The sequence below is a fragment of the Protopterus annectens genome, chromosome 1.part0 (assembly GCF_019279795.1).
Source record: "Protopterus annectens isolate FY-2018-M chromosome 1.part0, PAN1.0, whole genome shotgun sequence".
Taxonomy (NCBI): Eukaryota; Metazoa; Chordata; order Ceratodontiformes; family Protopteridae; genus Protopterus; species Protopterus annectens.
Window position 1 is genome coordinate 1,392,749,836 of NC_056725.1, and position 72,089 is coordinate 1,392,821,924.

A 72,089-nucleotide genomic window follows, 5' to 3' on the forward strand; every position below is an offset into this window, starting at 1 on the left:
AGTAGATTTGGGAAATAAATCAGAACTGTGACATCTCCTTACATTACACTAGAGAGTAAACCTGTGAAATACATCAGAACTGTACCGTCTCCTCACATGACACTATACAGTAAAGCTGGGAAATAAATCAGAACTGTGCCATCTCCGTACCCTACACTACAGAGTTGTTGTTTGTCTTTCAGCTTTTCCCGGTTAGGGGTCGCCACAGAAGAAGTCCGGTCTGCTAATGATTGGCAGCAGATTTTCACGAACGCCGAGGTGCCAGCTTGATGTCCAACCTTCAATGAAGGCTCATTTACGCATGTCTTTTGAGCGCCACCCAACCACGGGGAGGACATGCAGACTCCACAAAGAAGGCACTCCCAGCACTCCAGACGAGAATTGAACGGGAGAACCTCTTGCTGTGAGGCAACAACGCTACCGCTGCACCAAAGCGGCATACACTAGAGTAAAGGTGGGAAATAAATCAGAACTGTGCCGTCTTCCGACAAGTCACTGCAGAGTAAATGTGGGAAATAAAGCAAAATTGTGCCGTCTACTTACAATAAACTACAGACTAAATATGGGAAGTAAATCAGAACTGTGCCATCTCCTTACATGATACTACAGAGAAAATCCGGGAAATAAATCAGAACTGTGCCGTCTCTTTACACTACACTACAGAGTAAATCTGGGAAATAAATCAGAACTGTGACGTCTCCTTACATTACACTACAAAGTAAATATGGGAAATAAATCAGAATAGTGCAGTCTACTTACACTGCACTACAGAGTATATCTGGGAAATAAATCAGAACTGTCTTTATACTACCCTACAGAGTAAATCTGTGAAATAAATAAGAAATGTGCTATTTCCTTACACAACATTACAGAGTAAAACTGGGAAATAAATCAGAACTCTGCCGTCGCCTTAGACAACACTGCAGACTAAATCTGTGAAAGAAATTAGAACCGTGCTGTTTCCTTACACTATACTACAGAGTAAATCTGGGAAATAAATCAGAAATGCACCGTCTCTGTACACTGCACTAGACAGCAAACCTGGGAAATGAATCAGACCTGTGCAGAGTAAATGTGGGAAATAAATTAGAAAAGTACCGTCTTCCTACAAGTCACGGGCAGAGTAAATGTGGGAAATAAAGCAAAACTGTACCATCTCCTTACACAACACTACAAAGTAAATTCGGGATATAAATCAATACTGTGCCGTGTCCTTACACTACACTACAGGGTAAATGTGAGAAAAAAATTAGAACTGTGCCATCTCCCTACACTGCACTACAGAGTAAATCTGGGAAATAAATCAGAACTGTGCCATCTCCTTACACTAAACTACAGAGTAAATGTGGGAAATAAATCAGAACTGTGCCATCTCCTTACACTACACTACAGAGTAAATCTGGGGAATAAATCAGAATGCTGCCGTCTGCTTACACTACACTACAGAGTAACTCTGGGAAATAAATCAGAAATGTGCTATCTCCTTACACGAAACTACAGAGTAAATCTCTGAAATAAATCAGAACTGTGCCATCTCCTTACATGAAACTACAGAGTACACCTGGCAAATAAATCCGAACTGTGCATCTCCATACACTACACTACAGAGTACATCTGGGAAATACATCAGAACTGCGCTGCCTCCTTACACTACACTACAAAGTAAATCTGGGAAATAAAGCAGAACTGCGCTGTCTCCTTACACTACACTACTGGGTAAATCTGGGAAATAATTCAGAACTGTGCCGTCTATTTACACTTCACTGCAGAGTAAATCTGGGAAATAAATCAGAACTGTTCCATCTCCTTACACTACACTACAGAGCAACTCTGGAAAATAAATCAGAACTGTGCCATCTCCTTACACTATCCTACAGAATAAATCTGGTAAATAAATCAGAACTGTGCCATCTCTTTACACAACACTACAGGGTAAATATGAGAAATAAATCAGAACCATGCACTCTCCTTACACTACATTACAGAGCAACTCTGGGAACTATATCAGAACTGTGCCATCTACGTACACTACTGTACAGGGAAAAACTGGAAAATAAATCAGATCTGTGCCATCTCCTTACACTACATTACAGAGCAAATCTGGGAAATACATCAGAACTGTGGAGTAAATCTGGGAAAAACATCAGAACTATGCCATCTCTTTACACTACACTACACAGTAACTCTAGGAAATAAATCAGAACTGAGCCATCTCCTTAGGTGACAGTACAGAGTAACTATCAGAAATAAATCCAAACTGTGCCATCTCCTTACACTACACTACAGAGTAAATCTGGGAAATAAATCAGAACTGTGCCATCTCCTTAGGTGACACTACAGAGTAACTCTCAGAAATAAATCCAAACTGTGCCATCTCCTTACACTACACTACAGAGTAAATCTGGGAAATAAATCAGAACTGTGCCATCTCCTTAGGTGACACTACAGAGTAACTCTCAGAAATAAATCCAAACTGTGCCATCTCCTTACACTACACTACACAATAAATCTGGGAAATAGATCAAAACTGTGCTGTCTCCTTACACTACACTAGAGAGTATATCTGGGAAATAAATCAGAACTCTGCCGTCTCATTACACCTCACTACAGAGTAAACCTGAAAAATAAATCAGAACTGTGCCATCTCCAACCACTACACTACATAATAAATCTGGTAAATAAAACAGAACTGTGCATCACACGACAGAGTAAATCTAGGAAATAAAGCTGAAATGTGCCATCTCCTTACAATACACTACAGAGTAAATCTGGGAAATACATCAGAACTGTGCCATCTCCTTACCTACAGTACAGAGTAAATCTGGGAAAGAGATCAGAACTGTGCCATCTCCATACACTAAACTACAGAGTAAATCTGTGAAATGAATCATAACTGTGCCATCCCCTTACAAAACACTGCAGTGTAAATATAGGAAATAAATCAGAACTGTGCCATCCCCTTACAATACACTGCAGTGTAAATATGGGAAATAAATCAGAACTGTGTTGTCTCCTTACACTACACGACAGAGTAAATACGGGAAATAAATCAGAACTGTGCCATCCCCTTACAATACACAACAGTGTAAATATAGGAAATAAATCTGAACTGTGTCGTCTCCTTAGACTACTCTACAGAGTAAATATGGGAAATAAATCAGAACTGTGCCATCTCCTTACACTACACTACAGAGCAAATCTGGGAAATACATCAGAACTGTGGAGTAAATCTGTGAAATACATCAGAACTGTGGAGTAAATCTGGGAAATACATCGGAACTGAGCCATCTCCTTACCTACAGTAATGAGTAACTCAGGGAAAGAGATCAGAACTGTGCCATCTCCATACACTAAACTACAGAGTAAATATGGGAAATGAATCAGAACTGTACCATTTCCTTACACTACTCTACAGAGTAAATACGGGAAATAAATCAGAACTGTGCCGTGTTGTCACACCACACTAAAGAGTTAATCTGGGAAATAAATCAGAAGTGTGCCATCTCCTTACACTACAGTACAGAGTAAATCTGGGAAATAGATAAGAACTGTGCCGTCTCCTTACACTACACTAGACAGTAAATCTGGGAAATAAATCACAACTGTGCCGCATTCTCACACCACACTGCAGAGTAAATCTGGGAAATAAATCAGAACTGTGCCTTCTCCTTACACTACACTACAGAGTAAATCTGGGAAATAAATCAGAACTGTGCTATCTACTTACACTTCTCTGCAGAGTAAATCTGGGATATAAATCAGAACTGTCCAATCTTACACTACACTAGAGGATAAATCTGGGAAATAAATCAGAACTGTGCCATCTCCTTACACTACAGCAGAGAGTAAATCTGGGAAATAAATAAGAACTGCGCCATCTCCGTGCACTACACTACAAAGTAAATCTGGGAAAAAAATCAGAACTATGCCATCTCCTCACATCACATTACAGAGTAAAGCTGGGAAATAAATCAGAACTGAGCCATTTCCTTACACTACACAACACGGTAATTGTGGGAAGTAAATCAGAACTGTTTAGTCTACCTACACTTCACTGCACAGTAAATGTGCCGTCTCTTTACACTACACTACAGGGTAAATCTGGCAAATAAATCAGAACTGTGCCGTCTCCTTACACTACTCTAGAGAGTAAATCTGAGAAATGAATCAGAACTGTGCTATCTCCTTACACTACTCTAGACAGTAAATCTGGGCAATAAATCTGAACTCTGCCATCTCTTTACACTATACTACAGAGTATATCTGGGAAATAAATCAGAATTGTGATGTCTCCTTACAGTACACTACACCTGGGAAATAAATCATAACTGCACCGTCTCCTTACACTTACACTACTGAGTAAATGTGGGAAATAAATCACTGTGCCATCTCCTTACAATACACCAGAGAGTAAATCTGGGAAATAAATCAGAACTGTGCTGTCTCCTTACACTACACTACAGAGTAAATCTGGGAAATAAATCAAAACTGTGCCATCTCCTTACCCTACACTACAGAGTAAATCTGTGAAATACATCAGAACTGTGTCGTCTCCTCACACGATACTACAGAGTAAATCCAGGAAATAAATAAGAACTGTGCATCTCCATACACGACACTACAGAGTAAATCTGGGAAATAAATCAGAACTGTGCCGTCTCCTTACACTACACTACAGTGTAAATCTGTGAAATAAATCAGAACTATGCCATTTCCTTACACTACACTACAGAGTAAATCTGTGAAATAAATCAGAACTGTGCCGTCTCCTTACACTACACTACAGAGTTAACCTGGGAAATAAATCAGATCTGTGCTATCTCCTTACATTATAATACACAGTAAATCTGAGAAATAAATCAGAACTGAGCCGTCTCCTTACACTTCACTACAGACTAAATCTGGGAAATAAATCAGAACTGTGCCGTCTCCTTAAACATCACTACAGAGTAAATCAGGGAAAAAAATCAGAACTGTGCCATCTTCTTACACTACACTAAAGAGTAATTCTGGGGAAAAAATCAGAACTGTGCCGTCTCCTTAAACTACACTACAGATTAAATCTGGGAAATAAATCAGAACTGCACCACTTCCTTATACTACAGAGTAAATCTGGGAAATAAATCAAAACTGTGCAGTCTGCTTACACTATACTACAGAGTAATTCTGGGAAATAAATCAGAACTGTGTCGTCTCCTCACACACAATACAGAGTAAATCTGGGAAAGAAATCAGAACTGTGCCGTGTCCTTCCGTTACACTATAGAGTAAATGTGGGAAACAAATCAGAAGTGTGCCATCTCCTTACACTACCCTACAGCGCAAACCTGTGAAATAAATCATAACTGTGCCATTTCCTTACACTACACTACAGAGTAAATCTGGGAAATAAATCAGAACTGTGCATGTCCACATACTACACTAAAGAGAAAATCTGTGAAATAAATCAGAACTGTGCCATCTCCTTACACTACACTACAGAGTAAATCTGTGAAATAAATCAGAACCATGCCGTTTCCCTACACTACACTATGAGAGTAAATCTGGGAAATAAATTAGAATTGTGCTGTCTCTTTACAATACACTATAGAGTAAGTCTGGCAAATGCATCAAAACTGTGCTGTCTCCTAAGACTACACTACAGAGTAAATCTGGGAAATAAATCAGAACTGTGCCATCTCATTACACTACACTACAGAGTAAATGTGGGAAATAAATCAGACCTGTGCTGTCTCCTTACACTAAACTACACAATAAATCTGGCAAATATATCAGAACTGTGCCATCTCATTACACTACACTACAGGGTGAATGTGAGAAATAAATCAGAACTGTGCCATCTCCCTACACTGCACTACAGAGTAAATCTGGGAAATAAATCAGAACTGTGCTCTCTCCTCACACACAATACAGAGTAAATCTTCGAAAGAAATCAGAACTGTGCCGTGTCCTTCTACTACACTACAGAGTAAATGTGGGAAATAATCAGAAGTGTGCCGTCGCCTTACACTACCTTACAGCGTAAACCTGTGAAACAAATCAGAACTGTGCCATCTCCTTACACTACACTACACAGTAAATCTGGGAAATACATCAGAACTGTGCCATCTCCTTACACTACACTACAGAGTAAATGTGGGAAATAAATCAGAACTGTGCTGTCTCCTTACACTACACTACAGAGTAAATCTGGGAAATAAATCAGAGCTGCGCCATCTCCTTACATGATACTACATACTAAATCTGGGAAATAAATCAGAACTGTGCCGTCTCCTTACACTACACTACAGAGCAAATCTCGGAAATAAATCACAACTGTACCATCTCCTTACAATACACTATAAAGTAAATCTGGGTAATAAATCAGAACTGTGCCATCTCCTTACACTACACTACAGAGTAAATCTGGAAAATATAACAGAACTGTGCCATCTCCTTACACAACTCTACAGAGTAAATCTGGGAAATAAATCAGAATTGTGCCATCTCCTTACACTATACTACAGAGTAAATCAGGTAAATAAATCAGAACTGTGCTGTCTCCTCATACCAAACAACAGAGTAAATCTGGAAAATAAATCAGAACTCTGCCATCTCCTTACACTATACTACAGATTAAATCAGGTAAATAAATAAATCAGAACTGTGCTGTCTCCTAAGACATCTCCTCGCACTACAATACAGAGTAAATCTGGGACATAAATCAGAACTGTGCCGACTCCTTACACTACACTACAGCCTAAATTAGGGAAATAAATCAGAACTGTGTCACCTCCTTACACTACACTACAGAGTAAATCTGGAAAATATAACAGAACTGTGCCATCTCCTTACACTACACTACAGAGTAAATCTGGAAAATATAACAGAACTGTGCCATCTCCTTACACAACTCTACAGAGTAAATCTAGGAGGTAAATTAGAACTGTGCCGTCTCCTTCACTACACTACAGAGTAAATCTGGGAAATAAATCAGAACTGTGCCGTGTACATACACTACACTACACAGTAAATCTGGGAAATAAATCAGAACTCTGCTGTCTCCTTACACTACAGAGTAAATCGGGGAAATAAATCAGAACTGTGCCATCTCCTCACGCCAAACTACACAGTAAATCTGGGAAATAAATCAGAACTGTGCCATCTCCTTACACTACACTACAGAGTAAATCTGGCAAATAAAAACTGTGACATCTCCTTACACTACACTACAGAGTAAATCTGGGAAATAAATCAGAACTGTGCCATCTCCTTACACTACACTACAGAGTAAATCTGGAAATAAATCAGAACTGTGCCATCTCCTTACACTACACTACAGAGTAAATTTGGGAAATAAATCAGAACTGTGCCATCTCCTTACACTACACTAAAGAGTAAACCTGGGAAATAAATCAGAACTGTGCCATCTCCTCACACTACACTACAGAGTAAAGCTGGGAAATAAATCAGAACTGTGCCATCTCCTTACACTACACTACAGAGTAAATCTGGGAAATAAATCAGAACTCTGCTGTCTCCTTACACTACACAGTAAATCTGGGAAATAAATCAGAACTGTGCCATCTCCTTACACTACACTACAGAGTAAATCGGGGAAATAAATCAGAACCGAGCCATCTCCTTACACCACACTACAGAGTAAATCTGGGAAATAAATTAGAACTGTACCGTCTCCTTACACTACACTACAGAGTAAATCTGGGAAATAAATCAGAACTGTGCTGTCTCCTAACACTACACTACAGAGTAAATATGGGAAAGAAATCAGAACTGTGCCATCCCCTTACATGACACTACAGAGTAAATCTGGGAAATAAATCAGAACTGTGCCATCTCCTGACACTACACTACAGAGGAAATCTGGGAAATAAATCAGAACTGTGTCATCTCCTTACACTACGCTACAAAGTAAATGTGGGACATAAATTAGAACTGAGCCATCTCCTTACACTACACTACAGAGTAAATCTGGGAAATAAATCAGAACTGTGCCATCTCCTTAAACATCACTACAGAGTAAATCTGGGAAATAAATCAGAACTGTGCCATCTCCTTACACTACACTACAGAGTAAATCTGGGAAATAAATTAGAACTGTGACATCTCCTGACACTACACTACAGAGGAAATCTGGGAAATAAATCAGAACTGTGCCATCTCCTTACACTACACTACAGAGTAAATCTGAGAAATAAATCAGAACTGTGCCTCCTTACACTGCACAGAGTAAATCTGGGAAATAAATCAGAACTGTGACATCTCCTGACACTACACTACAGAGGAAATCTAGGAAATAAATCAGAACTGTGTCGTCTCCTTACACTACGCTACAGAGTAAATGTGGGAAATAAATCAGAACTCTGTCCTTTCCTGACATTACACTACAGAGTAAATGTGGGAAATATGTCAAAATGCTGCAGTCTCCTTACACTATACTACAGAGTAAATCAGGTAAATAAATCAGAACTGTGCTGTCTCCTCACACCAAACAACAGAGTAAATCTGGGAAATAAATCAGAACTGTGCCATCTCCTTACACTACACTACAGAGTAAATGTGGGAAATAAATCAGAACTTTGCCGTCTCCTTACACTACAGTACAAATTAAATCTGGGAAATAAATCAGAACTGTGCCATCTCCTTACAATACACTACAGAGTATATCTGGGAAATAAATCTGAACTGTGCCGTCTCCTTACACTACAGTACAGAGTAAATCTGGGAAATAAATCAGAACTGTGCCATCTCCTTACACTACACTACAGAGTAAATCTGGGGAATAAATCAGAACTGTGCCATCTCCTTACACTACACTACAGAGTAAATCTGGGGAATAAATCAGAACTGTGTCATCTCGTTACACTACACTAAAGAGTAAATGGGAGAAATAAATCAGACCTGTGCCATCTCCTTATGCTACACTACAGAGTAAATCTGGGAAATAAATCAGAACTGTGCAGTCTCCTTTACACTACACTACAGAGTAAATATAAGAAATAAATCAGAACTGTGCCATCTCCTTACACTACACTACAGAGTAAATCTGGGAAATAAATCAGAACTGTGCCATCTCCTTACACTACACTCCAGAGTAAATCTGGGAAATAAATCAGAACTGTGCCATCTCCTTACACTACACTACAGAGTAAATCTGGGAAATAAATCAGAACTGTGCCGTTTCCTTACACTACACTCCAGAGTAAATCTGGGAAATAAATCAGAACTGTGCCATCTCCTTACACTACACTACAGAGTAAATCTGGGAAATAAATCAGAACTGTGCCATCTCCTTACACCACACTCCAGAGTAAATCTGGGAAATAAATCAGAACTGTGCCATCTCCTTACACTACACTACAGAGTAAATCTGGGAAATAAACCAGAACTGTGTCATCTCCTTACACTACACTACAGAGTAAATCTGGGGAATAAATCAGAACTGTGCCATCTCCCTACACTGCACTACAGAGTAAATCTGGGAAATAAATCAGAACTGTGTCATCTCCTTACACTACACTACAGAGTAAATGTGGGAAATAAATCAGAACTGTGTCATCTCCTTACACCACACTGCAGAGTAAATCTGGGAAATAAATCAGAACTGTGCCATCTCCTTACACTACACTACAGAGTAAATCTGGGGAATAAATCAGAACTGTGCCATCTCCTTACACTACACTACAGAGTAAATCTGGGGAATAAATCAGAACTGTGCCATCTCCTTACACTACACTACAGAGTAAATGTGGAAATAAATCAGAACTGTGCCATCTCCTTACACTACACAGAACAGAGTAAATCTGGAAATAAATCAGAACTGTGCCATCTCCTTACACTACACTACAGAGTAAATCTGGGAAATAAATCAGAACTGTGCCATCTCCTTACACTACACTACAGAGTAAATCTGGGAAATAAATCAGAACTGTGCCATCTCCTTACACTACACTACAGAGTAAATCTGGGAAATAAATCAGAACTGTGCCATCTCCTTACACTACACTACAGAGTAAATCTGGGGAATAAATCAGAACTGTGCCATCTCGTTACACTACACTACAGAGTAAATCTGGGAAATAAATCAGAACTGTGCCATCTCCTCACGCCAAACTACACAGTAAATCTGGGAAATAAATCAGAACTGTGCCATCTCCTTACACTACACTACAGAGTAAATCTGGGAAATAAATCAGAACTGTGCCGTGTACATACACTACACTACAGAGTAAATGTGGGAAATAAATCAGAACTGTGCCATCTCCTTACACTACACTACAGAGTAAATCTGGGAAATAAATCAGAACTGTGCCGTGTACATACACTACACTACAGAGTAAATCAGGGAAATAAATCAGAACTGTGCCATCTCCTCACGCCAAACTACAGAGTAAATCTGGGAAACAAATTAGAACTGTGCAATCTCTTTACACTACACTACAGAGCAAATCTGGGAAATAAATCAGAACTCTGCTGTCTCCTTACACTACAGAGTAAATCGGGGAAATAAATCAGAACTGTGCCATCTCCTCACGCCAAACTACACAGTAAATCTGGGAAATAAATCAGAACTGTGCCATCTCCTTACACTACACTACAGAGTAAATCTGGGAAATAAATCAGAACTGTGCCATCTCCTTACACTACACTACAGAGTAAATCTGGAAAATATAACAGAACTGTGCCATCTCCTTACACAACTCTACAGAGTAAATCTGGGAAATAAATCAGAATTGTGCCATCTCCTCGCACTACAATACAGAGTAAATCTGGGACATAAATCAGAACTGTGCCGACTCCTTACACTACACTACAGAGTAAATCTGGAAAATATAACAGAACTGTGCCATCTCCTTACACAACTCTACAGAGTAAATCTAGGAGGTAAATTAGAACTGTGCCGTCTCCTTCACTACACTACAGAGTAATTCTGGGAAAAAAATCCGAACTGTGCCATCTCCTTACACTACACTACAGAGTAAATCTGGGAAATAAATCAGAACTGTGCCATCTCCTTACACTACACTACAGAGTAAATCTGGGAAATAAATCAGAACTGTGCCATCTCCTTACACTACACTACAGAGTAAATCTGGGAAATAAATCAGAACTGTGCCATCTCCTTACACTACACTACAGAGTAAATCTGGGAAATAAATCAGAACTGTGCCATCTCCTTACACTACACTACAGAGTAAATCTGGAAATAAATCAGAACTGTGCCATCTCCTTACACTACACTACAGAGTAAATCTGGGAAATAAATCAGAAGTGTGCCATCTCCTTACACTACACTACAGAGTAAATCGGGGAAATAAATCAGAACTGTGACATCTCCTTACACTACACTACAGATTAAATCTTGGAAATAAATCAGAACTGTGCTGTCTCCTTACACTACACTAAAGAGTAAATCTGGGAAATAAATCATAACTGTGCCATCTCCTTACCCTACACTACTGAGTAGATATGGGGAAAAAAATCAGAACTGAGCCATCTCCTTACACTACACTACAGAGTAAATCTGGGAAATAAATCAGAACTGTGCCATCTCCTTACATGACACTACAGAGTAAATCTGGGAAATAAATCAGAACTGTGCCATCTCCTTACACTACACTACAGAGTAAATCTGGGAAAAACATCAGAACTACGCCATCTCCTTACACTACACTACAGAGTAACTCTGAGAAATAAATCAGAACTGTGCCATCTCCTTACCTACACTACACAGTAAATCTGGGAAATAGATCAGAACTGTGCTGTCTCCTTACACTACACTAGACAGTATATCTGGGAAATAAATCAGAACTGTGCCGTCTCCAACCACTACACTACAGAATAAATCTGGTAAATAAAACAGAACTGTGCCATCTCCTTACACAACACTACAGAGTAAATCTGGGAAATACATCGGAACTGAGACATCTCCTTACCTACAGTAATGAGTAAATCAGGGAAAGAGATCAGAACTGTGCCATCTCCATACACTAAACTACAGAGTAGATATGGGAAATGAATCATAACTGTGTAGTCTCCTCATACCACACTACAGAATAAATCTGGGAAATAAATCAGAACTGTGCCATCCCCTTACAATACACTGCAGTGTAAATATAGGAAATAAATCAGAACTGTGTTGTCTCCTTACACTACATGACAGAGTAAATATGGGAAATGAATCAGAACTGTACTATTTCCTTACACTACTCTACAGAGTAAATACGGGAAATAAATCAGAACTGTGCCATGTCATCACACCAAACTAAAGAGTTAATCTGGGAAATAAATCAGAAGTGTGCCATCTCCTTACACTACAGTACAGAGTAAATCTGGGAAATAGATAAGAACTGTGCCGTCTCCTTACACTACACTAGACAGTAAATCTGGGAAATAAATCACAACTGTGCCGCATCCTCACACCACACTGCAGAGTAAATCTGGGAAATAAATCAGAACTGTGCCTTCTCCTTACACTACACTACAGAGTAAATCTGGGAAATAAATCAGAACTGAACCATGCCATCCCCTTACACTACAATACAGAGCAAATCTGGGAACTAAATCAGAACTCTGCTAACTACTTACACTTCTCTGCAGAGTAAATCTGGGATATAAATCAGAACTGTCCAATCTCCTTACACTAGAGGATAAATCTGGGAAATAAATCAGAACTGTGCCATCTCCTTACACTACACCAGAGAGTAAATCTGGGAAATAAATAAGAACTGCGCCATCTCCGTGCACTACACTACAAAGTAAATCTGGGAAATAACTCAGAACTATGCCATCTCCTCACATCACATTACAGAGTAAAGCTGGGAAATAAATCAGAACTGAGCCACTTCCTTACACTACACAACATGGTAATTGTGGGAAATAAATCAGAACTGTGTAGTCTCCCTACACTTCGCTGCACAGTAAATGTCGGAAATAAATCACAACTGTGCCGTCTCTTTACACTACACTACAGGGTAAATCTGGCAAATAAATCAGAACTGTGCCGTCTCCTTACACTACTCTAGAGAGTAAATCTGAGAAATAAATCAAACTTATGCCTCCTCCTTATCTATATACACTAAGTAAATCTATGGGCAACTGACTGCCATCTCTTTACACTATACTACAGAGTATATCTGGGAAATAAATCAGAATTGTCATGTCTCCTTACAGTACACTACACCTGGGAAATAAATCATAACTGCACCATCTCCTTACACTCACACTACTGAGTAAATGTGGGAAATAAATCACTGTACCATCTCCTTACAATACACCAGAGAGTAAATCTGGGAAATAAATCAGAACTGTGCTGTCTCCTTACACTACACTACAGAATAAATCTGGGAAATAAATCAGAACTGTGCCGTCTCCTTACCCTACACTACAGAGTAAATATGTGAAATACATCAGAACTGTGTCGTCTCCTCACACGATACTACAGAGTACATCTGGGAAATAAATAAGAACTGTGCATCTCCTTACACTACACTATACAGTAAATCTGGGAAATCAATCAGAACTGTGCCGTCGCCTTACACTACCCTACAGTGTAAATCCTTACACTACACTACAGAGTAAATCTGTGAAATAAATCAGAAATGTGCCGTCTCCTTACACTACATTACAGAGTTAACCTGGGAAATAAATCAGATCTGTGCCATCTCCTTACATTATAATAAGAAGTTATGTCTTAACATAACGTTCCATGTTAGTTGTCTTCTTCTCGCCTTCTTTCTTGCTGGATGGGTTCGGAGCCGATCCTCGGCTCCGACTCGGCCTATACTATAGCTCTAGAGCTATTTTTACTGGCTTGAGGCAGCCCTATAACCCACAATACCATGCACTAACTCCCCAGATCTCGTTTGGAAGCTAGGACATAGTATAAATATATATTATTATAATCCTCATTTGCAAGTATGGACTCCCTGATAGTAACACTAAAGATACGGGGAAACCGTAACATGTATCTCAAGAAATGGAAGGACTCAGAGACCCCAAGTCTGTCCAGGCTAGGGGGCAGGAGGGAGGGACGCAAGAAAGAAGGCGAGAAGAAGACAACTAACATGGAACGTTATGGTAAGACATAACTTCTTAATGTTAAGTTGTCATTCTCGCCTTCATTCTTGCTGGATGGGACAGCGTCCCTAGCACCTTAGTCCTGGGTGGCTCAATAGAACAGACTCCTGAGTACAGTGGAACCAAAGTCAGCTCTATTTCTGGAGGCTACATTAAGTTTGTAATGGGCAATAAAGGTATGTTGGGAAGCTCATGTAGCTGCTGCACATATGGCATCTAATGGTAACCTTGCTTGAAAGGCCATTGATGTTGATAGTGCCCTGGTTGAATGAGCCTTAGGCCTAGACGGAAGTTGCCTGTGTCTCAACTCATAGACAAAGGTAATAATAGATGTCAACCATCTGGAAAGAGTAACCTTTGATACTGGAAGCCCTTTCTTTCCTGCAGCATAAGACAGAAAGAGCTGGTCTGACTTTGAGTTGTTTTGTCCTGTCTAGATAATACCGTAGTTGGCAATGAACAACCAATGAATGTAATTTCTGTTCAGCCCTGTTGGAATAGTCTGGGAAGAAGACAGGCAAGTCAATGGAGTGGTTTAGATTTGCTTCAGAGGACACTTTCGGTAGGAAGGAAGGATTTGTTCTGAGAGTTACCCTGTCTTTGTGAAAGACCAAATAAGGGGGACGGACAGACAAGGCTTGAAGTTCCGATACCCTTCTGCCAGATGCTTGAGGGAGCAAGAGGCTGCAGGTTCAAAGGGAGGCAGAATCAATGAGGTTACAACCAAATTCAAATCCCATTGTGGGGGCGGATCCTTAACTGGAGGTCTAAGCAAAAAGATGCCCTTGAGAAAGACTTTACAGAGTTTGTGGGACATAATATTTGCTTCTGAGAGCCCCACATGAAAATTAGCAATGGCCGCTAATTGTACCCTGATAGTGGCTGACGATGACCCTGAATGAAAGAGTTCCGCCAGAAAGTCTAGAACCTTATGAATGGGTGCATAGAAAGGATCTAAGGACCTAGCTTGTGCCCAGAGCGAAAAACGCTTCCATTTACTCGCATACGTCTTTCTAGTATTGGACTTATGGGAAGCCAGAATGATATCACAGACAGGAAGAGAAATAAAGGGAAGCCTGGCTATGGCTGGAAGTGGAGCAACCAAGCTGTGAGGTTGAAGGAATGAAGAGACTGAAGTAGCTTGCCCGTGAGATGGGTCAACAGATCCGGAAGGGGTTCCAGATGCCAAGGCTGTTCCAGTAAGTAACTGTGCAGGAACGGAAACCATACTTGTCGAGGCCAAAAAGGAGCAATGAGGATCATTTTGGATCTCAATGCAGTTGCTTTCTGAATTAATTGCGGGATCAATGGTAAGGGAGGAAAGGCATATAGAAGACCCCGGGGCCAATCGTGAACAAGAGCGTCTCTGGGGGGATGGCCTGGTAGAGGAAAGAGTGTGAAGAAGTTGAGGCACTTGCTGTTTTGAGGAGTTGCGAAAAGATCGCAGCAAGGTTGGCCCCACTTCTGAAATATTCTGTCTGCTACCGCTTGATTTAGAGACCATTCGTGAGGCATGAGGATAGTTCTGCTCAATCTGTCCGCTATGACGTTGGACTTCCCGGGGATGTGCATTGCTATCAGAAACCGTTGAGAGGAAATCACCCATTGCCAAAGTCTGAGTGCTTCTCGACATAGGGGGTAGGACTTTGTTCCGCCCTGCTTGTTTATGTACCACACCACAGACATATTGTCTGTTTGAATTGCTATAGTCCCTGTGGGAAGAGAGCTCTGAAGGGCTTGCAACGGTGAAGCACCGCCCTCATCTCCAGGACATTTATGTGCAGGTAGCGTTCTAATTTTTGCCATGTGCCCTGGACCATACTGCCCTGATAGTGCCCCCCCCACCCAATCAGGGAGGCATCCGTTGTCACCGTGGCAACTGGGGGGGGGGACAAAGGGTCTGCCCTGAAAAAGCTGAGGGGAAATCATCCATCAGGAGAGATGATTCTTGCATGATGGGGTTATCAAAATGTTGTGAGTCATTGGGAGCTGTTGAAAGGACCACTGAGAAAACAGCACCCATTGGAGGAGCCTCATGTGGAAGCGGGCTAATGGGAGTAGGAGAATAGCAGCTGCCATGAGGCCTAACGCTTTCAATACTAGCTTGACTTGAACTCTGTTGGACTGAAACAGGGACTGAACATTCCGCCTTATGTCTGTCACTCTCTGAGGTGATAATGTCGCAGACATTTTTGTGGTGTTTAATACGGCGCCTATAAAGTTTATACATTGACAAGGCGACAAGGAGGATTTTGCAAAATTTATAGAAATACCTACATTGTTGCAAAGTTGAATAGTGTAATCCCTGGCCATTATAAGATGCTGCTGGGTGGTAATGGAAATGAGCCAGTTGTCTAGATATGGAAACACCTGAAATCCTTTTTCTCTCAGGTGAGTCATGACCACTGCCAAGCATTTGGTGAACACCCGGGGGGCTGTGGTGAGACCAAAGGGCAGGGTTCTGAATTGATAATGACTGGCTCCCAGCCGGAAGCGGAGAAACCTCCTGGAGCGCCTGTGTATCTTTATATGATAGTACGCATCCTGGAGGTCTAACGAGCACATCTAGTTGTCTCTGCCCAAAAAGGGTAGAATGGACTGCAGTGTTACCATCCAAAATTTTGTCTTTTGTACAGAGTTGTTCAATCTGCTGAGGTCCAAAATGGGTCTCCAGTCTCCAGTCTTTTTTGGTAGCAAAAAGAATCTGGAGTAGATTCCGGATCCTAGCTGATCTGCTGGGACTGCCTGGATGACTCTTTTTTTCTAACAGCTTTTTTATTTCTAGCTGTGCCTGACCCCTTTGTGCGGGTGGTACGTCTGGTAGGAGTATTGGCGGTTGTACCAGAGGGGAAGTGAAGGGAATTTTGTAACCCTCGGATATGATCTTCTGTACCCATTTGTCTTGGGAGAGGGATTGCCAGGCTTCCGGGTACAGAGATAATCTTCCCCCGACTGCCTCCGAAGGCGGACAGTCGGGCAGCCTCTCAGGGATGCTGAAAGGGTTGGTCAGGGAAAGATTCCCTGGAACCCTGGCTCTGTGGACCCCCTCTGCCCCTGGGTCGGTGTCTGTTATTGTTCCCCCCTCTGCCTCTGGGGGGAAATTCACCACGTGCAGCAGGCATGACTCCCTGTGGTTTGCGGAACCACATCTTTCCACCCCTCTGTCCCTTAGGATAAGGTCTAGAAGGTGGGGAAAAATGGACTCCCACGGCAGAGAGAGTCTTACCATCTTGCTCACATCTGGTGAGGGTATTCTTCACCTGAGGTCCAAACAATTCTGAACCATCAAAGGGGGTGTTGGTGAAGGACGCCTTGAAGGGATCGGCAAAGTTACAGAGTCGCATCCAAGCGTGACATCTCAACGCAACACCTGTGCCTGCGGTTCTACTCGCTCCATCGGCTGCGTAGGAGATAAGCCACATGGAGGAGTTAACAATGGAGTTCAGGGTGGCCAGCTGGGAGTTAATCTTGTCCTGATACCCCGCAGCAGAAGGATCCTGTACAGTTTCTCCCAGTTCTTTGAGCAAGTCTCTCTGAAGGCGGGTGAAATGACATAAATAGTTCAGCGATCGCATAGTAAAGGTCGCTGAAGCAAATGTCCGCTTGCCGTACCTGTCCATGGTCCTGGACTCTTTGTTAAGAGGATGAACAGGTACAGAAGGATCAGCCAATTCCTTCTTAGTGGCTGCTGCTACCACCATAGCATCAACTGAAACACCTTTGGTGAGAAAGGATTTGTCCTCTGGAGCAGAAATAAATTTGGAGAGCCTCCTAGGGGTAGGTTCCATTGAATCAGGAGCTGCCCACGCCTTTCTAGCCACTACCTCCATTAGTGGGTCGAAAGGGGAAGACACCCAGGAGGTGGAAGGGCGAGATCCAAAAGCGTCAAGGTAAACCGACTCATCCTTGGAGGGTTTGAGAGTGGACCAATTTCCCCTCTGTTTTAGGATCTCTAGGATGTCTGAAAAAGAGACATCCTCAGAGGGGGATCTCGGGGAACCCTCCGGCTCATCCAAGTCGGTGTCCGACGTGACAGACTCGGGAGAGTCTATGTGCTTCCTCTTGCACTTTCTTTTCCTAGGGGGTTCCCCTGAAGCTTCAGGGGAGGCCTCGGAAGAGGAGGAGACACCCAAAGTGGGTACCCTACGCTTTGGATCTCTGCTGTCAGATGCAGGAGGATGGCCAGAGACCGTAACAGGCACTGTAGAGGGAGGAGCTGCAGAACTTAACCTTGGAGTGGACACTGGGTCCAGCACGCTCCTCATCACCTCAAAGACTCCCCTATAATCCCAGCTCCGAAGAGACCCGAACCGCTCGCGGCACCGACAGAGAAGACTCCGAGAATGATGTCGGGGCCGAACTAACCAGAGCCGAAGCTCCGAGAGGGAGAGCGGGGTTGGACAAGGGACCGATGCCACTCGCCCCCTCGGAGCCGACAGTGGAGTCCCGGCGCCGGGACCTCTCCATGGACAGAAACAATGAAGAGGTTGGAGCCAACGACATCGGAGCCGAAGGTGGAAGTATCGGCTCTGACGTGCGCAAGGTTACGGTTCCGACAAACTCCGGCTCCGAACTCGAGAGGTGAATCGGAGGAGGAATCGATAGCGGTACCGAAGGAGCCACAGTCTGGTGAGATGGGCTTTGGAGCATTTGGGCTAGTGCCTGAGATTTTATGAGCCTACTGACCACCCTCTCAATGTCGTGGTCGGAAAGCCTGGATGACCTAGATGAGTGAGTCCCATGACTCCGATCCGATAGGAGAGGGGATCTCGGAGCGGATCGGACGGATTCTAGTGAGGGGGATCTAGAGCGGTTGCACGCTGGGGTCAGCTCCGATGCAGGTTTCAGAGCGGATACCACTTTGCTCGCCTCGGATCCGATTGGAACTGATGTCGGAACCATCTCAATAACGCCAGCCCTCGACTCAGAAGCTGGAGCCGAGGGTTTGGCAGTTTTTGAAGACTTCCCCGAGCCAGGCTTGGACGGGGAGTCATCCGGCTTTAATAAGCCCCTTAAGATGAGCTTATTACGACGCTCCTGCAGGACTCCTGAACTAAACCCGTGACAGACGGAACAAGAGTCCTGCAGGTGTAAAGGCCCTAAGCAGTAGACACAAGAAGTGTGACCGTCTGTCAGAGACATTTTCTGACAGCACGAGTCACACTTCTTGAATCCCGAGACCTTAGCGTCTTTGGACATAGTCCTAACAACAGCAAACAAAGTAATCACAGTCAGTCCACACACACACTCAACTTAAGACTAGAAAAAGTTAAGGGAACTGACTAAACCCACACACAGACACTGTAAGGGGTGGGGAAAACTAATGTAAAGCCCGTAGGCCCAAAGATAAAAATTAACTAAAGAAGGAAGAAGGGCTACAAAAGGGCTGTAATGAATAAGACAATCAGTAGGGACCTAACAAAGGGTATTTAACTGGAAAAACTACCTGAAAATTAGTTCAATAGAAAGAATTCTCTTTACTGACCTGAGCCGGTAAAAAATGCAACCTCGCAGCGAAGCGGCAAACGAGATCTGGGGAGTTAGCGCATGGTATTGTGGGTTATAGGGCTGCCTCGAGCCGGTAAAAATAGCTCTCGAGCTATAGTATAGGCCGCTCCAAACCCATCCAGCAAGAATGAAGGCGAGAATGACAACTTAACATCAGACAGTAAATCTGAGAAATAAATCAGAACTGTGCCATCTCCTTACATTACACTAGAGAGTAAATCTGGGAAAAACATCAGAACTCTGCTGTCTCCTTACACTATAGTGTAAATCTGGGAAGTAAATCAGAACTGTGCCATCTCCTTACACTACACTACAGAGTAAATATGGGAAATAAATCAGAACTGTGCAGTCTACACTACACTACAGAGTAAATCTGGGAAATAAATCAGAACTGTGCTGTCTTCTTACACTACACTCCAGAGTAAATCTGGGAAATAAATCAGAACTGTGCCGTCTCCTTACACTACACTATAGTGCCTTTTTTAGGCAAGGCTCAAAAGACAAACCCACCTCCATTGACACAACACAAAGAAAAAAACTAAGGGTAATGCTGCTCAATGCCAGAAGTCTAAACCTCAAGATGCACGCACTCGAGACTCTCCTCAGTATGGAGAATATTGATATCTGTGCAGTAACAGAAACCTGGTTGAAGGCTCCCGAGAGCACCCCAGCACTAACAGGTTATACTTCATGCCATGCTTTCTTGCCCCAAACTTGGACCGAACCACAAAAGGAGGGGGAGTATCCATATTTATCAAAGATACACACACCTCCAGGTTAGTGGCACTGCACGAAGCATCGGAAACCATCCATGTGCAACTAACAGTGGACAAAACTGCCTTCCAGTTTGTAGCCTGCTACAGACCACCCTCCCAAACACAGGAACCTCACTCAGCTTTCCTGAGAACACTGGAGAATATGAAGGCCTCTCCAAACACCATTATATTGGGTGACTTCAACTACCCAAACATTGATTGGGAAAACTACTTAAGCCCAAACACCCTCGCCCAATGGTTCCTAGAATTTATAAACTCAAATGCTATGGAACAACTGGTCACTACTCCCACAAGAGGGGAAAACATACTGGATCTGGTCATCACCAACATGGGGTCTCTATGTTCCACACCAGAGGTATACCCCTCATTGGTAAGTTCAGACCATAAACTAATCTCACTGGACATCCATATTCCGTCGCCACCCCTAGCCAAGGAAACCATGGTGAAGAACTTCTCAAAAGCAAACTTCACACTTCTCAAAACCGAGGTGGAATCCTTCAAAGCCCCCGGGTCAGTGGAAAATACGGCCCAAAATGCAGAATCCTTTACAAAAGCATTATATGGACACCTACAGGAATGCATGGAGCATGCTATCCCAAATAAAAAAAAGACTCACTCCTCCAAAGGCAGGAGACCTGTCTGGTGGACCCCTGCCATAAATAAGCTATACAACAGGAGGAGAAAGCTACTACATGATAGAACAAAATCCCAAAAAGGGAAGGCATCTCTGATCAGTACTAGCAAGAAACTACGATCCCTCATAAAATCATCAAAGGCCAGCTTCGAAAGAAAAATTGCACAAGACACTAAAGATACTCACAAGGCCTTCTTTAGTTATGTCAGAAACCTGGGAGGCAACTCCGAGATATGCTCTGAGTTAGTGCAAAATGACAAAAAATACACTGAACCCACAGACATTGCCAACATCCTGGCAGAAAGGTTCAGTGCAAACTTCTCCCCCTCCCCCCCAAAAGAGCAAATGTCTATCCCAACAGAGTGTAGCCTTCCTGAGATCACAGATGCACAGGTGAGAGCTGCCCTCTCCAAAGCAAAAAACACAGCATCAATGGGACCAGACGGTGTCCCGGACTGCGTCTTACACGAGCTCCAAGAAGAACTAAACCCTCATATAAAGTCACTGTTCAGTCTCAGCCTTACTACAGGACATATACCCAAGGAATAGCGTACAGCAACAGTGGTCCCACTTCACAAAGGTGTGCCACAACAGACCCCGGAAACTATCGCCCTATAAGGCTGACTAGCCTGGTCTGAAAAGCTATGGAGCGTATCATCATGGAAATCATAAACAAAGACATTGGGAACTTCCAGACACTGGATTCTACCCAATTCGGCTTTGTTAAGGGCAGATCTTGCCTCTTGAACCTGGTTGACTTCTTTGAAACAGTTACCAAAGCCATAGATGAAGGGAAGGTAGTCCACACAGCCTACCTGGACCTCGCAAAAGCCTTCAACACAATATCCCACTCGGGCATCATAAATAAGCTCACCAGCTTAAATATCAACCCCTATGTCACAAGATGGGTTGCCAAATGGCTCAGGGATAGAACCCACATGGTCAGAATAGCATAGGTTGGTTCATAGGTTCATAGGTTGGTACTAGGCTATCAGCCCTAGGGCCTATACAAGCCTAGCCATAACAATTCCCTGGCTATTTCTTCCCACATTATTTACTTTCCTGGACCCCTGTCTAGCAGGGCGACTGACGTGATCCCTGGGGTGAATTTCCTTTCTCCCATCCAATCGTCAAGGTTCCTCTTGAAGAGGTCCAAAGAGGCACTCTGCTTGACATGTATGGGCAATCTATTCCAGAGTCTGGGGAGTCTCTGGGTCAGGAACCTATCCCTCCAGCATGTTTTGTTTATTGTGATGACAAGGTTTAGATCCCTGGAGCGTGTAGCTGAGGGATTGGGATTTCTTTAAGTGTAGCATGTCCAACAGCTCTGGGTTTGACATGGCCTTGTATGTTAAGCAGAGATCGCCTCTGAGTAGGCGATATGCACAGAGTATAGCTGGAGTTTTTAAGGCGGTCAGCGTAGGGCATCTGCTTTAGGCCTGTGATTCTTTTAGTGAGGTATTTCTGAGGCCTTTCCAGTTGTTGCAGATGTCTTGAGAGGTACATACCAAATGGGGCGTTGTATTCTATAATGGGTCTAATGAGGGATGAGTACAGTGGGACAATGACCTCCTTTTTTCTGGATGAAAAGCCCTTCGTGATGAGGTGTGCCACATAGACGGATTTCCTGACTGTTGTGGCGATGTGGTTATCGAAGGTGAGACCACTGTCCACCTGTGTCCCTAAGTCTCTTATCACACTTTCTGTGTTTAGTGTACTGCCACCTATATGGTAATTCATGGATACATGTTTTTCCCAAAGGGATAACAATACATTTCTTGGCATTGAGCTTGAGCCCATGGCTCTGGCACCAAGCATCTGTTTCTGTAAGGCCCTATTGTAGAGTATCCACATCATTTGGGGATTCAATAATGGCTCCCAGTTTGCAGTCATCTGCAAACTTTGTTAGCCAGAGTCCCTTAGTGTTGACCTGTACTTCAGAAAAGTAGATGCCAAACAAGAGCGGCCCCAGGACTGAACCCTGAGGTACTCCACTTGTCACTTGTCTGGAGCTGGATTTGGAGTCGGCTACTTTTACAGTGTGGGTTCCATCAGTAAGCCATTTAGCAACCCATTGGGTGACATAGGGATTAATACCCAACTTAGTAAGTTTATCTATGATTCCAGAGTGGGGCAGGTGCCATGTCAAACTCTAAACCAGTTACAAGTGGAGTCCCACAAGGCTCAGTCCTGGGACCTCTCTTGTTCGGTATATATTTCTCCGAAGTACAGGCTAATACAGGTGGACTATGGCTGACCAAGTTCGCAGATGACTGCAAATTGGGTGCAGTAATCGACTCTCCGGCTGACATAAGCATCCTCCAAAAGGGTCTCACAGAGACGGATAACTGGTGCCAGAGCCATGGCCTAAAGCTAAATGCCAAAAAGTGCATAGTCATCCCCTTTGGGAAAAACAGAGTGCCCACAAATTACCACATAGGTGGTAATCCATTAAGTACGGAAGAAGTAATTACGGACTTGGGGATCCAAGTAGATAGCAATCTCTCCTTTGACAATCACGTTGCCAAAGTGGTTAGAAAGACCTTCTATATAGCCCATCTTATCATGAAAGGATTCACATCTAGATCAAGAGAGGTCATTGTGCCCCTCTACTCATCACTTATCAGGCCCATAATTGAAAACAATGCCCCATTTGGGATGTACCTTACCCAACACCTGCAGCAACTGGAAAGACCCCAAAAGTACCTCAGCAAGAGGATCAAGGGGCTCAAACAGTTGCCCTATGCAGTTCAGCTAAAGAAACTCCAGCTCTACTCAGTTGCGTACCGCCTACTCAGAGACGATCTGTGTCTGACGGATAAAGCCATGTCCAACCCAGAATTAATGGACATGCTTCACCTCCGGAAATCCAAATCACTTAGAGCTACATGCTCTAGGGACTTGAACCTCAGCACAGAAATAAATAGGACATGCTGGAGGGACAGATTCATATCCCAGAGGCTCCCCTCACTCTGGAACAAAATCCCAATCCATGTTAGGCAGATCCCCTCACTGACCCTCTTCAAGAGAAATCTTGACGAGTGGATGGGAGATCGTACGTTTACCCCTGGGATCTCTTCTGTGTCCCTGCTTGACAGAAGTACAGTAAACTAACCTTAAAAAGGGCTACCTTCTGTGACATACTATACAGAGGCACAGTCAACTAATCTAAAAGGGTGGCGAAAGCCAAACACACTCTGGCTAGGCTTATAAATGCCCTAGGGTAGATAGCCTAGTATCAACCTATGAACCTATGAACTATAGAGTAAATCTGGGAAATAAATCAGAACTGTGCCGTCTCCTTACACTACACTACAAAGTAAATGTGGGAAATAAATCAGAACTGTGCTGTCTCTTTGCACGACACTACAGAGTAAATCTGGGAAATAAATCAGAACTGTGCCATATTCTTACAATACAATACAGAGTAAATCTGGGAAATAAATCATAACAGTGCCGTCTCCTTCCACCACCCTACAGAGTAAATCTGAGAAATAAATCAGAACTGTGCCGTCTCTTTACAATGCACTACAGAGTAAATCTGGGAAGTAAATCAGAACTATGCCATCTCCTTACACTACACTACAGAGTAAATCTGGGAAATAAATCAGAACTGTGCCGTCTCCTTACACTACACTATAGAAATCAGAACACTACACTAGAGAGTAAATCTGGGAAATAAATCAGAACTGTGCAATCTCCTTAAACTACACTACAGAGTAAATCTGGGAAATACATCAGAACTCTGCTGTCTCCTTACACTATAGTGTAAATCTGGGAAGTAAATCAGAACTGTGCCATCTCCTTACACTACAGAGTAAATATGGGAAATAAATCAGAACTGTGCAGTCTACTTACACTACACTACAGAGTAAATCTCGGAAATAAATCAGAACTCTGCCGTCTCCTTACCCTACACTACAGAGTAAATCTGTGACATAAATCAGAACTGTGCCATCTCCTTACACTACACTACAGAGTAAATCTGGGAAATAAATCAGAACTGTGCCATCTCCTTACACTACACTAATAGAGTTGTTGTGTCTTTTGGCTTTTCCCAGTTAGGGATTGCCACAGCGGAACTCCAGTCCGCTAATGATTGGCAGTAGATTTTTACGTGCCGAGTTGCCGGCCCTGACGCACAACCTTCAACGAAGGTACGCCCATTCACGCATGTCTCCACACAGAAGACGCTTTAGCTGAGAATCGAACAGGACAACGTCTTACTGTGAGGCGACAACGCTACTGCAGCACCACCACCGCGATACACACTACACTATAGAGTAAATCTGGAAAATAAATCAGAACAGTGCCGTCTCCTTACAAGACACAACAGAGTAAATGTGGGAAATAAATCAGAACTGTGCCATCTTTTCACACTACACTAGAGAGTAAATCTGGGAAATAAATCAGAACTGTGCAATCTCCTTAAACTACACTACAGAGTAAATCTGGGAAATACATCAGAACTCTGCTGTCTCCTTACACTATAGTGTAAATCTGGGAAGTAAATCAGAACTGTGCCATCTCCTTACACTACAGAGTAAATATGGGAAATAAATCAGAACTGTGCAGTCTACTTACACTACACTACAGAGTAAATCTCGGAAATAAATCAGAACTCTGCCGTCTCCTTACCCTACACTACAGAGTAAATCTGTGACATAAATCAGAATGGTGCCATCTCCTTACACTACACTACACTACAGAGTAAATCTTGGAAATAAATCAGAACTGTGCTGTCTCCTTACACTACACTACAGAGTAAATCTGGGAAATAAATCAGAACTATGCTGTCTCCTTACACTACACTACAGAGTAAATCTGGGAAATAAATCAGAACTGTGCCGTCTCCTTACACTACACTATAGAGTAAATCTGGGAAATACATCAAACTGTGTCGTCTCCTCACACGATACTACAGAGTAAATCTGGGAAATAAATAAGAACTGTGCATCTCCATACACTACACTACAGAGTAAATCTGGGAAATAAATCAGAACTGTGCCATCTCCTTACACTACCCTACAGTGTAAATCTGTGAAATAAATCAGAACTATGCCATTTCCTTACACTACACTACAGAGTAAATCTGTGAAATAAATCAGAACTGTGCCGTCTCCTTACATTACACTACAGAGTTAACCCGGGAAATAAATCAGATCTGTGCCATCTCCTTACATTATAATATACAGTAAATCTGAGAAATAAATCAGAACTGTGCCATCTCTTTACAATGCACTACAGAGTAAATCTGGGAAGTAAATCAGAACTGTGCCATCTCCTTACATTACACTAGAGAGTAAATCTGGGAAATACATCAGAACTCTGCTATCTCCTTACACTATAGTGCAAATCTGGGAAGTAAATCAGAACTGTGCCGTCTCCTTACACTACACTACAGAGTAAATATGGGAAATAAATCAGAACTGTGCTGTCTCCTTACACTACACTACAGAGTAAATCTGGGAAATAAATCAGAACTATGCTGACTCCTTACACTACACTGCAGAGTAACTCTGGGAAATAAATCGGAACTGTGCCGTCTCCTTACACTACACTGCAGCGTAACTCTGGGAAATAAATCAGAACTGTGCCGTCTCCTTACACTACACTACAGAGTAAATGTGGGAAATATAACAGAACTGTGCCGTCTCCTAACACGACACTACAGAGTAAATCTGAGAAATAAATCAGAACTGTGCCGTCTCTTTACAATGCACTACAGAGTAAATCTGGGAAGTAAATCAGAACTGTGCCATCTCCTTACACTACACTACAGAGTAAATCTGTGAAATAAATCAGAATGGTGCCATCTCCTTACACTAAACTACACTACACTACAGAGTAAATCTGGGAAATAAATCAGAACTGTTCTGTCTCCTTACACTACACTACAGAGTAAATCTGGGAAAAAAATCAGAACTATGCTGTCTCTTTATACTACACTACAGAGTAAATCTGGGAAATAAATCAGAACTGTGCCGTCTCCTTACACTATGCTATAGATTAAATCTGGGAAATAAATCAGAACTGTGCCGTCTCCTTACACTACATTACAGAGTAAATGTGGGAAATATATCAGAACTGTGCCATCTCCTTATACTACACTACAGAGTAAATGTGGGAAATAAATCAGAACTGTGCTGTCTCTTTGCACTAAACTACAGAGTAAATCTGGGAAATAAATCAGAACTGTGCCATATTCTTACACTACAATACAGCGTAAATCTGGGAAATAAATCAGAACAATGCCGTCTCCTTACACGACACTACAGAGTAAATCTGAGAAATAAATCAGAAATGTGCCGTCTCTTTATATTGCACTACAGAGTAAATCTGGGAAGTAAATCAGAACTGTGTAATCTCCTTACACTACACTACAGAGTAAATCTGGGAAATAAATCAGAACTATGCCGTCTCCTTATACTACACTATAGAGTTGTTGTGTCTTTTGGCTTTTCCCCGTTAGGGGTCACCACAGCGGAACTCCGGTCCGCTAATGATTACCAGTAGATTTTTACATGCCGAGTTGCCGGCCCTGATGCACAACCTTCAACGAAGGTACGCCCATTCACGCATGTCTCCACACAGAAGACACTCTAGCTGAGAATCGAACAGGACAACGTCTTACTGTGAGGCGACAACGCTACTGCAGCACCACCACCACAATACACGCTACACTATAGAGTAAATCTGGAAAATAAATCAGAACAGTGCCGTCTCCTTACATGACACTACAGAGTAAATGTGGGAAATAAATCAGAACTGTGCCGTCTCTTCACACTACATGGGAAATAAATCAGAACTGTGCCGTCTCCTTACACTACACTACAGAGTAAATCTGGGAAATAAATCAGACTATGCTGTCTCCTTACACTACACTACAGAGTAAATCTGGGAAATAAATCAGAATTGTGCCGTCTCCTTACACTACACTATAGAGTAAATCTGTGAAATACATCAGAACTTTGTTGTCTCCTCACACGATACTACACAGTAAATCTGGGAAATAAATAAGAACTGTGCATCTCCATACACGACACTACAGAGTAAATCAGGGAAATAGATCAGAAATGCATCGTCTCCTTACACTACACTACAGAGTAAATCTGGGAAATAAATCAGAACTGTGCTGTCTCCTTACACTACCCTACCCTACAGTGTAAATCTGTGAAATAAATCAGAACTATGCCATTTCCTTACACTACACTACAGAGTAAATCTATGAAATAAATCAGAACTGTGCCGTCTCCTTACACTACACTACAGAGTTAACCTGGGAAATAAATCAGATCTGTGCCATCTCCTTACATTATAATACACAGTAAATCTGAGAAATAAATCAGAACCGTGCCATGTCCTTACATTACACTAGAGAGTAAATCTGGGAAATACATCAGAACTCTGCTGTCTCCTTACACTATAGTGTAAATCTGAGAAGTAAATCAGAACTGTGCTGTCTCCTTACACTACACTACAGAGTAAATCTGGGAAATAAATCAGAACTATGCTGTCTCCTTACACTACACTGCAGAGTAAATCTGGGAAATAAATCAGAACTGTGCCGCCTCCTTACAGTACACTATAGAGTAAATCTGGGAAATAAATCAGAACTGTGCCATCTCCTTACACTACACTTCAGAGTAAATGTGGAAATATATCAGAACTGTGCCGTCTCTTTACAATGCACCACAGAGTAAATCTGGGAAGTAAATCAGAACTGTGCCATCTCCTTACACTACACTACAGAGTAAATCTGGGAAATAAATCAGAACTCTGCCGTCTCCTTACCCTACACTACAGAGTAAAACTGTGAAATAAATCAGAATGGTGCCATCTCCTTACACTACACTACACTACAGAGTAAATGTGGGAAATAAATCAGAACTGTGCTGTCTCCTTACACTACACTACAGAGTAAATCTTGGAAATAAATCAGAACTATGCTGTCTCCTTACACTACACTACAGAGTAAATCTGGGAAATAAATCAGAACTGTGCCGTCTCCTTACACTACACTATAGAGTAAATCTGGGAAATAAATCAGAACTGTGCCGTCTCCTTACACTACACTACAGAGTAAATGTGGGAAATATATCAGAACTGTGCGGTCTCCTTACACTATACTACAGAGTAAATGTGGGAAATAAATCAGAACTATGCTGTCTCTTTGCACTACACTACAGAGTAAATCTGGGAAATAAATCAAAACTGTGCCATATTCTTACACTACAATACAGAGTAAATCTGGGAAATAAATCAGAACAGTGCCATCTCCTTACACGACACTACAGAATAAATCTGAGAAATAAATCAGAACTGTGCCGTCTCTTTACATTGCACTACAGAGTAAATCTGGGAAGTAAATCAGAACTGTGCCATCTGCTTACACTACACTACAGAGTAAATCTGGGAAGTAAATCAGAACTGTGCCATCTCCTTACACTACACTACAGAGTAAATCTGGGAAATAGATTTAAACACCTGGTGCTGAAATGGATACAGTGGAGAGAATGACACAGCCTATAAAGTGAACTGAACTAATATACATTTTATTCAAATCTACATGTTTCTGTAAAAAGAACAGAACATGTTTCTGTGTTTTAAATGTGTTTTCATGCTTTTTTCTGGAACTCCTTGCTCAAACTGCTGAGGGACTGGCAGGTAAATTCGTTTTTTTAACTCCAGCTGACAAAACAGTCCAGTAAGGCTTCTGAAGGTTAACATTTTTTAAATTTGTATTAGTCCTCCTTTCTCAAAAGTAAAATCTTGCCTGTTATACTTTTGAATATGTTATGCATTTCGCTCATTTATATATAAAGTACAATTGACTGTTTATATCTTATATACTGTTTTTTTCTGATGTTTTTAAATACTTTCAATTTCATGCACTGCACTTCAGGCTTTTCAGGGGGAATATTATAAATTATATATCAACTGACTTGAAATATACATTTTTTTTTTCATTTCAGTGGTCCATATAACCCACCTCATTTGATCACTTTTTTAAAAAAAATGTCATGCTAACACCTAGTAAGATGACAAAGAACTGAGGTGAAATCTTATTGTAGAAAGAGGAAGATATGAATAAAATGGAAATACCAAAATTAGAAGCCAGAATCATATAAATAAGAACCAGATGCAGGGCTGAAATGGGCCATAACTCAGTGATTACAGATGTCATAATAAGTACAATGGTGTGAGACTATTACAGACAGACTGACAAACCCATTATAAACTGGGAGTAAAATCTTGTATACATTTCAAAGAAATAAAAAATAAAACATTAGGAGGTATCAAAAGGTTGTAAGTAAATCCAAACACATCACGTTAGGCAACTTGGAAACAGTTCTACTATCTGAATTATGTTGAATGACTAGAGTAATATCCAGAAATTTACAAGATTACAGATGACGATTCACAGTGGAAGACGAGAAAGTGCCTTTGTTTCAAAGGTTACTAGCAGACATTGGTGGTTCTTCTTGAAAGAAAATTATTTTTACAAAGCTCAATGAACGTCAGCATTTTCTGTGGGTGACAAACCTCCCCAACACCCTTTTTATCCTTCATAAAATCAAATGTGAAGTTGGTGTATTTCAGGGAAAAAAGTTCTGATTCCCACAACAGCAGTTTTCAAATACTGCAACAGTTTCACACAAGCAAAAATTATATTTTTCCCACTCAGCAAACTAGAAAACAATTTTCCTCATAATGTATTTATTTATTTCACTTGGTGACCACGAATGCCAAGATCTGAAGTCCCTTTTTCAGTGATGCCCTGTGGAGAAAAGCTCTAAATCACAGTAAAAACACACAGAATGAACATCAAAATAATTTAAGATAAAGTCTGAACACATATAAAAATATACAGAGAGCCAACAGTCTAAAATATCTATTATCTATCAGACATGTTACATACTTACACAATAATCCTACATTCAGGTCAGTTTATTTACAGTCAAAAAAAAAACATATGCCATTACGAAAAAAACAGAACCAAACAACTTCAAACTGATGAGTTTACAACAAAAGTATGACAAAATATAAGTGGTAGGATATCAGGAATGAAGTTTACAGTAAACCTACTGGTACTGTTAGCTGAGATGGAATATAAATTAGGACAAATACAGCTATATATTCCTACTTTCTGTTCCCAGGTTACGTCACTGAGCATTTCTTCTACGTAGACTTGTTTTATGACTATTATTGTTATGTTATTTAAACTTTTATTTATAAATAAGAAGAATACACACATAAACACACACACACACACACACACACACACACACACACACACACACACACACACACACACACACACACACACACACAGTATTCTGAGTTGCAATTTAGTTTGAAAACACTGAGTGCACCATAAAAAAGAATAATCCAGTCTAAACAAATGTGCATCATATATAAACAAATACTTAAAATATGCATATACAACTAAAGAGAAAAATAAAATCATATAGCTAAATGTTAATCTAAGCACATGAAGTAAGCATGAATAAACAGACATATAATGCATTAAGGAGCAAAAGGAATAGGAATGAAAACAGGTAAACAGAATGTGAAAATACAAAAAAAAAAAATTAAAAGGTGACGATACCTATCCAGTGGCAGATTAACAGATCTGTCACTATACATGCCCCTCTGGTCAAAACATTCCTAAATCAATGCCACTGTTTCCCCTCTAAGTTAAGCACAGACATCACACTCTATAGACAAATAGTCGTTTCATTTTTTCAGTTAACAAACTCTAGCCTACTGCATAACAAAATGTGAACAATTTATTTTGCAAACACTACCTTTTCTTCCTAGTTTCATATTCTCTAGAATATTCCAAATTCTTTAACTGTATGACACCATCGCTAATCTCACTACCACTTTCCAGATCTATATTATAAACACGAAACCTCTCATCAGCGAATACATATACATCGACACATAAAGAGCGGTGTATAAAAATAGTGAAACATGTATTTACCGAAAATGAAAACACCGAACATGTAAATTTAGCCAACAGTATGATCCAGGTGTGCTATAATTAACTAAAGGAAATTAAATAGTACAGTTTTGCAGGGTCCAAGCCCCCTGCACACCCAATGTGGGGGACTGCTCCCCTCACACCCCCCTACGTAAATATACCAACTCCGAGATTGCACTATAGTGGGGAAAAGGATACATTTCCTTATCCCCACATGGCTACATAAGACGTTACTGAGACTGTATTTGGGCAACTATGATACCCTTCAAAACAGTGTTATTTTACTTTTCTTTAGTTATTTAAAGTACACTCAGATTGCGCTGTTGGCTAAATAAACATATTCAATGTTTCTTTTTCGGTAAATACGTGTTAAACATAATTTGTTTTCTGTATTACAATATTTAGATGCTAGTATATAATCTCGTTATATATTTACAGAGATTTGGTGAGATTTAAGTGATGCACACACAGTCTTTGAATGCAACCCTATTATAGGATAAATCATGACATGTTTATTGCTTTTCTAGTACACCTCCACAGTATCCCCATATTATTCACTTTCTGTTCCTTTATTTCTTTTATACATTTATAGGTTCATACTAGGCTAGCTGCACTTGTGGATCATTTTAAACTTAGCCAATTTCCCTTGGTTCATAGGTGTGTACCAGGCTAATGGCCCTGGAGCCTTTACAAGCCTAGCCCATAGGATTACCTTGGCATCATGCCACCTGACCTTAGTTCCTAGTTCCTCCATCGAGTAGAGTCACTGGAGTGATCCCCGGGGTGAATTTTCTATTTCCCATCCACTCATCAAGATTTCTCTTGAAGAGGGCCAGTGAGGTGCTCTGCTTGACATATATGGGAAGTTTATTCCATAGCACGGGCAGTCTGTGGGTTACGAATCTGTCCCTCCAGCATGTTCTGTTGATTATGGTAATGAGGATGAGGTCTCTGGATCATGTGGTGCGGAGGGATTGGGGCTTCTTTAGATGTAGCATTTCTAACAGAGTTGGGTCAGACATGGCTTTGTAAGTCAAGCAGAGATCGCCTCTAAGTAGGCGATATGAGACAGAGAATAGTTGGAGTTTTTTGAGTCTGTCCATATAGGACAATTGTTTAAGGCCTAGGATCCTCTTTGTGAGATGCTTTTGCAGCCTCTCCAGTTGTTGCAAGTGTCTAGTGAGGTACATGCCAATGGGGCATTGTACTCGATGACTGGCCTAATGAGGGAGGAGTAGACAGACAACAAGCTGTACTATGGAAGAATAACCTATCATCCCTTTTATCAGTCACCCTTGGAGTCCCACTGCGATCTACATTAGGTCCCGTCCAATTCTCTATATTCATTAATGACCTGTACAAAGTCATCCCTGATGCAACTTGTATTCAGTATGCAGATGACTCAACCCTAATCTGCTCTGCCACCTCCCCCACAGATTTACAATCTTTATCCCAAATCACTTTCAAAGAAGAGAACTGGCTCACTGGTCGCCAACTACTATTAAACCCAAATAAAACCAAACTATTACTCTTCTCCCCCTCTGGCAAGGTCCCCTCACCACCTCTCACCATAATATCTAACAATGGTACCATAATTTCCCCAGAACCTAGTACTAAACTACTGGGCGTGATCATCGACAACAACCTCAAGTTTGATGCTCACATAGACAAAACTATTAAAACAGTTAATAAAAAATTAGGCTCTTTATACAGGATTAAACCATTCCTAACCCCATCTGCTAGAACTGTTATTGCCCATACACATCTGCTATCGACCCTTCTTTATGCCTCACCCATCTTTGTAAACCTAAGCAAATCAAACCTCAATGAATTTACTAGGTGCTACAATAAGATTGCCAGATTTGCCACAGGATCAGCTTATAGAACCCATCACTGCCTTAACCTTCAATCGTTAGACTGGCTTGAGCTACCCTATCAACTGCAATATAACCATCTAATAGTTGTTCACAAAATCCTCTACCAACCAGACAGTACACCCATACTAAAAAATATTATCACACAGTAAACTAAAATCCCTTCGCTCTTCCAAAAAATTGCTAGTGCAAACTGTTAAAACCAACAATTTAGCTGGTAAATCATATTCCCCAACTCTGCTGGTAAAAAATGGAACCTACTTCCTGCTGAACTCACCACTGACCCCTCCTTATCCCAATTTAAAAAATCCCTTAGGAAATACCTAAAAATGCAGTGGCTTTGTCCGTGTACAAACCCTGACTAACCCCCACTCAAACATAATTCATAAATGAGAACTTCATTACAATAATAAAACTCTGACTCTCTAACTGTTTAAAATTCTGTGCATCATCCACCTACTGGAAAGTTTTAAAGTTAATACTACACCATGTATGATAACCACCTTAATATATGTGTTTTCCCTTTTCAGATGAAATCTTTAACTATTTCTTTCTCAGCTACTTGCTTTCAACCTTTGCTGTGCTATGTGAGAAAAACGTACCTGTGTACATATCATTAAACAAATCTCAGTTTTGTGATAACTCACTGTAATAATTTCACCATATTTACACTTGTTTTTGTACATTTGGAGCTTTTCTCCCTGGGCCTCCGCTGAAAATGGACCTGTATCCAGTCGGACTTTCCGGGTTAACAAATGTAAAATAAATAAATAAATAAATAAAATAGAGGGAGACAATGACCTCTTTCTTCCTAGATGCAAAACCCTTAGTAATGAGATGTGCCACATAGAAGGACTTTCTGACCACAGTGGCAACGTGGTGGTCAAAAGAGAGGCTGTTGTCAACCTGTGTTCCCAGATCTCTTACAATGCCTTCTGTGTTCAATGGACTACCGTCAATGTGGCAATTCAAGGGAACCGGGTTTTTTTTCCAAGGGGAATGATGACACATTTTTTGGCATTGAGCTTAAAGTCACAGTTCTGACACCAGTCATTGGTCTTACTGAGGCCTTTCTGTAGGATGTCAACATCACTTGTGGAGTTAATAATAGCTCCCAACTTGCAATTGTCTGCAAACTTTGTCAGCCAGAGTCCCTTTGTGTTGGCCTGAACATCAGAGAAGTAAATACCAAACAGGAGAGGACTCCGGACTGAACCCTGTGGGTCTCCACTCGTGACCAGTTGGCAGTCTGACTTGGAATCAGTTACTTTCACACTGTGGGTTCTATCTGTGAGCCAGTTTGCAACCCAACTAGTGATATAAGGGTTGATGCCTAGCTTAGTGAGTTTTTCTATGCTTCCTGAGTGAAGAATGGTATCAAAGGCCTTAGCCAGATCAAGGTAGGCTATATTAAACACCTTGCCTTCATCCACAGCTCTGGTGACTGACTCAAAGAAGCAGACCAAGTTGAGCAGGCATGATCTACCCTTCACAAAACCAAACTGTGTAGGCTACAGAGTTTGGAGATTCCCTATATCCTTGTTTATTAGGTCCATGATGATGCATTCCATAGCTTTGCATATCAGACTCGTCAGGCTAATAGGGTGATAATTCCCGGGGTCTGCAGTCGCTCCTCCTTTGTGGAGAGGGATGACTGTAGCAGTGCACCATACAGTAGGTACAAAGTCTGAGGTGAGGCTGTGATTGAACAGGGCACACAGGTGAGGTGCCAGTTCATTCATTCTATAGTTCATGTAGAACACAGCCAGGGATATTATCAAGTCCCATAGAAGCTACATTCTTGGTCTTGGGCAATGCTGTTTTAACCTGTGCAGCAGTAATACTGGGTGCCTGGCAATCTACTGGTATTGTGATTGGTCCTTTGGGGGGGCAGCGTGATAAAGTTAGCACTGAATCTGTCTGCCAGTATATTGGCAATATCTGTTGGCTCAGTATAGGAGGTACCATTGTGCTGTAGCTCACACCAATCTGGGTATTGCCGTGGAGATTCTTTACATAACTACAGAAGGCCTTGTGTTTGTCTTTACTATCTGTTGCAATTCTATTTTCACAGCTAGCTTTAGAGGATTTGATGAGGAATCTCAACCTTTTGTTGAAGCTGATAAGGGAGTTTTTCCAGCCTTATTCTGCATCAGTTTCCTCCTCCTGTTGTAGAGTTTGTTTATGGCAGGGGACCACCAGACTGGCTTCCTTCTTTTTTGAGGAGAGGGTCTTGGTTCTATTGGATATGACGAGATCCATGCATTTGCGTATGTATTCATACAGTGTATTGGTGCATGATTCGGCGGTCATGCAACTATTCTCCATTTGCATGGGTGTGGTGAAGTTGGCCATCTCTGTTTTTAGGAGCCCAAAGTTAGCTTTGGAGAAGTTTTTCATGGTAGTTACCTTTGTGGGGGGTGGGGGTGGGAGGGATGTGGATTTCCAAAGTGATTTGTTTGTGTTCGGATCTAACCAGGGCAGAGATGACTACTGGCATAGAACAATGGACGCCCATGTTAGTAATGACCAGGTCAAGGATGTTGCTACCTCTAGTGGGGGGTAAGAGCAAACTGGTCCAGAGCATTGGAATTAATGAATTCCATAAAGCATTGGACAAGTGTATCGGTACATATATTTTTTGTCTGTGAGGTAAATACCTTCACCACTATGCCAACTTCCTATCCCAAAATTGAAAATAAAACCTTGTATCTTGTGACTGTGAGGTAAATAATTTAACCATTATACCAATCCCCAACCCTTAGTCAGTATAACCAGGTTATGACTATTAAATACACGTTTTACCCCTAGTCAGTATAACCAGGGTATGACTATTAAATGCAAGTGTTACCCTTAGTCAGTATAACCAGGTTATGACTATGAAATACAAGTTTTCCCCTAGTCAGTATAACCAGGTTATGACTATTAAATAATAGATAACACATTAAGAGCACCATCTAGTTAAAGGGCTTTTTTTGCAGTCACACTGTAGGTAGGTGTAGACTAAAGGAATAAACCCAGGGCTACTTGGTAAATGGTTCAAATAAACCCAGGACTAATTGGTAAATGGTTCAAATAAACCCAGGACTAGTTTGTAAATGGTTCAAATAAACTCAGGATTAGTTGGTAAATGGTTCATTTCCTTACCCTCAATGCTATACCGCCTCCCTAAGAAAAATATATAAACTACCAATAGCACTTCATCATCTTTAACTCACTAACATACATGTTTTTATTTTCAGCTATGTAACAGATGTAATTATGATGTCACTGGCCTATATAATATGTGTAATGTGTTTGCCAGCAGTTATGTCAAGCAATTTGCAACAGCCTTTTTATTTATTTATTTATTTTGTTTTATGCATTCTTTGGGGAATGAGTCTTCTAAGCTATTTCACAAAAACAGAAATAAACACATTTACACCGTCTTTAGAGTTGATTTTTATTCTCTGCAGCATTACTAAAATGATTAGGACATAAGATAAAATATAACTAAGAGTTACAACAGACATATGTGGGTGAAACTGCACCGATAAGCTAGCAATATAAAATATTCAGTATGTGCAAGGAACTTTATCTCTTAAAAGCACTGCTCGGTATTTTAAATGACACTGGGAATTTTCTGCTGTACAGGGTTATACTAATGTCAGGCAAAGAGCTTTTGATCAGTCAGGCTTATGTAAACTTCAGTTTCATGGTCTAGGTAATCATTTTTAAACTTATTTTATGCTTACCAACTATAATATACACATATGCCTATATATATATATATATATATATATATATATATATATATATGTGTGTGTGTGTGTGTGTGTCTGTGTGTGTGTATATATATATATATATATATATATATATATATATATATATATATATATATATATATATATATATATATATACATGCATACACACTGCATATAAGCTCTGCAGACACACACACACACACATATATATATATATATATATATATATATATATATATATATACACACACATATATATGGATCTACACCATAAAGTCAAAAATAACAAAACGATTAACTACTAAACACTGAAACCACAACATCGAAATTTCAAAATGTCGAATAACCATAAGACTCACATTATAAACATCAAAACTACATAATGTTGAAAACAGTATTGCAGACGAGTCTTAGTAGCATAACTCCCTTCTAACATGAAAAACATTTTTAGAGGGTCATACTAATGTCAGGCAGAGGACTTTTGATCAGTCAGGCTTACATAAACTTCAGTTTCATGGTCTAAGCAAGCATTTTTAACCTAATTTTATGCTTACCAGCTATGTATATACAAATACATACACACACACACACACACATACACACACACACACACACACACACACACACACACACACACACACACACACACACACACACACACACACATACACACACACACACACACACGCACACACATACACATATATATATATATATATATATATATATATATATATATATATATATATATATATATATATATATATATATAAAGTAGAAGAACTCCATCCGGCAACCAAGTTGAGGGTAAAACTATACTTTATTACAGTTTATTACTATTACTTTATTATGAGCAAAAAATAATACAGGATACAGGAAAAATGAGGTTATTCGGGCATGTTCATGAGTGGCCCAGGAAAGAACAGGAAGAGCTGGACCCTATTTTAGTAATTTGGCTAGAACCAAAAACGTAAAAAAGCAAACTCAAGCACAAGTCCGTATGGTCCTATCTTTTACACAAGTTGTTGGTAGGGTAAAGGAGATTGTTAGGAATAACTGGCATATCATACTTAATGAGGAACAGACTTCAGAACTGGTTGGATTGCAACCAAGATTTGTTCATAAAAATAGAAAGAATTTAAAACAGTACTTGTGCTATCCTAAAATTCGTATACAATCTCCTGGGATACCATCTGGAACTCATAAATTTGGTAATTGTGCCCAATGTGAATATTTAGATGAATCCAGATTTTTTTAAACATCCAGGAACAGGATGGCTGTGGCAGTTGAGTGCCACGACTAATTGCAACACAAAAAAATGTGGTTTACGTGGCACACTGTGTGATATGCTTCAGGTTTTATGTAGGAAAAACCAACAGACATCTTAGGGAACATATTAGGGATCATGTTTACTGCACTAGAAAGGGTTATGACTACAGTGCTTTGGCTAAGCATACAATATCTACTGGCAAAGAACATAAGTTCCTATTTCAGTTGTTATATGTGTTGCATGAGAGTATTAGACAGGGTGACAAGGCTAATATGACCGAGACCATTGAGTTACAATAGATCTTGAGGCTAGGGGCACATAGAGGTTATGGACTGAATGATAGTGTCCCACTTAAACCTGGGCAGAAATCTAAAATAATAAATAGAAACAAATATATTAATAATAAGAGTAAGAATTAATTTAATACTTACAGTTCTATAAACATAGTTTTTATTCTTATTTTAATATTTTCAAAGTGATTTGTGTGTTTGTTTTTTGTGTGTATGTCTTTTTAAATAGTTATTGGTTTCTGCACTGTTAAGCTGTTTTGCAGGGCTTTCACTGTAAACTGATTGGATACTTTGTATTTCATATGACTATTTAAATTGTTTTTACAAGATGATATTTTTGTCTGATAAAGCAATATTAACTATTGCGAAAGCGCTTACATTTTATTAAAAACATTTGTTTTTTGCAATTATGTGCATTTCTTCTGCCTGACTGGGTATATAGTGTATTTTCTACAATCTTCGTTAGTGGCTTGTCGCTGGGATTTTTGTTAAAAAATAAATAAAACAGATAAGCGCTTTCGGACCCGAATGGTCCTTTTTCAGATAAGATCTGAAGGAGGACCATTGGGGTCCGAACGAGCTTACCTGTTTTATGTGCAGAAAGGGTATTCACAATGCTTTACTTGCCTTACCAGCTGGGGTTTTCAGATGTCAATGTGTTGAAATTTTAAATGTTAGTGAATGTAAATGCTTGTTGTGTTAAAAATGTTTGAAATTTGTTCACTTTTAATAGAAATAATGTGTCAGCTTAACTTAAAATGATTCCTCCCCTTTTTCAGCTAAGGTATCAGGGGGTCACAATACATTTACGATACCCTACCCGATAGTCTGAACATGTCGTTTCAAAGGTGTAGTGTGGACTTTAAATATCCGGTGAACAGGTTCCAGAGTGTGCCTTTATACAGTCATTAATAATTTCACTCATTACTCATTTAACCTGCTAACATATAAACATGGAAGCCACATAAAAAAGTCAAGCAACTTTACCCATCAATATCTAAAAGCATTTTTCCTAAAAACATATCATGAATCAATCACAAGCAAGCAAAACTTCTGCAAATCCCTACAAATTTAGTAGCTTAAAATACCTGAAATACTCTGGGTGATAAATGGTTACATTTCAGAAGTAAAGGCCTACAATTAAACATCACTTTTCCCTAAGTAAAGGCACAAAACCTTGTAGCATAAACATCTAAAAAGTATGCAAAATCATTACCTTAAAGCAGAGTAAAAAACATGCAAAAAACTACATCCCACTGCAGCTCTGTTGTGAGGGTTCTACCAAACATATAACCTCCGATGCCATACAAACTCACGAGAGTATGGCTCACCTTTTCCTTCTTGTCAAGGTTGGTGACCTCAGAACAAATGTATAGCACCTATGACAATTCAAGTTCTGATGTGTTGACAACAGCAGTTTAAAAGATGTGATCTTTTAAGTTCTGACAAAGGAGTACATATATGATAAACTGTAGTACTCCCTAAAGTTACAGACAAGACAAAAGGAAGTAGTCACTAGTCAGTCTTGGAATATGTAAAGACTACTGTGTATAAGCTATGAAATAATGCATTTAAAAGCAATTCATTATGTAGCTTGGAGGAGAACACTAACAAAATTCTGTTCTTTGTTTCTTCTTGTGAAAAGCACCCAACAACGGCAGCATGCAGTTTATAAATATGTCCAAAGACCTGCCAGTAATGTATCTCAACAGTTCACAAAACGCACACAAATTTAGTATGAAGGAACACCGTCAGGCATTCAAAAAGAGATTCCTTATAGAACATCCAATAAGACTACAAAGTGTCTACAGAAATATTGGCTTAGCATCTTTTAAACCTGTAGCGCATAGGAAGTCATAAATAAATATCTGTCAAATGGTTATCATGTTCCCTTAATATACTGTATAATTCATAGCCACCCCTACATATTCAGAGGACCACTATTGGGGAAATATTAAAATAAAATAAAAAAATAGAATTTTAACTTGCCTTGATATTCTTCTCAATGCAAACAAACCTTAATGCAACACGATTAGTAGTTATAAATGACTTTTACATTTTACTAAATAAAAATTACTTGATGGGTGGGACATGCTTCATAGCTCTCAACGTCTTACTGCAAAAAATCTGGACAAAGCTCAACAAAATGGGGGGGGGGGGGCAACGGCCCAAAAATAAGGACATATTTTAAATATTGCTCTAATAAATTTAGGAAGTTGCTAGAGTAATAGGATGTGTTTTAACATACATTTTCTGAAGGGTTTGAAGTCCGAAACTCAACTGTATGTCATTATTTAGTGACTTCAATCCTCTATGAGGAACAGACCAAAAACATAAGCTGAAAATCTGGACAGTTGAAAGGTATTGCTGAAGGGATTTTATTTTTTTAGCAAACAACTCTATTTTCCACAATGCAGCCTGCATTCCCATAAAATTACATTAAAACGCCCTGCTCCCTCCTTTAGGACCTTGTTTCCATTCACTATGAGTGGCAGTACTAAGAATTACTGCTTATTTTTACTATTTCTGGTTCATTGAACGGTTTGTGTTCTTAGCCACACTTTACATGCAATGCAATGCAACAAACTATTTCTTTCAGCTGCATAAAGTACTATTAAACATTAAGAATATTCTCATCACACTAATTCACTTATTTATCTATAAGTATTTCATGCCATTCAGTTTCTCGTCTGTTGACTTAACTGTGATAACAGTGCTGTATCTTCAGAGAAAGTCTGTAACTCCAGAGACTAACTATATATAACGGCCTCACTAGGGGAAGAAGAAGTCTGTGTTACAAACACCTGGCTATATAAATCTTTCCTGGGCAATAACTCTTAAATGCAATGGGCCATACAATGCAAGAACCAGAAATAGAAAAAATTAATGCAAAACCAACATGGGTGCACAGTGAGGAAGATGAAGAGCACTGAAATGCTAGATAGAGTGAGAAACAAGCTATTTCACTCCTCACCTGTACATGGAAGCATGCAACGTAAGTATCACTTTTAATGCATAAAATATAGTCTGGCACATGGAAGCGTTGTGCAGTTTACACTACAGCTATTGTTCAAGCATCCTTCTTCCCATCAAGAAAAGCTGTCTTAATCTGAAATACTGCAGTACAAATGGCACTGTCTAAAGGAGTTTCCACATTAAGTATTGCTAAAATATGAAAAACTCAGATTAGCAGACCTTTAGCATGATAATCATTATATATGTTCCCAATCCCTGGTGGTGCCCAGGTATGGCACATTTGGCAAACTTCCTTTAGTAAGTAAAACATAACATTTTGACTAAACTTCACAATGGTTATTGTTACACATCCTAGAAACAGCACCATCTTAGGCTTGGCATTTTATGTATGAAATAATTTAAATACAGTTAATGCAGTTCTTTATGATTAAAAAACTCTGCTAAGTGCTATTAGTACCGGATACTAATTCAAAACATTATACGGATGAATGTATAGAAAACACACCGAGGATCTGCAAACACTGAGAAATGGTGCCCATCATTAAAAAAATAATTTCTACTTCCCAATGGAAAAATTAATCCCATATCCCAGTTTTAAAAACTTAACAGCAACCCTATCACAACATTTTTGTAAAGATTATGAAGTACAACTGAACCAAATTACAAATTTCATAAGCAATTAAACTATATTCACATATTTTTCCTTCCAAACCAGTCTCTCGTTTTCTTTTGTAACTTTATTAACAGAAACACAGACATGACTCAGCTTGAGTATCTTACTAAAACAGTCATTAAACTACAAGGCTAACAAATCAGGTTCATTAATCAAAGTCAGGGCACTAGTGACTAACTGAAATAACTTATTTACCACAATTCCTTTCTAATAAAAAAAAAAAAAACAGTACTTAATTATTTTTATCTTGAGAATTTCTCAAACAGGAACCAAAATGTTTGAATTGATAACTGACTTTGCTTTTTAAAGAACAACTACACAAGATGTCACGTTTCTGTCTTACCAAAATTATTTTTGATCCCTTTAATCCAATCTCAACAGTACGTATGAGGAAATATTTTTAAGCATCTTTCCAATTAATTCATTTATTTACTTCAGCTAGTTTACAGTCTGTGTTCATTCCATTTTGGTTGCCAGTGAAATCTTGCATGATTTCATTTAATTATATTGTCATGTTATATATTGTCTTAAAAATCAATCTGGAAGTCACCCAGATGGTTAAGAAGCTACATATAACACAGCTTTATATATACACTAATGAGTTCAACATTTCCAAATTCAAACATTGCCCGCACTTAGGTGATGTATGCATGCACCTCAAAGTTTACAAATATGAATTATCCCTCACATATGAATATTAAAAAATAACTTATAGGAGAAATGTCAATCCAGCTTAGAAGTGAGATTTAGCAAAACCAAATCACTTAAAAGCTGCTTCTAGCAAAGTATTCAAAAATGACAAAACAGTCTGTTTAGTAGCTTTCTGCTAAGAAAAAAATGGAGGGCGGCATGTTAAATGGTTCTGATAGTCCACACAGACAGCAGAATTTCAAAGTACTGCCACTGTAAATTAGTGAAGAGATAAGACAACAGTGAACTGGCTGTGTTTACAGTAGGGACACAAACTGCCCTGGGAAAGACGAAAGTTTGGTTATTAAACCAGCTCACTTATGTATGCCAGTCCCCAGTACAGCCATTTAGAGGGTACAATAAATTAATTAACCAATACTAACCACTTAAAAGCAGTGCTGCTTTAAGTGGTGAAGCCAACCTACCTGGAAAGCATGGGTCTGTTTCAGAACAGGCCCAATTAAATTTAAAAATGTTTTACCCTTAAAACATGAACTACTCTCTATTATTTCTATGTGAGATCAGCATGCCTCTCAACCTTTTAGCACAAAAAGTCTGGATAAAGCCAAAAATAATGGGGGACAAAGCCCCGAAAACAGGGACAAATTTTAAATATTGCTGTTATAAACTTAGAAAATTACTAAAATAAAAGGTATTGTGTTAGGGTCTATATTCTAAGTTCAAAGTTTGAAAACATTGAATCTCATATGATCGAGATCATATGAGCGAAGATTTCAAACCACGAACACTTCGACAGAGATAGCTGTAGGGTATATTTACCTTCACTTCAATGTAGTGCGATCTCAGAGTTGGTATATTTAAGTAACGGGGGTGTGGGGGGGGTGCAGGGGGGCTTGCTCCCCTGCATAGAGCATTCAGGTAGATTTTTTTGTTTTTAGTTTGTTTATATTTTATGTTCAGTGTTTGAAAACTTCGCTCATATGGAGTCGATCATATGAAATTTGAAGTTTTCAGACTTCAAACATATAATATAGACCCTTGTGTTACATTGCATTTTTCTGAAAGATACCAAGTCTGAAACTCAAATGCCTGTCATTATTTAGTGAAGTCAATCCTCATTGATTTGTCACAAAAAAAACCCCAGAAAAATCACAAATTTTATTAAGAGCAGACCAAAATATGAGGCAAAAATCTGGACAGCTGAGCGGTATGGAGATTAGGCTAAATGAAAATGGGTAACAGTTAATGAATACATGGCTCTTAAGTACAAACTAACAGTTAAAAAAGAAGGGACTTAGCCAAATGTTGGCAACTGTGTGTGTGCAACAAAGCATATGCTTGTTTATCTACCACTGGGGAACCCCAAAGTACTTTTCCAATAACAGCAAGAGGCACAAGGACCCTTCTGTAGTTAGAGGACTGCTCACTGTTCAAGGACATTGGTTTGGAGTGACACAGAGGTGGCAGAGTGTTATAAAGCTAGGATGGAAGTGCATTTTTCCAGATTCTGAATGTAGTTGTCTGACTATACATTTTTACACTACGTTCATCATAAATTAGGCTGTATTTTCCCTACCATACATTTGTCACACTCCTCCTGCATGCTGTCCTGCAGCTGCTGCTTCTAGGCCCCATCCCAGTTTGTTATCTCTTTGTCCTCTCATGTCTGTTCCATACCTGCCACACAGTAGTCATGTTTTTGTTATTTTATTAATATCAGAATATGCTACCTATGCAGGTGATGGCCCACAACAGGATTTCCCAAATGGACTGCTATGACAAATGATTCTGTGGTCACTAGCACTACTTAGACTTCCAGCTCCATACTATCATAAATCCCAGGAAACACCTTACACATCAGTATCTAAAAAGGAGAGCCCTGTAACTTGAACTTTTTCATCTGCAATCCTGATGTCCTCCCTGCCTCTTCTAAAATCTTTTAGAACATTGTCTCTTAGAAAGCCGACCTCTGACTATCAGTTCAACCATAGCCATCAAATTGAAGTCCAGCATGTTATCAAACAGTAACAAAAACTAGAAAAAATGGAACCACCTGAAGCCTTGACAGAAACAAAGAACTACAAAATACAAAACTGTCTAGGATGCTGCTTGAAAAACCAGACCACTAGTATAATAAACTTTTAATTGAAGCTTTCGTAAAAACTTTTTGATAAATACAAAAAGACAATTCAACACAGTCAGTTTAAATAGAAAATCTCAACCAATAAAAATCACTTTACATTTAAAATACAATTAAGAAATCAATTAAAACATAATTGTCAATTAACATGCAATCCACACCACCACTTTCCCTAAAGGGCCTTAAGGTTACGAGCTTTCAAAAAACATTTTATATTGATAGACTCATTCAGGCCAGGAGGGACATCTGCTTGCAACTTTAACTGCCATTCAACCTCTTTCATTTCAACTTCATTTTTGCAATCACCTCCCCTCATACTTTCTGATACATGTTCCAACACCCCAAAATAATTTTTTTTAAAATTAACACAAAGCACCGAGTGTCTAAACAAAGCATTGTTACTACCTTTGCTTTTTATGGTATATACATGTTTTCTTATTTTTGTAGTAAAATTCCCAGTTGTCATGCCAACATAAAAACAGGGGCATACGGAACACAAAGCAATGTAAATGACCCCTTTTGTGTTGCAACTGAATCTGCCTGCTGGCTTAACTGTATATGTTAAATGCTCCAACGGCGGTAGCGTTGTTACCTCACAGCAAGAGGTTCTCCCATTCGATTCTTGGCTTGGCTTGGGAATGCCTTCTGTGTGGAGTCTGCATGTCCTCCCCGCGGTTGGGTAGCATTCGAAAGACATGCATGCGTAAATGGGCGTGCCTTCATTGAAGGTTGGGCGTCGAGCTGGCACCTTGTCGTTTTGTAAAAAATCTACTGCTAATCATTACCGAACCGGAGTTCTGCTGTGGTGACCTCTTACTGGGAAAAAGCCAAAAGACAAACAACAACAACAACATTGATGTATCTGCAAACGTTCCAACCATGGCACTTACAAGTTCCTAATGGTTTGTCAGTTCTTGGTAACATAATTTGGTTACCAGTAAAATTCTCTAACAGAGACTTAAAATTTCTTCCTTTCTTATACACAAACTTCGGCTTGTCCCCCAAGGCCTTTGCCAAATTTAAGTTGCCCGAAACTATCCTCCAGTTTCTTTCTATAATATTCCTAATACTAATACCATCAGATGACATGTCCAAACTATAAAAATGGTAAAGAAGAATTATTACTATTGCTTTCTCTGTTTAAATCTGTTTTGAGATTTAAAACCAACCTGGAGAATCGGTGCCAAAGCCCCAGATTCAATTGCAACACAAAGGGGGTCATTTACATTGCTTTGTGTTCTTTATGCCCATTTTTATGTTGGCCCGAAACTGTGGATGCTGTAACTTGCAATACAAGAAAACAGAGAATCTCAAAGTGCACCAATAAAGGATTTTTCAAGTCCCTACAGCCCTATTCAACATGGTTGGGGCAATGCTTCTCAGACCCTTGTTAATTTACACACAATATATATATATATATATATATATATATATATATATATATATATATATATATATATATACTGATAATGCAGAAATACTTATTACTAAACTATAAATTAAAAAATATAAATCCATAAAAATTGTTTGCATTTATATTCCTCCAGATAACAACACAAATACCCTAGAAGACATCCTCCAGTGGCTGTCCATAAACTGCCCACAAGAAACCATTGTTCTCAGGGACTTTAATATCAACTGGAACACCTGTTCCTTAGACTCCCCTACCATCCACTTAAATTTGTATAACTTTACTCAGGTAATATCCTCCCCCACTAGAATCAGTAAGCTCCACAACAAAGAAAGTATTCTGGACTGGATACTAATAAACAACCACCCCCACATGTATAAAGCAGGCACCCAACCCGAGGATATAAGTGATCACTACCTCACCTACATAGTCAGGCAAAAAATGATATCCCTCAGCTATCCACCTTCAAAACTATAAGGAGCAATAAGAACTTTAATCAAACTACATTTCAAAATGAGCTCAAGTCATGTGACTCGTCTGACCTAAGGCTGCTCCCACTAGATGAAGCAATTTCTTACTTTAACTCTACGTTTCTTGCTATCATTGACAACGACGCTCCTACTTGTACAATATGAACCAATAAAAAAGTAGCATTGTGACTGTCAAAAGATACCAGACAAAAAAATCATACGAAGGAATAAAGTCTGGGTCTCGTGGAGAACCACCAAATCCCCAAGGGACCAACTTATATATAAACAACTAAGGAATGATACAAAGAAGTCTATAACATTTGACAAAAAAAAAATATTACTGTCACTTGCAACAGAAACACCAAAATCACCCCAAAAAATGTTGGTCTAGTTTAAATAACCTCCTCCACCCAGGACATTCGTCTACCCCTACCCCCTTGACTACCCTTCAAAAACCTCCAGAAAATGTTGCTAACACCTTCTTTACAGAGACTATTTAATCCCTTGCCAACAATCTAGCCCCCAATACCCCAAGTATTATCGACCCCACACCCAAAACACATCAGTCCTTCAGCTTTCAACCAATACCAACATCACTTATCAGGTCACTGATCAAGAAACTAAAACCCACCACCTTATCAGCAGACCTCCTCCCAGCAGAGTATCTTCAAAAAGCCGCAGATGAAATAGCATATCCCATTTCAATATTAGTCAATAGAACTATTGCAGAAGCCTATATCCCCTCCATATGGAAGATCTCCCATGTTATTCCTCTTCATAAAGGGGGTAGTTCCACTGAACTTTCAAATTATAGACCTATAGCCATCCTGTCACCCTTGGCTACAATTATGGAAAAATGTATCCCTAACAAACAACTTCTACTCTATCTCAATCGAAACAATCTTCTAGCCTCCTCCCAGCATGGTTTTAGACCATAACATAGTACAACCTCTGCCCTCCTTTCATTTTCTCATACAATAAATCAAAACCGTAATAACAACAAGCTCTCCTCTGCCCTATTCTTAGACCTATCCAAGGCGTTCAACATGGTAAACCACCGGCTACTATTATGTACATTAAAAAAATATAGATAACCAAGCAATTCTCTGGTTTCAGTCCTATCAAAGTGGCAGACAACAAGCTGTATGGAAGAAGAACCTATCCTCCCTATTACCAATCACCCTAGGAGTCCCCCTCAGGGGTCGATATTAGGCCCACTCCTATTCTCCATCTTCATTAATGATTTGAATACAGTCATCCCAAAAGCAGCTTGTATCCAGTATGCAGATGACTCCACCCTAATCTGGTTTGCTACCTCTCCAACAGATTTACAGAATTTATCCCAAAGCACCTTTAACAAGGTAGAAAACCGGCTCACTGACCGGCGTCTCCTATTAAATCCAAATAAAACAAAGTTGTTACTCTTCACCCCCACTTGTAAGGTTACTTTGCCATTACTTACCATAAAGTCTAACAATGACACTATAATTTCCCCAGAACCTAGTACTAAGCTATTAGGTGTAGTAATCAACAACAATCTTAAGTTCAATGCTCACATCGACTGAACTATTAAGACAGTAAATAAGAAACTTGGCTGTTTATATAAGAATAAACAATTCCTTACCCCATCTGCTAGGACTGTGATTGCCCGAACACATTTACTATCAACCCTACTATATGCCGCTCCTATTCTTACAAACCTAAGTAAATCTGACCTAAATAACCTCACTAGCTGCTATAATAACATTGCCAGATTTGCTGCAGGTTCACCGTATAGACAACACTACTGTCTTAGCCTTGAAACATTAGGCTGGCTAGAACTACCCTGCCAAATTCAGTACCATCAACTAATAGTTGCACACAAAGTTCTCTACCAACCAGAAATCACACTCATCCTTAAAAATATTATCATTCCATTTAGTAACCTAAAAACTCTCCACTCCTCCAATAGAATACTAGCTCAAACTGTTAAATCCAACAACTCAGCTGGTGACTGTCTATACCAATTCTGTTGGCAAATGTGGAACTTACTTCCTGCTAAACTCACAGCAGTCCCCTCTTTAACTCAATTTAAAACATCTCCTAAAAAACACCTAAAAATACATTGGCTATGCCCCTGTACAAATCCTGACTAACCCCTTCTCAGTTTACTATGTACCTCTGAAAAGCTTGGCTTCATGTTGAAGCTATCATTACCATAACTCTGATACTTCTGCTGTTTCAGAAGATTGATTAGTGGACTGTACTACTGAGCTACAGGACAACTTACACAACTATATACTATTAAAATAAATGGGTTCTCGAATAAAAGTTTATAATTTTTAAGTTTTATTATAAATTCTGGCACATCTTGAATATTCATGTATGTGTTCTTGTACAAAAGTACCTAATTGTCAAAGTTACTTTGTCTGTATGTATTTCTGGAGCTTTTCTCCCCGAGCCTCCGCTGAAAATGGACCAAAATCCAGTCGGACTCTCCTGGTTAACAAATGTAAAATAAATAAATATGTGTATGTATATATATATATATATATATATATATATATATATATATATATATATTAGATATACAAATATAAGCGTATATGTATGTGTGTGAGTGTGTGCATATAATATATATATATATATATATATATATATATATATATATATATATATATATATGCACAACTGTATACAAATATATATAATTACATACATACATACAACTCACATGATTCAGTCCATTCACATCAGTTCAAGGCCTGCTCACAGCAGGCAGCACACTTTGGCAGGGCTTTCCCATGCTTAAGTTCCTATTCCTGCTCCCATAATGTACCTCACTTCCTATCATTCCAGATCTCATTTGCTGATGGACTAAAGGTATTAAGGGCGATCCCAGACTCAAGTCAATGAGTTTTCTTCCTGAATTAGTGTGATAAATAAAACGTTTATTTTACTTGCCAGGTTAGTAGAAAAATGCTTTCTTGTGGTCAATACTTTGAGAAAGTTACTAGTACTTCTTCCTCTTCCCCTCTGGCCTAACTTGACCAGTAACCAAGATCTTTCCTTGATTACAGTTAGCTTCTTTTTGTTCATTTTATTTTTGTATTTATTTGTAGAGAAGTGGTCACTATGAATAAGGACAAAGGAGAAAATATCTCAGGGTACAGGAAGTGTACTAAGTGTGGCCATAAGATTCCCTCCAAGACACACATGAACTTTGTATTGTGTTGTGTGACAGGGGGTGGAACACGTGTGGCTCCCTGTGAGACATGTTGCAACTTTGGGTCTATTACATTACAAGAAAGGAGAAAACATGTCAATCCTCAGTGGGCTTTTGCCTGTAGACACTAAAAGAAAAAAGAGAGGCATAGGGCTGTGGAGGACAGGGCACCCATACATTAGGATAGGCCTTCCCCTTCTCCTAAAACTAGTAATAAAGAAGTTAACACCCTGGCCAGCACAAGGACTGGCTACAACTGTCGAGCAAATGTCCACTGCTGGGACTGCCCAGCTGAAGTTCTAAGTAGTTCAGAAGTTGCTCAAAGAATACTGGGTAGCTTCTTTTCAGAGTGGGAACTTTTTCAATAATTGGCAGTCAAAGTCTTCCTCCTCCATGTCATTCAGGTCAGCTACACCCTATCAAAGCCTTTCTTTACATTTTGTTAAAGGATACTGAAGGCCTTCAGTCAAGAATCAGATATAGATGGGTGTCCTCTCTTGCCCTCGGTTTTCATGGCAACGAGATGAAGGTCACCATACTTTAAAATCTACAGCACCTTCCCTGACCCCTGTCTGATCACCAGAGTATCAGAAACCAGCCTTCAGCATCAATATCAGTGGGACTTTTCTATTGACAGTTAACAACCTCACTAGCACTGATGATCTTGGTACAAAGCCTTTCAGTGCAGAGATCCACTAGGTCACAGTTAACTCAGTGGTTCATTGTCAACCTCAGCTTTGACTTCCTTGGTGGCATTTTCAATGCCTTCATCATCAGCCTTTGTCTGCATCACTGCTAGCTAGCACTTGTACTGAGAACTGGACTCTTCAAGTACATGTTGATGTTGACTGAGGGACTGATGTCTTCAGTGCAATCAGTCACATTAGTGACAGTCAAGAGGACAGGAGACAGTGTCAAAGTAATCTATGAGGTTGCTGCATTCCTTGGAGACTGTTTTGGTATCAGCTACATCCCAGATTTCCTCTCAGTCCAAAAACTTACCCCATATAGATAGAGGAGATGAAAACTGTTGATGTTCCAGGGTATCTGAGCATTCAGACAGGTCCTCTCCAAGTGTTTATACAAAGAGGCAGAAATAAAGGAAGGCATATAAACCTTCTAATGGAGTCCCCCACTTCCAAAAACTAACGTGGCTGAAGAGAGGCTTCTCCCAATTCCTTCTTGATGGTTAGACTCTGTCTCTGAGATTGTCATACCTTGGAGAAGGATGACTATTCTAATGAAGTGCCACAGCTCACACTTCGTACACATTCTCACCATTCACTCTTTTTCTTTGGCTGTTTCCAAGGATTTTAGTACCTAAAATTTCAGCAGGCACGTCAGAGGGGCTAACTGTCCCCCACTTCCCTTGTATAGCTTGAAAACAGAGAATGTTAATTACAAGACACAAACACAAGTTTTCACAACTTCTGTTGCTTATTAATCAGTAAAAATATATTTAATGTATACCATAATGCATATATTAATGCATTTCATAACACTTCAGGCTGAATTAACCACTTGTAATTTCAATGCTTTCTATGCCACCTAGTAAAGGACTTTTCACTTGAAACCATGGCATTCTCTTGACCATACTGCACTCACCTGGATTCTCATTTGACTCTTATTTGGTTTGACTACTCAAAGAACACAATCCATGAAGTTTAATAATTTTGCCTCTAATTTTTTCTGTCATTCTTGGTATACAACACACCTCGTCTTTCCAACTCTCAGATACCTGCTCTGTACTTACGATGCATTTATGCATCCTAGCAGTGCTTTCTGAATCCACACTGCCAGGCAGTACAGCTACATGAAGAATGTTAATAACATTAATAACACAAAGCCCTTAGCCATTGAGAAATGTGCATGTTCCTATGACTACAAGAGGATGCCTGAGGATATGTATAGATCAGTCATATCAATGATTACCTATGATTTATGGACATTGTGGCTAGGCTACTAATGCTCCCCTATATCAACATCCAATGAACCTGTGAACACCAAGAAATCACCTACAAATCTGCAAACAGTCTTCCACATGCTAAAATCTCATTATGTACTCTTCTGCTAGGCCACCGCTATAACATTCTTAGAACAGACTGCCTAATGGCACCATGGACAGATGAGGTTCCAACTGTAACATATTTATGGGTCTATATCACATTGTCGAATGCACTAAACGTTGAACACCTCTTTGTCGAACCCTATTTCTTGAATCTTCATCCGTCGAATAATTGTTTCAGCTAAACTTTTTCCCACGGTAAGTAACAAGTTGGCCAACCTACCGACCACAACAAAAACAGGATTATTTAAACCCCCCCCCAACTAAATATACCAACTCCAAGTTCACACTACAGTGGAGAAAAGGGCAAATTCCTGATAATGGCCAACTGCTTACTTACCATGAGAAAACATTCACTGAAATGACCATTTGGCAGATGAAGACTTCAACAAATACTGTTCGAAGAAGAACGATATGATACAGACCCAATGTTTATTAATGATCAAATGGTGTCTCTGCAGCAGTTATGCAGAGGTGTATCAAGGTACTATGGCACCTGGTGCCATCATCCAATGTGACACCCTACTAAAAAGGGCTTTTCTTTTTCTGAACTATTCCAAACTGCTACATTTGTAGCAAGCAGTTGCTACAATTTATACCACGCACAGAGTGCTATAGTTTTGAATGCAATGCAATACCAACATTTAAATGGCAGTATGCAGAGAAGAAAAATCGGGTCTCCTAACACTTTGTAGCAGGACTGGCCTGGTCTATGCCACTGCAGTTATTGTTAGGTTACCCTCTTGATGCTTCTAACTTATTAATCTAAACGTGCAACTATGTCATATTTGCAGTGATTTTTACTTTACGTCAAGCTGGCACCTCGGCGTTCGTGAAAATCTACTGCCAATCATTAGCGGACCGGAGTTCCGCTCTGGCGACCCCTAACTGGGAAAAGCCAAAAGACAACAACATTAAGGTGTAATATAAATTTAAGACATTGTGGCTACATTCCTAGCTGCCCAGTAACTTAGTATGACTTAAAATAAGTGGACAGCCTTCCATAGTGCACCAGACATCCTCACATCACAATCTGGAACAGAAAAGGTTCAGATATGAAACTCGGCATTGCTACAACTACTCTTATGTGTTAAACAGATTGCACACACAAGAATTGTGCACAAGTAACTGCACCAGCTCAACATGTGAAATTAGCCCATAAAATTTACTGTGGAATTATTTACTTACTCATATTTATTTATTTTCAATTGTTACCTGGAACAGCTCATTTTCAGAGCAGGCCTGTGGAGAAGCTCCCTGTGAAAAGTACTGTAAAATACATGCGGCAGGAAAACAAAACTACAAAAGCTCAGGTTGTGTCTTCGCATGAATGAACTTTGTAATTTTTTTGGTAGCATTACTCTCTTTTATCCATTTCTGAGGATTATAGATTTGTGAGGAAGCTGACAGCATATGTAAATATGAGGAACAAAAACATCTGGCATGCTAAAAGCCACAAGAAGAGAAGTTGTCATAAATGACTCAGGCATATAATGGTAGCCTGATTTCTTATGTATTTATTTACTGACATTTGATTACCAGGAAAGTCTGACTGGGAAGAAGCTCATTTCCAGTGTAGGCCTGGGGAGAAAAGCTCCAAATTATTACAAAACATTTTCAGAACAATAGTTTTACAATCTTCAAAAATATAACATAAACATCTGTAGTTTAAATAATTATAAGAAATTAGACATAATATAAAAACATTGGTAAAGAATCAATACAAGGTATATGACTATCATTTAATACTTAGAGAAATTTTATACAGTTTATAGAGAAATTAAATGTAGGTTAGTCTAATATAAATAGGAACTGTAATACGAAGTGAGGGAGAAAGAGGCTTATGATACATTTAGACAGAAAGTCAGGGAAGAGAATTGGATAGCAGTAAGGAAGTAAGTGAAGAAGGGAGCGTAAGGGTGCATAAGGAATGAAAAGGTACTTGTTCACATTTAGGAATACAGTTCATGCTGGTTTTGAGCAAGAACAGAGCCAGATTTTAGCTAGGAAGTCTTTCAGAATGGCTTTGAAAGATGGAAGGGAGGGTATATACATTATGGATACAGGTAAGGAGTTCCAGGTTATAGCAACCTTGCATGAGTACAGACAATGCCCAGCAGATTTGCTAGGTTTGTACACAGGAGGTTTTGGTCACTGGATCACATTGACCAACTGGGAGCATAGTTGTGTAGAATGTTTTTTAGTGCTGGACATGCAGGATGCTGGATGCACACACAGGTACAATCCCTCGGGGGGGGGGGGGTTCTTACAATGTGCACTGCAGACAGGTGGGCTTCCAGATCACCAAGACATTGCCTGGTGGTAGCCAGCATTACTGAGTGTGCAGGAGTGTGCACTCACAGGTGGAGAGGTGCTATGGGTTTCCAGAGTGATGTGGGTAGCTCATAGCCTTGTGCTGCACTGCACTATGGTAATTCCCTAGTATGAGGGGGAGGGGTGAATGGGCTGAGTCTGATTTGGGAGCCTTGATGGCCAGCAAGTTTGGGAGGTGTGTGTGTGTGTGTGGGGGGGTAAAAATATGTAGAAAAAAATACTGAACAGAAGACTGGATGCTGGGTTCCAATTTTTCCAGGATGGAAAAGGCTATATTTGCTTCTTCACTCAGTGACAAGGCCACAAAGAACAGAGTCAAGTTTTGAACATACAACATACAACACTGGTATTGTACCACCAAAGTAATAAATTTTGTAACAGTAGGCCGAGCACTGATCCCTTAGGATCAGCTATGGTGCTGTCTGGGAGAGGGAAAGTAACTGACTTCATACAAAATACTGACATTCCTGCCTACAAAGTAGTTTAAGAACCACTGTAGAGAAAGTACAGTTTTGTACCTACCATAAATGTAGATGTCCGAGAGGTATGCATCTGCAGTCCTAACATATGGGTTGTCCTGCCTCAGGCAGCCCTTCGGTCGGCCGGATTCCAAAGTCTGGGTCTGGCCTCGGCTGATGTCGCACTTCACCCGACGTCATAGCTGCTGTGTATTGGGTATAAAGGCATCAGCCGACGCCATTTTCCTCAGTGTTTCTTGCCCCAGATGCCAGGTGCCCTCTAGGAAGGCTAAATTTGGATAAATGCAAATGATTCCAAACAGTAGAGAGCAAACAATATAAGAATGTATATACATGTATACAAACAAATACACCATAATAGATTCCCCCAGCTAGCTACAAGATGGGCAAATACCCTAGGAGTACCACAGAGGGAAGGAGGGCGGGTAATCCTGACTGCAGATGCATACCTCTCGGACATCTACATTTATGGTAGGTACAAAACTGTACTATGTCGTTCAAGGATGCATCTGCAGTCCTAACATATGGGTAGAATACCATAGCCAAACTGGGGGAGGAGGCACTAAGATAATGATGGTGTAGTTAAGATCCCTTGCAAAACAGCAGTTGCAAAACCTGCTTGGGATCTGGAGTATAAAGGAAGATTATAATGCTTGGCAAATGTATGCACGAAGCTCCAAGTAGCAGCTTCTAAAATGTCTTTGGTAGCCACTCCTCGTAGGAAAGCTGTAGTAGTGGCTGTAGCCCTTGTGGAGTGAGGTCTGATGTTTTCTGGAGTTGTCTTTCCATGAAAAGAGTAACAAAATCTAATGCAATTTCCTATCCATTTTGAGATTGTCTGTTTTGAAATTGCTTTTCCTTGCATTCCTGTTGCATATGCTACCAGAAGCTGGTCAGTTTTTCTGTTGGTCTTAGTTCTGTCCAGATAGTAGCGTAATTGTCTGTGCACATCCAAGGTATGCAGTAGTCTTTCCCCCCTGTTCTGTGGGTTGAGGAAGAATGTTGGTAGGTGGATTGCTTGGTTCAATGATACTCTGGAGACCACTTTTGGCATAAAAGTAGGGTTAGTTCTCAAGGACACTCTATCCTGATGGAAGATAAGGAAGGGCTGTACTGCCATTAATGCCTGTAATTCAGAAACCCTTCTTGCTGAAGTGATTGCAAGCAGGAAAGCAGTTTTCCAAGATAAGAACTGTAATTCTGCTGTAGCTGCTGGCTCAAAAGGGGGAAGTGTTAACTTTTCTAGCACAAAGTTAAGGTCCCATGTAGGCAAAGGTGGCTTCCTTGGAGGCTTTACATTTTTAATTCCTCTCAGAAACTGCCTGAGTAGAGGATGAGAGAAGACTGGAGGATCCATGTTGTATTCTGCTGAAATTGCTGATGCATGAATCTTAATGGAGGAGTAAGACAGGCCCTTGTGGAAATGTTCTGCTAAGTATTCCAGGATGTTAGCTATGTTTGCTAATGATACATTTTCTCCTTTTGCTGCACTCCAAATGAAGTATCTTTTCCATTTGGCTGAATAAGTCTTCCTTGTGGAGGGTCTGCGAGCCTCCAGGATAATGTCTTTAACCCTCTGAGATAAATCTGGGTTATTTTGTTTTATGTAATATTCCAAGCAGCTAGCTGTAGAGTTTTCAAGTTTGGATGTAGGATCCTGTAGTTGTTCTGTGTTAGAAGTAAAGGACATAGAGGTAGAGGCCATGCGTGTGTCCGAGACATACTCCTCAGTAGCGGGTACCAATGCTGCCTCGGCCAGTCTGGAGCTATCAGGATTATCCTTGGGTGATCTTCTTTGATCTTCAGTAGGACTTTGTGCATCAAAGGAAGAGGTGGGAAAGCATATGCTGTCAGGTTTTCCCAACTGAAGGATAGGGAGTCCACCTTCCAAGCAAGTGGGTGGTATGTCCTTGTGCAGAATTTCCTCAATTGGTAGTTGTGTGGGGATGCGAACAGGTCTATTTCTGGTAGTCCCCATTTCTTTATAATGGTTTTGAAGATGTCTGGATGCAGCATCCATTCGTGGGCATCCGTGGTAGTTCTGCTTAAGGTGTCTGCTAGTGAATTTTCTTTTCCTGGCACAAACTTGGCCTGGAGTTGAATGTTGAGGTTCAGGGCCACATTCCACAGGTCCATTGCCATCCGGCATAGAGGATATGAGTGTGTACCTCCCTGTTTGTTGATATACCACATGACTGTGGTGTTGTCCGTCCTTATCAGCAAGTGACCCTGTTGAAGAAAAGGTCTGAATGTCTGGATTCCCTGTTTCACTGCCAGCATCTCCTTTTGATTTATGTGTAGATTCAGCTGGTCTTGTGTCCATAGGCCTTGTATACACTTGTCCACCATGTGTGCCCCCCAGCCTAGGTCTGAGGCGTCCGTGGTGATGGTCTGGTTTGGGTGAGGTTTGTGGAAAGGCAGTCCTCTGTTTAACTGACAGGCCTGAGCCCACCACAGGAATTCTTGCTTCAGGCATGGAATTATTGGAATCTGGGCTTCTAGACTGTGCTTGTGTTGAGACCATACATTCCTTAGGTACCATTGCAACTTTCTCATATGCAGCCTGGCATGCGGAATCAATATTATGCAGGATGCCATGTAACCCAGGGCTTGCAGGACTTTCCTTGCTGTAAGCTGGTTCTGTGTTGTTAATGCCATGAAATAGAGTGGTAGTTGCTTTTGTTTTTCTGCTGTGAGAAATGCCATCTGATTTGATGTGTCCAGTTCTGCACCCAAGAATGTTATCCTTTGGGATGGTACCAGCCTTGACTTTTTCATGTTGACTGTGTATCCCAGGGCTTGCAGCAGTTGTATAACCTTTTCCAAATCTTTTGTTAATTTGGCCTTGTTGTCCGCTTGTATTAGGCAGTCGTACAGGTATGGATAAATCTGTATTCCCTGAAGCCTGCAATGAGCAATTACTGATGCCAGGCATTTCGCGAATACTCTGGGCGCAGTAGATAAGCCAAAGGGCAATGCTGAGAACTGATAATGCTCTGATCCTGCAAGAAATCTGAGGTATCTTCTGCAATCTGGTCGTATAGGGACGTGCAGGTATGCCTCCTTGAGATCTAGAGTCACCAGCCAAGACTCCTTGCCCAGCATGGGAAGAAGTTGCTGTAGGGTCAGCATTTTGAATTTTGGAACAATGAGATATGTGTTCAGTGCGGACAGGTCGAGAATAGGCCTCCATTGATTTTCTTTCCTTGGTACCAGGAAAAGTCTGGAGTAAAATCCTTGCCCTTGTTCCATAGGCGGTACCTTTTCTATAGCTCTCATCCTTAATAGGTGGTTCATTTGTCCTAGAGCGTTTGTTTTTTTGTTTGGTGGTAGGTTTGGCATTCCTCTCTTTTTTGGTAGAGTGTGGAAGTGAAACCTGTAGCCTTTGTCTATTGTCTGTAAAATCCATTTGTCTCCTGTAATGTAATGCCAGTTTAGGGAAAATAAGGCTAGCTTTCCGCCCAAGGGTGCTTCCAGTTGTTCCCTGGTAGGCGGTATTAGAGCCAAGTCATTGTGTCTGTCCTGTGGAAGTGGTCGTAGCTGAATCTGTGGCAGTACTTCTCTGGTTGTTAGGCTGCCACTGACGTCCCCTGTAGGCACCTCTGGATTGACCTCTGCCTCTTGGGCGCCTATTTCTGCCTCTCTGTGCTCTGGAGGTGTCTGGAAAGGACCAATTCTTCGAAGGCCAATTTCTACTAAACCTCGGAGGTTGGACCTGTAAGAAATCCTTGACTGTTTGAACAGATTTTGCTTTTTCTTCCACCTTCTTTAGCACTTGCTGTGCAGGGGAGCCAAACAAACTGTTTCTCCATAGGAGCATCTAGGAGCTTTGACTTAACATGGTCTGGTAAGGATTGCTCTTTTAACCAGGCATGCCTTCTAATCACTGTTCCAGTCATAGCTGATCTAAAGGAAGCCTCCAGTGCATCATAGCCACATTTTAATGAATGATTACTGACCTGCTGAGTGTTATGTACCAAATCCTGAAGGGACTTACGGTCTATAGGTTCAGGAGAGGACAGTTTTTTATTTAGCTGGTCTAACAAAAATTCCTGATACTGAATCATGTGGAATTGACAGTTTAAGGCCCTGGCCGAAAGAGTAGCAGAAGTATAAACTTTTTTACCCCATCTCTCTAGTGCTCTAGATTCTCTTTCAGAGGGAAGGGGGTTTTTGGCAGAGGCAGCCGCTACAGCTTTGGGGCCCTGTGAAATGGTTTCAGGATCTGCAATAGGAGCCTTATACAAGTGAAAGTGTGTGTCCGGAACCCTGTAATATCTGTCAGGCTTGGCAGGAGCCGGAGGAAGAGAGTCAGGGGCAGTACAGGCATCATTATATGCATCATCAACAACTGTTAGTACTGGAGGAATGGCTAAAGGCCTATGCTGTGGTAAGTGTAAAAAGGTCCTTAGTCTTTTCCTTAAATCTGAAAAATCCTGGCCCTGCCATTGGAAATGCTCTCTCATAGCATGTAAGGTTTCCCCAAAAGAAAATTCTTCAGGAGGAGAGGCAGTAGGAATGGAGTCTTCTGCATCGGAATCCTCATAAGGAGAATATGGGCCTTCTGGAGGGTCTGTGTTTTCTGAATCATCCGAGGAATAGTCTGTAGAAACAGGATCCGGGGGCTCAGTTCTAGGCCTCTTCTCTGGAGGGGGTTGAGAGGCCCTGTCTGGGTGAGGTTGGGATCCCCTGATCAAAGAAATGAGATCCTCAGCCAGGCTGAGCATTTGGGAACTAGAGGTAGGCCTGAGAGAGGGGGTTTTAGCAGGCAAGGCCCTAGAAGATTTAGCTGCTTTAGCCCTAGAAAAAGCCTTGATAGACATAGATGCAGGGGGCCTAGCAGCTCCACGTGCAGGAGTAGATATGTCTAAATGGATAGTATCTGATAAGTCCTGGGTGCCTGCTACAGCAGGGGAAATTTCAGTAGCAGATTCAGCCATGCTCTGTGAGGCCTCGGCTATCGGAGGCATGCTTTTGGCCGAAGGAAGAACAGAGGACTCGGTTTCAGCCGAAACCGAGACACTCGCGGTTGGCTTAACTGTGGTTTCAGCCGAAACCGCGGACCGCGAGTGTCGGTCCTTTTCCTTACGCTTTTTAGCTAATTGTGAAGTCGGAGTCTCCGACGGCATTTTGTAAGCAAAAGCGGGACCAAAAAACTCCTCTGCAAACTCCGACTGACGTCTAAGTGTCCGTCGGTTGAAGGAAGCACAGGCTAGACAAGCTGATACGTCGTGGTCTGGGCCTAAGCAAGGAAGGCAGTAAGAGTGGAAATCCTTATGAGGTATTTGTTTCCCACAAGTTAAACAATTATTTACTTTTTCTGACATCGGCTGAGGCAAGAAAGAGTCCCCAACGGGGTACTTAGCTTTTTAGAAGTCTTCGGTAGTAGAAATCTCTGGATCTGACCGACCGGCACTTGCGAACAGCTTCTGCTTCGGGCATCACGCGGCAAGAAAGACTGAGGAAAATGGCATCGGCTGATGCCTTTATACCCAATACACAGCAGCTATGACGTCGGGTGAAGTGCGACATCAGCCGAGGCCAGACCCAGACTTTGGAATCCGGCCGACCGAAGGGCTGCCTGAGGCAGGACAACCCATATGTTAGGACTGCAGATGCATCCTTGAAGGACATGTTGACAATACTGCACAAGTGTTTACTATACACATGGGGAAGCAGTGGCTGACGATTTGAAAAGGTTTGAGTAAATCCAAACAAGCTTCACCAACTAATTTATATTAATTAAAGTTATATCTTATGAACTCAGTAATATTGAATAAAGATGTTTCTTTGTTAACATCCTAGCCTGAAACTATGGTGCATTATGGATAGGGAAAGTGAAACAGCTGATTTGGAATCCTTCTTTGGATTCCGAAGCCAGATAAAATGATAGTGTGTTGATATCACTTGAGCTCCCTCCTTTGTACACATGTTCCACTAATAATTTTTTCCAAGGGACACAATTCTTTTTTACTGAATGAATAGGTACAACCCCTGTAATATGGGTGTAACAGATCTGAATATCAGAATTACATGAAAATGGCAGATGGAATGGCAGCTTCACAAAAGAACTGCATTCAGTTGTACATGCATGTACTGTACTACAGGAAGAATAAAGAGGTGCAGGCAGGGCTCCAGGTACTTCTGCCCACAAGGTGACTGACTGCAATTAAAATGTGACTGCTGTGACACCATGCTAGTCCTATGTCACATAAAGATAGTGCTGTCGCAATAGGCTTCAGCAGCAGCACCAATTGCTACCCAGCATCTGACATGCAGACCACCCTCACAAATGAAGACAAATCTCTGCAAAGAGTAGCAGGAGGGGCAACATTAGCAAGTGTGTAATAACATTTAACGAGACACTGTGCAGTGGTCACAAAGGGACTGTCTGAGACCAAGTTACCAAAATTCACAGGACACCATTAACCTGCAATACACTGACACTGGGATTAGAAACACAGGACTAAGGGAACTAACCACTATAAACTGCCTCTCCTAGGAGTATGCAGAAGAGAAGAGTGCACCTTGTTAAGGCTAATACTGTCTGATATATACAAAGGACAAGGTTACAGCCACAGTAGTGCGTGGAAAACCCAAAGTTAATTATGTGACAGTGAAGACCCGAAAAGGACAACAAGGCACCACGGCACATTGGTACAGAGTGCTACAAGTCCAGAACATATCCATTTGGAGCAGACACTGCAGACAAGAAAAACTGCAAGCAGTTTAGTCTAGAATAAGCTCTTTATATGATCTGTACTCAGTATTCGTAGCTTCTTTCAAATTAATAATGCTGCAGTAATGCTGCCTAACTGCAGTATTTAAGCCACTGAATTAATACAGTGAAACTTATCAGCACAAAAAGTACATTTGCGTCCCTGTTTTACTTTGTCTTGTGAAAAGCAATGTGTTGTAAACTAGCTCTTTGAGGAAAAAAGAATCAGACCCCTGACCTTTACCATTTCCACCTTTCTGAAGGACATTTAGGCACCCTGATTTATACATTCGTGTTTACTTTCCAAGTTCTACTGACAAGAATCTGTTACTGCTCTAATTCCAGACTTGTGCTGGCTTTCACAGCAAGTTTTCTTTTCCATTTTGTTGGACCAGTTATTTGGAATTATCCACCCTCTATGCTGGCAAATTTCCAGTGTCTGTTCTTTTTATGTCATACTTATTTTATACATAACACTTACTATGGATTTTATATTGCTGAGGTTTACAGGCTGCAATCCTTTTTTGTGAGTCATAAGCAATTAAACACAAAAAAATCATTACAATCTCTAACACAGTTCTCTACTTACTTCACTCTGCACCATTCAGATAGCTGGCTTCCAGCTAAACTAACCAAATAATAAATACTTCTCCAATGACACCCCTTGTTTTTCAAGGTTCTAATAACATTAAAGAACAGACAGCATTTAGCATCTGTAGCAATACGACAATCACTCGAACAGTTCATGCTTGCAACTAAGAAATGCCAGCAGAGTTTAAGAAGTTTCAGTAGCTACAGGAACTCATCAGCCATTCATGGCACTATGATAAGGCAATATTTTTGCAACAGCAGACACAACAATCCATTAGAGTATTGCTCTCTTGCACTCCGCGGGTATTAATTACATTACCTCATCAGCAGTGTAAATGCCATAATGGTATACGAAGCCACTAAGGCCATAAAATTAGCTCTCCAGAAGCCCAAAGAATATCTTTAGACTCTATAGATGCAGATTTATGTATGAGCTTGTTGAATGTTTCTAGCTGCTTGGTTTTATTGTTTGTCTACTCTAAACCAAACTACCCTTACTGGACAGCTGAAACAGAAATGGTTGGTCAGAAAATTACTGAATGGAGCACTGCTTAGAAAGGTTTTCTGAAGAATCAGTACCAATCACCTTATTAACTCTCCCAACATATTCCAGAAATTAGCAAATGTTCTTGGCCAAATACAACATCCTGCACAGATTCAAAGACTGTGCGCCAAATAACTAATAATAAAGATGCATTACTAGTTCATTCCACACAGCTCAATACCTTTATAACAGGAAGAAGATTATCCCCGATCTGAGACATGGGGAAGGACCATAAAGAGAATGCATTTAAGTGCATTACTGATACAGTACGACTCTTAAGGCAATTCATCTAAATTATGAACATCTAACTTAAGAACCAACAAAAAAAATGATTAAAAATGCAAAATATCGAGACCCAAAATGTTGAAAACTCATATTATTAAAATTGAGAATTTAGCCTTCCCCCACAGTTGTGCAGTCTCACAGATGGTATATATAATTAGCAGGGGACATGGGTGGGTTACCCCATCCATTAAAATAGGTTTTCAATATTTTGAGTTTTCAATATGACATAGATCCTTATTCTGGATTAGAGGTACAAACTGCCCAGATGGATGTCACTCTGTTATAAAGAGACATTTTTAACAAAGACTGTAGTGTGTCAAGCATATTTTCAACACAAGCAAAGAAACCCCAAGGAAGCACTAGCAGTTACAGATCACTAAAAACATAAAGAAATGCTTACATTGTGAAATAGTTGGAAGCAAAGTGTTACAAAACAAAATGACTGCAACGCATTCCTAGAGTATTTCCTGGGCATTCTGTTCGCACTACAAAATCATGCTTACCTAGTAAAAGCCAAGAGTTACAGGCACATACACATCTGATGTTAAGAGTTTTTGGGTACACACACACACACACACACACACACACACACACACACACACACACACACACACACACACACCATATGTCTTAATTCCTAAAAACAAAACAGCCTTTGAACTCTAGAAAGCATCACGGATATGTTAAAGTGTAGCTTTTCTTTTGGTGATTATTAAAAAGACATTGTCACAACAGCTGAACAGCAGTTTTTTCCAAAGCAGACAGAAATATTTATGTTTTGTTTTCCCAGTTAGTGCCATTACATTAGTCATCTATTTTCAATAGAGACCACAATAGAGGTATTCACACTGAGTAGGTAAAATGTGGCCATGAAACTACAGAAATCCCGTACTGTTTGCTTGATTATGCCATGGGATATTTTACATTCACCTGGACTATGACCAGCTCAGACAGATGGCTCAAATTAGAAGCGTTACAAGTTTTACAGTAGAAATTAGCAGGTTAGCTGGTAGAGAAAAATAACAGCTTTCTTTGTCCCTAAACAAAAATAGGAACACAACAGATGAGCCAAAGACTGCTGCTGACAAATCTGCAAACTTCTTTAATCAGCGACTCACCTATGCTGACTCTACCCTGCAGCCAGCAGAACTAATGACAGCTGTGGTCGCAAGCAGGCTCCACACTAGATTTTAAAACACAGAAACAACTATCACTAAAGTAAACAAATGAGTCAAGCAAAATACTACATTTTTTGGCAACCCTGATTGGTTCCACCTTGAATTTCTCCACATCTGTAACACTTTTCTTGTAATACAACATCGATATCGCCTTTCAGCAGATGTATATCCTGATTAATAGAAGGAAACACTATAATACTACTCAAAAATATCTCCAAAAATATAGCTGAAATATTCAGACCAGTGTTATTCCTACCTCTACTCCCTAAATTCACGGAGAAGGTCGAGACTCCAAAAATTAAAGGGCACCTTGCTTTCTGAGATCTACTTAGGAACTTACAGTACTGTATCAGAAAAGGGCACAGAACCTGCACCGCTCCTTTGTCAACTGCAAATATTACTGCCAGTGCTACAGACAGCAGAAACAAACAGTTATTTTGTGGAACTGACCAAAGGGTACACCATTGTGAACTCCTCCCCAGGCTGGCATTGTAAGGCTTGAATCTGGCTGAACTAAACCAGTTCATAGGCTATGTGGAGGAAAGATCCTTTAGGGTCATAATTAACAGCAGGAATCATTGATTTTCAAAATCCACTGAAAAATGGGGTTGCTCAGTCTCCGTCCTAAGTCCCATTTTTTTTCTGTTTCTAAACTGTTACTCAGCTTCACAAAAAATAAATAAAAATTCTTAATGTAAAATATGTTACTATAGCTATTTCATAAATAACTACTTAAACAGCCCATTACTTTATCAAAAATCTGTCACAAGTGTGCAATTAGCTGAAAGTGAATCTTGAAAACACTAAAGCCACATTATTTGGCATTCAAAAAAACATTTTGGCAACCTAAAAGGCAGCCTGGACGTCACAGGACCAGAAAGGAAGTTTTGATGTGGTCCAAGTCTTCAGATTTTCTGCTTTCAGTCTCTCCCAGTATATTCAAAAATGAATAATGTCTTTGCCAGAAACAAGTGCTACGGTATTTTGTGATCATCAAGGGTTCTGTATTTTATTTTCTATTTAAGTGTTTAGTATGTTATTGTTGTGTATATAAAGTTATAATAAATAACTGATAAACAAAATGTGCATGTTTATCTTGCCTTTTGCAGAATTTCAAGCCTTTAAGGAAGCTGAAAAGCTGTAAATGGGTCCCAATTCTTAATATCAAATATCTGCTAAAACATCTGAGCAAAAGTAAAACATCACAGAACAAAATATACAGATTTGTCACAAGCACCCAAAACTGAGCACCACTATTCCCACCCTAGGAGTAGCAAACTAGCTTTTAATTCCAAACCTGTACTTTTATCTAAAAATGTATTAAACTTGACTAATGTAATTTGCTGCAGAGACGGCTAAACTGAAATAAAAATACCAGAATGCTTAGCTACAAGCTCATCAACAGGAACATCTGTATATCCTGCTAATGTCATTGCTGTACCACCCAAAGCACATTTTCATCCGGGCGTCACTAACTTGGAGCTCCCTTCCTAATGGGCTTGGACTATTACCTACACTTGGGGGTACTCAGAAGGGGCAGAAATCTCTTGTAAATTCCCAGGAGCTCTCACCTGGTTTCTTCTTGAAAATCTATGAAAATACTTAGTTCTAAGGAACCAATTAAGGTACCCATTTCATACAGTTAGGCAACAGTATTACTTTTTTTCAGTTTTTACTGAACTAAGCTCTACTTAACACTATCTTGTATAAAACACGTATGTATCTTTAATATTTCAACGTGTCACTTAAATGCATCATTTTATCCATGCAGCTAGACTGATACATGGTCCAGATCACTTGTCTGTAAATACTTGATAAAGGAATAGATTCTACATAAAGTATGTTTGGACAAAGTGTAATTAACTTAATTGATTAATGAATTCATTAAGTTGAATTAACTGTGGGGATGGAATATAAAATGCTGCTTGATTTGTATGAGGTTATTCCATTGAAGGCCGGTGGGGCCGAGGTACCAGAATGTATTAAATAAAGAAATTTGGCAGCGTCAGCAGTGCTCTATGTTTTTTTGAGGAGAATTCCTGGTTTTCCAATTTTGGAACAAGTATTTTGGTGTTTGTATTATGTCATTGGAAGGAGCTTCTGCTGTTCCAGGTGTTTTTAGAACACAAGTTGATGTGAACAAGTTTAGATGCACTGAGATGTGGAAGGAGAGAGACAATAAAATGTTGGAGAGTGATCCTTGGTCTCTGGGAAGGGACCATCGAATGGATGAGAAGTATGAGCAGCTGGAAAATTTGTTAAACAAGGAGTTATCATTATATTATGACATAAAAGTGTTGCAAAAATATATGGACATGAATTTAACACCTAAAGGATTAGGAATTGACAGGCTTCCAGCATATGATTTTTCAGAGAATGAATTAGACCTCTTGGAAGAATGGAAGTCTGTTTCTCTTGCAAGTACTATAAACTGGTTAAAAATTCTGATAAAAAGAAATACTCGTGCTCATGATAAAGTACAGAAAAATATCATATCATTGAGCTGCAAGAGACTTTAATTAATGACACCTCTGAATCCAGTTACTCGAATAAATTGCTTGATATTAAAGTTAATGTTGCCAAAGTAGAGACGGAGGTGGTTGCTAGGAAGAAAAAGAAACTAGCACGTGATATCACTGATTACAGCAGTGGAATATTTTTTTTCATGACAACGTAAACAATCAAGGGGGCATTCCAAGTCGATTGGTTTCAAAAGAGGCAGATCACGTTCAGGGACTTCCTCACGAGAGGCATCGACATCATCCATGGAGTTTGTTTCTAACGGGTGGAAGAGTGTATCCTTCGAAGATGTTAGAAGGGCATCGGAAGAGGCTTCATCTTTGGTGGATAGTGATTCAATGGAGGATCAGAATTGAGGGAAAAGTAAAGGAAGAAGGTTCCAGGGAAAGGGGAGAAAGAACTAATTTGTCGAGTAAGACAGTCAGAGGTAAGTTTTGAATATTTAACTAACTTTGATCTCCCTGAGTATCTGGAAACACGCATTACTGCGAAGGGTGAATTACAATGACTTTAATCCTAGCCCAATTTCTAGTTCTATGTCCAAACATCATGCTTATTTAAATGTATTTGCTTCTAATGAAAGGGTAGAAAATGAAACTTTAATAGGAAAGAAAAAATTGGAAATTGTGAATCTATCTGATCTGGTTTTAACTGAAGCAATGAAAAGTGTAATAGTTAAAGGCACAAAATATGTGCCTATGTTTTTTCCTTCATTGGTTGAGATAATTAATGAGATTAAAGCATTTTGTAGGAAGTTGAACTTAAGGGTATTTTTTTGTGCTAAAAACAATATCATTGTTTAGAAAGGGACATTTGTGCATTAACTGATTTGGATAGTGGTAATGTGGATGATTCTTTGTTGGACATTTCTGTACATGAAAACCCATTTGTTGTTTCGGATATGGAAAGTGAAAAGTCAGTAGATGAATGTGCAATTAATATAGGTTTTTCAACTGGGTATAGTAAGTTAAAAGTACCTAAAGTGCCTTATGTTAGTTCTTTCATACCCCCAAAAAGCACAAATGTTATCAATGTCTTTGAATGTGCATTGTACAAACAGGTAGAAATTGCATATAACAGATTCATATCTGGGTCAAAATCATGGAATTTGAATAAAGTACAATGGTTAGCTTTGAAACAACTACGAGCTGCTACTGATCAATTTGTATTCACACAGGCAGATAAGGGAGGGCATTGGGTGATATTGAATAGAAATGACTATAGGAATATGGCTTTGGATTTACTATTAGATGATAAAGTATATCAAAAATTGATTGATAATCTGATAAAAGAATTTAATAGTTCGCTATTAGAACTATTGGAAAGGGGAGAAAGACTGTGTTTTTTTACTTGTGGGGATGTCATAAAATTGTATTTAAAATATCCCAAAGATGCTAGGTTTTTGTTATTCCGAAAATCCACAAACACCCCCCCCCCCCAGTAGACCTATAGTCTCGCGGGTGGGCTCTTTTTTTACAGAATGTTGGGATTTTTTTTTTGGATTCCCAGTTAAATGTTATCTCCTAAGAATACAATCTTATATTAAAAATACATCTCATGTGTTGGAAGAAGTTAAGAAGATTCAGTGGAACCCTAACCTTTATTTCGCCTGTGTGGATGTAAAATCATTGTACACTAATGTTAATATCAGGATAGGTCTGGAGGCAGTAGTCAAGATGTTGGGAGAAGGACCCAAAACTACATATATCTGTCAATTATTAGAATTTGCTTTGATGCACAATTATTTTGTTTTTGAGGAAAATTATTATTTACAGCTGGAAGGAACTGCAGTGGGGGCTGCCTTTGCCCCTTCATATGCAGTTCTGTTTATGGCACATTTTGAAAATATGTTTATTTATGTGACTGATTTTTTTTTAAAACAATGTTGTTATGTTTAAAAGATTTATTGATGATTTGATTTTTGTATGTAGTGGGGATATTAGTGGATTTGATCAGTTCATGGATTTACTTGGCCGTAATGCATACGTCTTGGAATTTACCTATAGAGTGAATAGGAAATTCTTGGTCATTGAATTTTACATAGATGATAAGGGCTTTTTGCAGTACAAACCCTTTCATAAGGAGATGGCAGCGGACAGGTTCCTTGAAGCGAGTAGCACTCATCCTGACCATTTGATTAAATCATTACCATATGGAGAGTTTAAAAGGATACAAACTAATACTTCTGATATAAAAATGTTAGAAAGGGAGTTTTTTCTTGGTTAAAGATAGGTTATTAAAGCAGGGTTACAGCGGGGAATGTATAGATGAAGCCCTAATTAAATTGAAAAATAATAGGGGCCGTAGGAGATTAAATGGTAACTTAATTCAAAGTAGGGAAGTAATTCGGAACAATGATTTGTATAAGGTAGATGCTGAACCCTTATTTTTTGTGAGTAAATTCTCTCCCTTTTCTGTGACGCTCAGAAAGTTAGTTAATGACCTTTGGCCCATTATATGTAGGGATGAAACAGTGGGTAAATTGTTCCCTGAAAAGGTTGTTTTTTCATTTGGCAGGTTTAATAATTTAAGAGAATTATTGTGGTGCTGCGGTAGCGTTATCGCCTCACAGTAAGACGCTGTCCGGTTCGATTCTCAGCTAGAGCGTCTTCTGCGTGGAGACATGCGTGAATGGGCATACCTTCGTTGAAGGTTGTGCGTCAGGCCTGGCAAGGCGGTACGTAAAAATCAACTGCTAATCATTAGCGGACTGGAGTTCCGCTGTGGCAACCCCTAACTGAGAAAAGCCGAAAGACACAAACAAACAAACATTAAGAATGAAAAATAAGATTCAGGTAACTAAAAGGAATGGGGTATTTCCATGTGGGGGTTGCAAAGTATGTGATAAAATAATGAATGTAGATGGATGGATGATCAATGGAAATAAATTTTCTGTAAAAAAATTAGTTTAATTGTAATTCATGTGGTGTAGTCTACATCATTGGATGTGGATGTACACCATGTAAATGGTATGTGGGGCAGACAAAGAGAAAAGTAAAACTCAGAATTTTGGAACATCTTGGAGATTTTAGAAACAAGAGATTAGATAGTCCAGTGGCACAACATTTTTGCAGCACACATGGAGGTCAGGTAGATCGTTTCTTTTTTGGTGTACTGGCAAAGCCAAATGGGGAACAAATTTTGAGGGGTGATGATTTTAAAAGGAAGTTGGTTAAATTGGAATCCAAATTAATAATTTATTTTGGCACTTTATTCCCAAAAGGTCTTAATCTTGAAATAGAGTGGGGTGTTTAGATTCACATTTGGTATATATAAACAACAAAGAATATAATGTAATAATAATAATAATAATAAAATAATAAAAAAATAAAAAATAATAAAAAAATAGCATTTATATGTTAAAAAATGAAAAAAAGATTTTAATTGTTGTATAGCACTTTAATAGGGCTTAGGATAGTCTTAATCAAGTTTTTGAGGAATGTAATTTGATTGTTTAGAAACTATAAAATCTAAAAAAGTAAGTAAAATGGTAAAGTATGAAGGTATTATTAATTAATGAATGTTGTATATTTTTGGAAATAATACTATCAGATGTTTCTTATAAAAATAGGGGCTTATAGTTCACTTTTTGCACTTCTGATATGTTTTATTGTAATGTGTTAGTGTGTGGGGGGCACATCTTTGCTTCAGAATGAAGTATGTTTGGGCAAATTAACTTAATTGATTAATGAATTCATTAAGTTGAATTAATTGTGGGGATAGAATATAAAATGCTGCCTGATTTGTATGAAGTTATTCCACTGAAGGCCGGTGGGGCCGAGGTACCAGAGTGTATTAAATAAAGAAATTTGGCAGCATCAGCAGTTCTCTATGTCTTTTTGAGGAGAATTCCTGTTTTTCCAGTTTTGGAACAAGTATTTTGGCACCACTATTCTCACTATAGGAGTAGCAAACTAGCCTCCTAGAATCTTAGCTCTTAATTCCAAACCTGTACTTTTATCTAAAAATGTATTAAGCTTGACCAATGTAATTTGCTGCAGAGACGGCTAAACTGAAATAAAAATGCCAGAATGCTTATGTATATCCTGCTAATGTCATTGCTGTACCACCCAAAGCATATATTAATCCGGGCGTCACTAACTTGGAGCTCCCTTCCTAATGGGCTTGGACTATTACCTGCACTTGGAGGTACTCAGAAGGGGCAAAAACCTCTTGTAAATTCCCAGGAGCTCTCACCTGTTTTCTTCTTGAAAATCTATGAAAATACCTAGTTCTAAGGAACCATTTAAGGTACCCATTTCATACAGTTACGCAGCAGTATTACTTTTTTTCAATTTTTACTGAACTAAGCTCTACTTAACACTGTCTTGTATAAAACACGTATCTTTAATATTTCAATGTGTCACTTAAATGCATCATTTTATCCACGCAACTAGACATATACATGGTCCAGATCACTTGTCTGTAAATACTTGATAAAGGAATAGATTTTACATGTTAGAGTGTCCCACAAAAGATAAAGAGGAATCAGCAATTGCTTTCATCCACCTACATGAGCCAAGCAGACACCTTACATCCATTTTAATACTGATTTTTTTGTCTTATTGTTTCTATTGCTCAATAATACATGTCTGTCTCTTGATAAGCTTGGCAAAGCAATACCAGAATCAAGTCATATTTCTAGAAGAATTAAGCTTCACAATTTCTGATTACTGTATTTAT